This window comes from Astyanax mexicanus, chromosome 2 (assembly GCF_023375975.1).
Source record: "Astyanax mexicanus isolate ESR-SI-001 chromosome 2, AstMex3_surface, whole genome shotgun sequence".
NCBI lineage: Eukaryota > Metazoa > Chordata > Actinopteri > Characiformes > Acestrorhamphidae > Astyanax > Astyanax mexicanus.
Genome location: NC_064409.1, coordinates 76479028 through 76540571, shown reverse-complemented (window position 1 = coordinate 76540571; position 61544 = coordinate 76479028). Strand labels below are relative to the sequence as shown.

The window sequence follows — 61544 nt, the reverse complement described above, 5'->3', positions numbered from 1 at the left end:
AAATAATGATTTAATGTTGCTGCTACTTTCCTACTCTGCCTTATATTTTGTGTATTTATCTTTATATCTCTTTTATTTTATTTTGTTTTATTCCAATTTATTTTATCTTTTATTCATCTATTTTAACAATTGCTATTTTGGGTGTAACTGGACTGTCAATTACTACAATTGTGTTCCACCTCATGTACCACATGTGATGTGAATGACAATAAATTCTCATTGAATCCTTATAAATAAAACACCTATTGCATTTATATTATTATACACTTTATTCTTTCTAGCAATTTATTTGTGTATTATTTACATTTTTATTAATGGCTATGTTCTTTATTTTTTTGTTTGTGTATATTTTCAATGCATGTATATTTTTTATTTATTTATTCTTTTTGCATTCTTTTTTTGTATTATTTACTTTTAATTGATGCCTATATTCCTTTTTTTGTTTATATATTTTGAGTATACATTCGCTGCATATATATTTTAATGTATTTATTCTTTTTCATTAATTCATTTATTTCTGTATTATTTACTTTTTTATTAATGGCTATATTCTTTATTTTCACTGCATGTATATTTTTACTTTATTCGTTATTTTTCATTAATTAATCAATTACTATTATTATTATTATTATTATTATTTATTATTATTCATTTATGGATTCAACTCCCCAATCAAATCCAAAAAATTGTGTTATTTTTCTACTTTAAGCTACAATTTTCACGTTTTAATGAGAAATTATTGAGATAATTGTTTTATTATTTATTTCTTGTTTTTTTATTCATATTATCATTATTTATTGTGTTTTTAACAACGAAGCATGTCTTATGGTTAGTGTCTAATGCTTCTTAAGTTGTGAATTTCTGCAGTTCCTCCAGAGTGACCATGGGCCTGCTTGCTCGATTTGTCAGTTTGGGTGCATGGTTATGTTTTGGTAGGTTTGCAGTTACAATTTTCCATTTTTGGATGCTCAAAGCTTGGGATATGTTTTTATAACTTAACCCTGCTTTAAACATCTCCTCAACTTCATCTCTGACCTGTCTGGTGAGTTCCTTGGTCTTCATGAACCGCTAAGGCCTTCACAGAACAGGTGTTTGTATGTATGATGAGACCAAATTACACACAGCTGCACTCATTCTTATTTATTCAGTGACTTCTGAAGGCAGTTGATTGCACTGGATTTTATTTAGGGGGGTCAGAGTAAATGGGGCTGAATACTTTTGCACATCACACTTTTCAGATTTTTATTTTATAAAAAAAAATTAGTAACAATTTATCATTTTCATTTCACTTCACAATTATGTGCTACTTTGTGTTGGTTTATGACTTAAAATATCTATAAATTCAAAAGTTTGTGGTTGTAAAGTGACAAAATGTGAAAAGGTTCAAGGGGTATGAATACTTTTGCAAGCTGCTGTACGTTTATTAATCAAATCCCAGGGTTTGTCCGTATGTTAGAGCAGATAAATCAGCAAACTTTACAATCTCCAGACTCCAGAGCACATGTTTCAGCAGAGCAGGACGCTTAATAAATCACAGATGCTGAATGGCAGGTATCCATTTCCAAGCCCTGAGGTTTATTTTCCCATTAATGCTGTACGGTAATGCGTAATACGATACAGGTTGGTTATACTGGATCTGTATGGTAGTGGTTTTGCTGGATCTCCTATCTGGCATATTTTAAGAGGTTGGTTTCTCTGGTGCAAATCATATAAACAAGCATTTTTCCTCTCGGTTTGGTTTGTTTTCACACAGGCAAAAACCTAAACGCAACCCCAACACACCATGTGATCACAATGTCTCCACTGATTGGTCAGTGCTGTCTGTGATAAGAGAAAGAAAGTAAATACAGGAAGAGGATCCTATGTTCCAGACCAGCTCTTTTAGTTTTACAGTGTGAAGCTGCTTCAACATTGAATGCAGAAATGCTGCTGTGCTTTTAAACATAGTTTTAAATGGGAATTGTTCAAAAAATGGAGTTTCGTAGGTGTGAGTTCTACAACAAGTTACCATAAAGCAACAGCAGAGATGCTTCCGTGCTTTCAAACGTAGTTCAAATGTAGTTTTTAATGAGAATTGTTCAAAAAAGGGAGTTTTGTGGGTGTGAGTAGCAAGTTCTGCACTTATGGAATTCAGTTCTAAAACATGAAGCAACAGCAGAGATACATTACTTAAAGTTGCAGTCCGTAATGCTTAGTTTCTAAACTGAAAGCAGAAGCATTTTTGAGTAGAGAAGGGATAAAATATTGTGTTTAATGGCACCAGTGGGCTAGAACAACCATCCCTGCGAAGCCTAATATATTCATTAAGCCTCTAAAAGAGGATTCTTCTGCATGCTCAGTGCAATTACCCATTCTCACCAGAGAGAGCCCTAAATCCCAAAACGTACAGACCTCAGCCTTAATCAGTTAATACCCATGGTAATCATCTGGATAATAAATCAGGTTAAACTGCACCTGAACAGCCATTTACCTTAAACATGAGAAGTAAATTTTGTAGATGTTTGTTGCTCCAATGCTGCACATTTAACTCATGAAGGGCTTATTAATTAGCAGATTTGCTGGATTAGATGTGTTGAAAGCAGGGTAAAACACTAAAATGTGCATGCCAGGGGTTCCTCCAGGACCAGAAATGAGAACCACTAAAGTATTCCAATGGAGAATCGCACTGTGTTCAATACAGAGTAAGTTCTATAAAACTTACTAAAAAGTAATATCTGGGGCATATTTCAAGCTGTTCTGAAGTCCAATAAGCTTTGTTGGGCATCACTGTATGCCTGCTGGTCATCTCACTGGATAAATTCTAGGTTTAGATGAAGATATATGAAGAAAAAAGGAATTTGCCAAGTTTTTTTTAACAACTGCGCACCAACAAATTGTGTCATTTTCCTACTTTTAGCTACGAATTTCAAGTTTTAATAGGAAATTATTAAGAGTTTTTGAGTATACTTTATTTTTATTATTTAATTCTTTTTTTTATTTATATTATCATTATTTATTTTGTCTTTCACACAGAAACATGGTTTTTAGCTAGTGTCTAATGCTTCATTTCAAGAAATCACAAATAATGTGAAGAAAACATGAAAACAAAGGAAAAATGTCATATCTATGGCACATTTCAGGCTGCTCTGCAGTCCAATCAGCTTTGATTAGCATCACTGTATGACTGATGCCCATCTTAGTGGCTAAACTCCAGATTTAGATGAAGATATAGGAAGTAAAAAGCGAATTCACCCAGTTTCCAACAACTGGGCACCGACAAATTGTCAAAGTGTCATTTTCCTACTTTTAGCTACAATATATAAGTTTTAATAGGAAATTATCAAGATTTTTTGTTTTTTTATTTATTTTTTATTATATAATTCTTGTTTAATATTCTTAATAATCATTATTTATTGCATCTTTAACACAGAAGCATTGTTTTTGGCTAGTGTCTGATGCTTCTTTTTGCACTCCAGAGCCCTTTTAATACAACACAAGCCAATATGGAGAAGATTCTATTCAAGAAAACACAAATAATAGGAAGACAAATGTCATATCTAGGGCATATTTCAAGCTGTTCTGCGTGTTACTGGATAAATTCCAGATTTAAATGAAGGTATAAGAAGTAAAAAAGGAATTTGCCAAGTTTCCAACAACTGGGCACCAACAAATTGCCACTTTCCTACTTATAGCTACAATGTTCAAGTTTCAATGAGAAATGATCAATATTTTTCAGCTTTACTTTATTTTTTATTATTTAATTCTTGTTTTTTATACTTATTATTCATTATTTACTGTGTCTTTAACACAGAAGCATGGCTTTTGGCTAGTGTCTGATGCTTCTCTTCAAGAAAACAAAAATAATGTGAAGAAGACATGAAGAACTAAGGAAAAAGTCATATCTAGGGCTTATTCCAAGCTGTTCTGCATCTTACTGGATATATTCCAGATTTAGATGAAGATATATGTAAAGATATAAGTAAAAAGGGAACTGGGCACAGACACATTGTGTCCTTTTCCTACTTTAAGCTATAATTTTCATGTTTAAATGGGAAATTATCATTATTTTTTGGGTTTGCTTTATTTTTTTATTATTTCCTTCCCATTTTATAATGCTTATTATCATTATTTATCGTGTTTTTTAACAAAATAAAGGAGTTTCACTCCTGAGCTCTTATTATATATCACTCCAAAAGCCTCTAACACAGAGGATAATACAGGCTGGTGCTGGATGGACGCCGTTTCTTTTTATACTCCAGACCACTCTCCATGAGGTGGAGTGCTCCTGAAGGTCCTGGAGACGAGATGAAGCGATAAGGAGGCTCTCAGAGAGGTTTTACAGGTTCATTAAGCTCTGCAGATACGAGATCAGTCAGAGACGAGATCAGAGCAGCGCTACACAGCAGGCTGCAGTAAGTCCTGAAGGTCCTGCAGGGTGCTCTCCAGCGTGACGGCCAGCTTCTCGGCGTTGGTGTCCTCGCAGCAGTTGAAGGCCGTGACGGAGAAGTGGACGTGGTCCGGCTGAGGGTTGTAGCAAACCGCGTAGCCGTCCGGAACCAGGGGTCCGAAACACATCACGCTGTCCGTATTGGTGGGAACCTGTGGGGAAAGGTGGGTAAAAACAAGGGATGTTTTAGAAAAATACTATCCAAACCAATTTACTTGGAAATTACTTAAACAGAACCTGTCTGACAACATGAAGCAGATAAAAGATCTTTTAAAAAGCAGCACATTATTATTATAATTATACCCCCATCTGAAGAAACTCAACAACAGATGGAAAAAAAAAATAAAGTCATTGATCATCTATCAGTCTGGAAAAGGTTATAAAGTCTAAATTTCTAAAGCTTTGGGGCTCCAGAGAACCACAGTGATTCACTATTATTCACTAATGGAGAAAAAACATGGAACACTGGTGAACCTTCCCAGGAGTGACCGGCCGACCGAACAAAATTACTCCAAAAGGGCATGAAGAACTCATCCAGGAGATCCCAAAAGAACCCAGAACAACATTTAAAGAACTGCAGGATCTCACTCTCCTCAGTTAAGATCAGTGTTAATGATTCAATAATAAAAAAGAGACTGGGTGAAAATATCAGAGGAGTCTTCATGGGAGAATTCCAAGATAAAAAACACTGCTGACCAAAAAAAGAACAAAAAGAACACAAGCACCTGTCTCACATTTACCAACTAACATCTTAATGATCTCCAGAACTTTGGGTAAATATTCTTTACAGGACTGACGAGACAAAAGTGGAGCTTTTTGGAAGGTGTGTGTCCATCCGTTACATCTGGCGTAAAACTATAAAACACATAATATAAGAAAAAAGAACATCATAAAGAACGTAGTAAAACATGGTGGTGGTAGTGTGATGGTCAGTATGACAATAAAGCGAAACCAAAAGAAATCTGTAGAGGGCAAATCATTTTTTATGCCACTGTAGCTAAGTTAGCTAGCTTGCTAGTTCAGCTATCGTTACTGTGCAGCCGGAAAACAGCTTTAGGTCATGTAACGTATTTGAGTAGAGAATAAAAATGAACTTAAACCTGCCGTTTTCTATTTACTCTATGCCAGGTCTTTATACAGCATTGCTTTAAGCTGCCAGGGCTATGGAGTGTGGGTCTGCGATAAACAAAACTGTAATATGCAAATTAATCATTATTTTGTGATAAATTACATATCTGTGCCATTTTTAGCCAAATAATTCCAGTTGCTCTAAAATACTGTGCATCACTAGTAAAAACTAATAATTCTGGACTGATATACACGCTCATAAATAAAGGTGCTTCAAATGGTTTTTAGACTGATGCCACAGATTTGTTACATAAAGGATCATATCAGTTTGTGTGTGTGAAAAACCTTTTGTGTCTAACACATTTTTACCCCTCTAAAGGTTCTTCACATTTACACGTCTCTACACAGATGGATATAATAGGTTTAAGATATATGTTTATCAATTTTTATTATCTGAAAATGTACCAGAATCAAAATTATCACTGATATTGCACAAACATTAGAAAAAAGATTTGATAAATAAGTATTTATTAACACTGCTGTTTAATTTAAATGCAACAGTGTCCTCTGCTGGCCACTGGCTTCAGATTTCACTGTAAATTACGGCAGAATATGACAATATGACAGTATTCTAGTGTATTGTGATCAATTTGTTATTATTATACATGAGGGCTTAAAGAAAACGACCAACAGTACATTTAGTGCTGTTTATCACTTTAAAACATTTATTTATAATGTATAATTTGTGCTTTTTAAAAATCTGCAAATACTAATGCCAGAGACTGTAAAAAAAGATGGACGCCGCGTTGCCGTTTCCGTTCATTTAATAAAAATGAAGCCAAAATCTTCCTCCATGTTGGCGATCCTGAAACCTGAGTCTGCACAGTAGAGACCAGAGGAGGGAGAGAGACTGTGGAGACACAGCCTACTCATTTAAATAACCCCGCCCCTGAGGGCTGCCTCGAGGTCACAGGCTGCAGAGCGGAGCGGAGCTGACGGTCTGTTACTGGTCCCGCCCATAACCAGCCCTTTTACAATAACCACACCTTTTTTGAATAGAGCTGAATAACGTTTTTAAAAACGAATTCTGTGGGGATATAAAATTTACAATATAAGCAGAGGTTACACTAGCTGCTACATTTAAATAATGGAGGTAGAAATACAGTATATTGGAGAAAAAAAACGTGATTGACAGTTGTCTGTTTTGCCATTGAAACCTATGGTAATGGGTGGAGTTACACAGCTTTCTGAAACCGAACAGCAGGGGGCACCCGACCTGAGGTGGCTTCACTTTTGAGAGACGATGCTCTATCCAGCTATATACAGTCTATGACTAATGCTTTTTATACACATCAAACTATAATAATAATAGATATTGTGTGTAGTGAAAAGTTCTTAAAAAATTGTGCTACTAAATTTTTAGCATATCACCCAGCCATAAGTCTGCACTAACTGTATTTGATATATTTAATTTCTTCTCAACAAGATTTAACAAAAAAGTTTTTACTAGGGCGCCGAGTGGTCCAGCGGTCTAAGGCGCTGCCACTATGAGCAGGAGGTCGCAGGTTCGAACTCCCCGCTCATGCAGCTTTGCCATCAAGCTGCTGGCGTCAGAGGGAGCAAAATTGGCCCTGCTCCCTCCGGGTGGGTAGATGGCGCTCTCTCCCCACATCACTCCTAGGGTGATGTCTGCAGCACAGGGCGTCTGTGAGCTGATGTACCGGTGCCGAGCCGCTGTGATGCTACTCGGTAATGCTGCATCAGCAGCAGCTCGAAAAGAAGCGGTGGCTGACTTCACTTCACTTCATGTATCGGAGGAAGCATGTGTTAGTCTTCACCCTTCTGGTATGTTGGGGCATTACTAGTGATAGGGGGAGTCCTAATGAGTGGGTTGGGTAATTGGCCGTGTAAATTGGGGAGAAAATGGGAAAAAATTGAAATAAAATTATAAAAAAAAAAAAAAAAAAAGTTTTTACTTGTTTTTTTCTAAGAAAACTGTTCTATACCTTTTAAATTTACGGCACATTTTCTGTAACACCAAAACTCTACTGGAGCCCAAAGCTAAGTTCATTAAACTAGCTCTATTCAATGCTAGACCTCTAGTAAACATGGATGATTTTATTAATACTCACTCTCTTGATTTTATGTTTTTGAATGAAACCTGGTTAGATTGCTCTAATAGAATACATGTTCTTACTAAAGAAGCAGCTCCTGAAACAGTAAGTACCTGTCCTGTTCGGAGTTTCCAGTGCGTGGCCAGTCCATACGCCGTGTCCATGAACATCCTGGGAATGCTCAGTCCCTCCTCTATAGCCTGCAGCTTCAGGCCCAGCAGGTGGCGATCTATACCCTGCCCATGAAGAGCCTGCACAGAAACAGCATCCTGTGAGCAGTAATGAAGGACTGGAGCATGGGGTATTTAATTAGAATTCAGTTTGGTCCAGTTCGAGAAAATTTCATCAGGCTAAGGTCCGGACCGTCGCCAATGTTAACTTGTTGTGTTATAATTCAGTGTTTTATTCTGTTTACTGAAGAAGCCTATGTGAATCTGTATGTTAACTTTGTTTTAAATGCTATATAAAATGCTATATTTATTCTATTTGATTTTATTTATATTAGAATTAGGCCTGCCTGTCATGATAATAATTACATGAATGATAAATCATACAATATATGGAGAAATGTTTGCTGAACTTGGCCAAAATATCAGCTTAAAAAAAACCAGCAGCTTTATTTCATTTAACATTATTACTGTATCAGACTTTATTATGTTGTGAGTAAAACTGATGGGGGGAGTTGCCAATGCATTTTGTCCTGAGAGTTTTTTGTTCTGATCAGGTGGAGTAAAGTGGAATATTTTGCACTCTTGTCTCGGTTGTTTCTCTTTAATTCTTACAAGTAACACCGCTCGGTTACATTACTGTTAATATGTTTTATAAAGGTAGTATTTTAATTTCTTTTTCTGGAGCGCACTATCTGTATTAGCTTTTCTCGCTTTATTCTCAAACTTCTCACCGCCTGCTTCACCTGTGTGGCTCCATGCTCCTGCATCTGCACAGATCTGATTGGCTGAGGAGAGCGTTTGGTGATCTTACAGCACACGTGATTGGTCTGTAAGTTTACTGTGCTGTAAAGCACGTAAACCATAAAGACAATAAACGTTCCGCCGCTTTAAATGAACACGGTCAGAATTAAATCCTTCTCAGTAGTTTATCGGCTCCGCCTATTAGTGACCCCTGTACTAGAGGATGATCAACACTGTAAACTGCACAGCAACAGATTCAGATCTTCTGTCTCTGATTTTACTTCATCTACAAGGTGTTTCAGCTGTAGGTAGGAGTGTGTAATAGAGTGGAAACAAAACAGTGTTTAAAAACTCCTGACTGACTACAGGCTGTAATAAAATTGAATAATTTTATTGAATGTACTCAGTGGTATTTTTTGGGTCAGACACACTGATCTGTTACCTGATCTGTGAGCTGACTGTAAGCCTCCACAGCCTCTCGCAGCAGCTCAATCTTGGCCTCTCTCTGAAAAGGAGCACAGCAAATGTAAAATATATTTTAATATTCAGTTATATACCATTTCAACATTAATCTGTACTTTTCATTATTTAAAAATGTTTAAAGTACTTTGGTTTGTTTGACACTTTTAAGTTACTACATGATTCCTTATGTGTTCCTTCATAAAATAAAAAATAAATAAATAAATGAGAAGGGGTGTCTGTCCAGATACTTTTGGACATCTTGGATATTGGGTCAGTTTTCCAGACAGGGATAAAACCCTGTCTTAGAAAATACAGGTGATACAGGTGCATCTCAAAAAAATGAACACAGAATGATCTATTTTAAATGTTTATTTCTTTTATTGATGATGATTATGGCTTACAGCCAATGAAAACCCAAAAAGCAATTGGCAGTGACACTTTTGGCAGTGTGGGCAGTGCCCCAAGTCCTGCTGGAAAATGAAATCCAACACCAGCAAATGACATGTCTCTCCAACCATCACTGATTGGTGGAAACTTCACACTAGACCTCGAGCAGTTTGGACTGTGTGTCTCTCCACTCTTCCTCCAGACTCTGCTCCCTTGATTTACAAATGAAATGTAAAATGTACTGATGATCAGTGATGGTTTGGAGAGACATGCTGATCATCTGCTGGTGTTGATCCACTGTGTTTTATTATCAAGTCTAAAGTCAGTGCAGTTTTGTTTTCCCACAAAATCTTACAGCACTTCATGCTTCCCTCTGCTACTGACAACTTTTATAGAGATGCAGATTTCATTTTCCAGCAGGATTTGGCACACTGCCCACACTGCCAAAAGTACCAATTGGGCTTATATAATATTCTAATTTTCTGAGATGCACTAGTATTTTCATTAATAAGAAATCACCAATCAACATGCTTTGTAGTAGAAGAATAGGCTTAATCTGGGAATGTCTCGGAAATTGTCCCATAGTGCAAGTCTTAAATATTTGTAGTTCTCTTCTCACAATGTAAGACCCATGTGGTTGGTGTAACTACAGATGTAAAACAAGACATTTTCAGATCTTCTTAGACTCACAGAGACAGCGGGGTTGTCAAAGGCCTGAATAAAGCTCAGCATCTGATTGGTCGGTGAGCGGATGTAGTCGGTGCGTCCTCCCCGAAACATCCTGAGAGAGGCGATGTCGCACGCTGCACACACCTCACTGTGTTCTCTGACAACAACACACATCAAAAAACAATCATTAACACACACTCTACATTACACACTGTACACACACACACTATCTCTACACATAAGATTTTGAGTAATATCATGAATCCGGACCTGATGAGCACCAACAGCTCTTCTTCTGAGGTCCTTCAGAAAAAATCTTGTTTTACACTCACAGATATATTATATTGGATCATTTGAATAAATAAATCAATTTTTGTCTCATTTGTGCGATTTAGTTCTTCTTATCTACTTTTAGAACTTCTTAAAACTTACTGTTAGGAATCAAACAAAGTCTTAGGTCAAATTTATGCACAAAATGACTGGTTTCTTGTTGCAACCAAAATTGCACTGCCTCCCTGGTCCAATAGAGGGTGCAATACTTCCAACTTGACGTCACTTTGGTGAAAAACATTATTTTTAACAGTCAGGTATTAAGGAGCAGTAAAGCCACTCCACTGAAGTACAGAGTTATACAGGAGTTTCAGTTCAGTTCTCCAGCACTGAGACTGGAGCAGTATTAGCATTAGCCGCTAACCACGCTAAGCACTAGCTCTTTTACTGTTCAGAGGTGAGTATTATCGGCCTGCAGTCTGTTGCCAACACCAACTAGCACTGCTGGAGCAGAATTAGCATTAGCTGCTAACCGTGCTAAGCGCTAGCTCTTTCGCCAATCAGAGGTGAGTAGATTGGTTTGTAGTCTGTAATATTGCCCTGGCTTACTGAAACACTCAGGTTTCCTCAGTGTAGCTCTGTTGGACTAGCCTTAGTGGAAATCTGGAAATCTAAACCTACTGTTTTCTGGAGAGAAATCTGTGTAGATTTACATCCAGCAGTCGCTTGACTTTAAAATATATATTTTTTAAAGATTGACAGTTTTTGTTTACTTAGCTTAGCTTTACAGGTCTCATCACCCAGCGGTGGGACCCGCTGAATTAGAAGGAAAACATGGCAATACCCCTGTTCCTTACTAGTGTTGCTTAATGCGCCTTATAATCCAGTGTGCCTTCTGTATGAAAATAGATCAGAAAAAGACGTCTTATAATGCAGTGCGTCTAATAGCGTGAAAAATACAGCAAATATGGAATGTAAAACAATAATGAAGAGAAACAAAGTAAAAAAATAAATAAATAATTTTTATATAAATTAGATTTAGAATGTACAAGAACACAAGGCAAGTTCACATCTGTTCATGTGTGAATCTGCTAGTGATACGACTCTAAAGTTCATTAGAGGCTGTGACACGTTTACTCCTGGATGTAAAACTGCTACTATTAACTGAGGAAGGTGTAGTTAATGATGAGATTAGCTGGATCAGGTGAGTGTGAAGCTGGTGAAAAGCTATAAAGTACAGGGCAGTGTCAGGAACACTGGGAAACTAACTCTAGGCTGGTGTGTTCGGGTGTCAAGTCCTATTTAACTTCACTGACCGGTAGTAAGCCAGCTGGATGGCCATCTGGATGAAGGAGTTGGGGCTGAAGCTGAGCTTCTTGGGGAACTCTTTGCCAAAGCGCTGAAAGTTGAAGCAGGTGATGTCCAGGTCATTGATGAGGCTGAGGGCAGAACAGAATTTGATCAGTGGATTCATCTTCAGCTTAAAAAAAAGGGCAAAACAATATACACAATATTTCATGTAACTTGTAACTATGTAACTTAGGTGATCTCTACATCACTCTCCCACTTCAGATGCTTCTTCTGTATCTCTCAGCTTGTCCAGAAATGCATGTGTACAGCTGTAAACTCACTAAACTCACATGTCCAGATTCTGTTTGGCCATCTCTATGTCCCATTTAATCGCTGGGTCGATGTAGAAGTAGAGCTTCTTTGGCATCGGCAGAGGAACCAGAGGAGCTCTCACCGTATCAGGCTTTTTACTGAGGAGAGAGAGAGAGAGAGAGAGAGAGAGAGAGAGAGAGAGAGAGAGAGAGATAATGTAAGAGAGACACAAAGAGAATAAAACAGAGAGAGAACGAAAGTGGGAGAGCGAAAGCGTGCAAGAGAGAGAGAGAAAGAGAGGGAGAGAGAGAGACAGAGAGAGAAAAAGAGCTATAAAACACACCAAAACACCAGATTCTAATACAGAGATAATCATATAAATATTATATCTTAAAATAATCTACAGATATCCAAACATCAATAAATCAATTACAATGATAATTAATGTCTAATTAACCTTAGCGAATTGTTTATGTATGTATGAACAGTTTATGTATATGTTATAACTGATCAATTTTTGTTCCTTTTTTTTTCTCAATTAATCATTTAATTAATTAATAATGCTTTCGCAATACTGTAATTAACTATGGTCTTGCCAATAAAGCTTCCTTGAATTGAATTGAATTGAATTGAATTGAGCGAGAGACACAGAAAGAGACAGAGATGGAGGGACAGAGGGAGAGAGACAGAGAGAGTGCAAGACAAAAAATGAGAGAGCACACGCAAGAGCGAGAGAAAGTGAAAGAAAAAGGGAGAGAGAGGGAGACAGTGAGAGAGGGATAGAGAAAGAAAGGGAAAGAGAGAGAAAGAGAGAGAAAAAGGGGAGACAGTAAGAAGGATAGAGAAAGAAATGGCGAGAGAGAGAGAGAGAGAGAGAGAGAGAGAGAGAGAGAGAGAAAGAGAGAGAAAAAGGGGGAGACAGTGAGAGGGATAAGAAAGAGTGAGAGAGAAAGTGCAAAAGAGCAAGAAAAACAGAGAGAGAGAGAGAGAGAAACAGAGAGAGAGATCAGTCTTTACTCTAAGAAACGATGCTGAAACATACAGGCGTCTGTTTCGCAGACGGAGATTAAACCTAATCTTGGATTACAGAGTAAAGACTGAGAGTCAGAGAGGATTCACTCTCTAAACTCCAGGACCAAAATTAACCCCCATCACACCAGCCGAACACACAGAGCTGATAGTCCTGTTGGACATTGTCCACAGGACACTTTTTTTTGTAATTCAAGTTTTTCTTGAATTTTTAAGCAATATAAAATGATAAACACCAATTGAACACAAATTAAACATCATCTCTATAATGATCACACATCACATTTCAAAAATACATATCAACCAGGATAACAGATATAAAAAAATAAGAATAAAAAAGAAAGTGGACCACAAAATCCAAAAGCCATTAAGCTCCATCACCGCAGCTGCTCCAATCATCGTCTCTGCTCCCTGTCAGGTTGCCAAGTATTTTAATATTTCTAGTAATATACTCAGCCTTAGATGTGTGTGTGTGTGTGTGTGTGTGTGTGTGTGTGTAGGTGTGTGTATAGGTGTGCATGTAGGTGTGTGTGTGTACCAGAACTGCAGAATGTGGTCCAGCAGTGTGGCAATAGGAGGTCCTTCAGCCGTGGCCTGTTCATACAGGAGACCCCACGAACCGTCCTCACCCACCACAAACTACAGAGAGAGAGAGAGAGAGAGAGAGAGAAAGAAAAGAGAAAGAGAAAAGAGAGGAAAAAGAAAAAAAAAAAGAAAGAAAAAAAATTATAGAGAGAGATAGAAAGAAAGGGGAGAAAGAAAAAGAGAAGGGACACAAAGTAAAAGTAGGGGTGTTCATTATTTTGGGGCCATATCAATCACGAATGGTAATTTTGCGATAATGATATTCTTGGTGATATAACAAAAGCACACTGTTAAATAAACCTTACTACTTAAATGTTAAGAATATACTACTGCAGAACAATAAATTGTAAACTTTTATGTAGTACAAAAAAATTCAAACGTTCCTACATGCATACATGCTAACACAATAAAGCAAAAGAACCTACATATTTAGTGCATGCATATAAACTGCAAACTTAAACAATCACACAATAAATACCCTTACACAAATACACTGTTTTCAAGAGAGAATACTGCTATTATTACCATAAATAATTACCAAAATAATTACCATTACTTTTTCATGTCACAATATATTGTGTACAATACGATATGGCCCACCCCTACCAATCAATGTGCCTACCTGTAACGTTTTATCAAACCAGCGGTTCCCACTGTTGGAATAAGTTCCTCCTCCATGCAGAATCTGAGCAGCCATACGGCTTGCATACCTACCAATCATCCATAAACACACAATAATTCAATCAATCAATCAATAAAATATAACAATATACAGCTCTGGAATAAATGAAGGGCCCACTTCAGTTTCTGAATCAGTTTCTCTGATTTTGCTATTTATTGGTTTATGTTTGAGTAAAATGAACATTTTTGTTTTATTCTATAAACTACAGACAACATTTCTCCTAAATTCCAAATAAAAATATTGTCATTTAGAGCATTTATATACAGAAAATGAGAAATGGCTGAAATAACAAAAAAGACGCAGAGCTTTCAGACCTCAAATAATGCAAAAAAAAAACAAGTTCATATTCATAAAGTTTTAATAGTTCAGAAATCAATATTTGGTGCAATAACCCTGGTTTTTAATCACAGTTTTCATGCATCTTGGCATCATGTTCTCCTCCACCAGTCTTACACACTGCTTTTGGATAACTTTATGCTGCTTTACTCCTGGTCCAAAAATTCAAGCAGTTCAGTTTGGTTTGATGGTTTGTGATCATCCATCTTCCTCTTGATTATATTCCAGAATTTTTTTAATTTGGTAAAATCAAAGAAACTCATCATTTTTAAGTGCTCTCTTATTTTTTTCCAGAGCTGTATATTAATTTATAAAGTACTCAAAGTAATAATGAGCACGCTGTGATGGTCTAGTAGTTGCTCCTCATTAAAAGAACAGAAAACAAAGCAGTGTTCGTACTTTTCGTCCGAGATTCTCATAACTGGAGAGTCGAGGCACAGCGTGAAGAGGCCTTTCTCTATCAGCCTCACTGAGTCTTTATTAATCCTGTCTGTAGAGAGAAGAGGAGAAAAAGTCTAGCATCAGAGAGCCAGTATAGCACTGAACAGGAAGGAGTTTCCCTGCTATTAGCAAACTATTCTGAACTTGCTCTAATAAGATTAGATTCCCCACAGTATAAACCTTACCATTAACCCAGTGCTCATCCTTACCATGACTACAGTTCAACCCCACTCACAAGATAACACCTCACCAGTGATGTCAGTAGTAACATGTTACTCTAATCTGACCATTTTACTATAATCTAACACATTACTAATTACAATCCAGCTATCAAATTAAAGTTACTTATCTCCAAATATCTTTTTTTTATTTTTTATTATTTTCCTTAGTAAAAAATAAATAAATTGTAGTATCCGGCTGGAGGCGATGAAAGCCTCTCGGGCAGTGACTTCTGGCCTATGTGACACACATGCAACCCTGCGCAGCAAAACAAACTAGGCCTGTCACGATAACAACATTTTCAGGACAATATATTGTCCCAGAAATTATTGCGATAAACATTAATAATACTGTCATTTTAAAGCGGCACTATAGAAAATGATTTTTTCCTGCTTCTGGGCTTCCAAAAGGAGCTTTAAGACAATGTGCCACAGTAACAATATACCAGCATACTAGAACACTATTACACCTTTTTACAGTAAAACTAACTTTTTATTATTAAGAGCAGACATTGGGTTTCCAATATAAAAATATTTTAATATCCTAAATAATTAAAACAAATAAAGTACACCCACACTGGGACTCTGTAGGTTCTGAGAAAATGGCACTATATATTAAATAACATCTAGATTAAAGTAACATTTACATTAATTCACCTTTTTTTTAAATCTGGATAGAACACAAAGGCACTTGCAGATTCTTTTTTCTGATCATATATGTATAAAATATGTATAAAATACATGTTTATATGTGCTAAAAATCACAAATTAGCTCAAAAACAAGTGTCCATATGATCAAAGACACAAACGGCTCAGCAACCCATAGCTGCTGCTATAAATGTATTTTTTAATGTAATAATGTAATAACTGTAAGACAAATTCCGAGCAAGAAACCCCAACATGTTTACTGTGTGGGGCTTGAGGCAAGATCTCAGCTTTCGTTGTCACCGTTTTAAAACAAAGTAAACATACCGGCTCATTCGCGCTGATGGGTCTCCTTGCTCATTGGGCTTAAAGTCAAAATACTCCCACACCGCAGCCGTGGAACTTTAAAACAAAGTCCATTCAGACTGGACTACTCTAAACTTTCTAAACCTTCTCTAAAGCTGTTTAGGTTTGAGAAAGCCCTATTAGCCTCAAATACGTTTGCCAGCAAACACATCTCCACAGACACACTCTCCGCTGTGTGTGTGTAGAGGCACCGTCATTGGTGTATACTGCACTGATTTCCTAACCGATAGATGTCACTGTCTCACAGATTCGTCCTCGCCTCAGACAGAGAGCCGGCAAGAGAGCAGCACAGCGGGACTTACTGAAATCTAGCTGGGGTTCATTCTCACGTAAACAAACTCACGCAGAAACCCACTGGCTATTATCGACAACGGCCAAAATGATTGCGGTTAAAAAAAAAAGATTGTACAATAAGTCGATAACATAATTATTACAACAGGCCTAACACAAACACTGGAGGGAGAAGAGAGATGCACGTTTTCTAGCTGGAAATACAGATACTATTCTGAGTTTATATCAGTTAAAGATGATGCTTGCGACAAAGTGCGACCTAGCTTCAAATAAAACAATTACAAATCAAAAGAAAGGTTTGGATTCGCAGCAGCACACTTACAGACTAAGATAAAAGTGAAGGGGGGGGTGTTTTCAGCAGCTGCTGAATGTAAAAAATAAAGTAACTTGTAATCTAACTTAGTTACTTTTAAAATCGAGTATTCCATGAAGTAAATAAGTTGCCTTTTAAAGATGTAATTAGTAATCAGTAATCAGATTACTTTTTTAAGGTAACTAGACCATCACAGGAGCAGAGTTTACCTTGCAGCAGGCGGTTGTAGGCCTGGCCCCAGGTGTGGCGGTGTTCGCTGGTCAGGATCCCCATCGGCTCTTTATCAGTCTTCCAGGACTGAGAGCGAATACGACACAGCTGAGCGTGAATCTGACTCTGAGTCAGCGGAGTCCCGTCACTGTTATACACATCCAACTGAAAGAACTACACACACACACACACACACACAGTACAGCATAAGAGTGGATCCAACAGGGTCCAGCAGAAACAAAATAAAATAAAGCGTTTTCTTTATTTTCATGACTATTTACATTGTAGATTCTCACTGAAGCATCAAAACTATGAATGAATACATGTGGAGTTTTATGTACTTAACAAAAAAAGAGCTGAACCTCCACAGTCACCGGACCTGAACCCAATCCAGATGGTTTGGGGTGAGCTGGAGCACAGAGTGAAGAAGGCAAAGGGGCAACAAGTGCTAATAAACACCTCTGGGAACTCCTTCCTTCAAGACTGCTAGAAAACCATGTCAGGTGGCCACCTCTTGAAGCTCATTGAGAGAATGATGCCAAGAGTGTGCAAAGCAGTAATCAGAGCAAAGGGTGGCTGTTTTGAAGAAACTAGAATATAAATCATGTTTTTGTTTTTTTTTGTTAAGTGCATAAAACTCCACATGTATTCATTCATAGTATTGATGCTTCAGTGAGAATCTACAATGTAAATAGTCATGAAAATAAAGGAAACACATTGAAAGAGAGAAGGTGTGTCCAAAACTTTGGCCTGTACTGTATATCATCATTACATACATGCACACCTCATCTGACCAGGGCAGACACATTTATTGTAATGACGTTTGTATGAATAAGAGTGTGGGCAGACATTCCAGGGTGACTAAAACTGGCTTTGCACAAGAAAACCACAGGAATGCATTCACTTGCTGTGTCTTCAGGAGTCATAAATAGCTTTATTTTGGTTAGAGTTGTACTGTACCAGGACACAATGGCTCAAAACTGCCTATAAAACCATTCTACCAGCGTCATATATATAAAAAACTGTTCCATTCATCACCACCATTAAAAAATCTGACTCTTAACTTCTGCAGAAGAGCATTCTACACAAAACCTATCAACATACCAGTCATTTATATATGCAGAAACATAAAAATAAATAAATGTGGTGGATTTAACCATTAATAAGTTGTACCCACTGATCTCATACAAAGTAAAACTCTTTGGAGCATCTGCACGTAAACCTAATGATGCTACGTGCGGGTTAGAGGGGTATAATGGGCTTGTAGTGTGAGTTAGAGGGGTATAATGGGCTTGTAGTGCGGGTTAGAGGGGTATAATGTGCTTGTAGTGCGGGTTAGAGGGGTATAATGGGCTTGTAGTGCGGGTTAGAGGGGTATAATGGGCTTGTAGTGCGGGTTAGAGGGGTATAATGGGCTTGTAGTGCGGGTTAGAGGGGTATAATGGGCTTGTAGTGCGGGTTAGAGGGGTATAATGGGCTTGTAGTGCGGGTTAGAGGGGTATAATGGGCTTGTAGTGCGGGTTAGAGGGGTATAATGGGCTTGTAGGGTGGGTTAGAGGGGTATAATGTGCTTGTAGTGTGGGTTAGAGGGGTATAATGGGCTTGTAGTGTGGGTTAGAGGGGTATAATGGGCTTGTAGGGTGGGTTAGAGGGGTATAATGTGCTTGTAGGGTGGGTTAGAGGGGTATAATGTGCTTGTAGTGTGGGTTAGAGGGGTATAATGGGCTTGTAGTGTGAGTTAGAGGGGTATAATGGGCTTGTAGTGTGGGTTAGAGGGGTATAATGGGCTTGTAGTGTGGGTTAGAGGGGTATAATGGGCTTGTAGTGTGAGTTAGAGGGGTATAATGGGCTTGTAGTGCAGGTTATAGGGGTATATTGGGCTTGTAGTGTGGGTTAGAGGGGTATAATGGGCTTGTAGTGCAGGTTAGAGGGGTATATTGGGCTTGTAGTGTGGGTTAGAGGGCAGGTAAAGACACCAGTATTAGCCGGGTTTACCTGGTAGTTGCGGACGACGGTGATGTGGGTGGGGCCACGACGGGGCCGGCCATAATGGACCACATTATCATGTTTAGGTCCAGGAATCCGGCAGGAGGAGAAGAGCCGAGGATATAACTCCATACACAACGGCCTGCCTCTCATATACTCTACTGGCAGACCCCCACTGACAGAGAGACAGAGAGAGAGAGAGATAACAAGAGTGAGTGATATAGTTAATTTTTTTAGATGTTTGGATAGGTTGATAAACATCTAATCGCCTAAAAAGCAATCCAAAAAGTATCGAAAATAGACGTCACCATTTTTAACAAGAGTTTATTTAGCCTAAATGTTAGGCTTAGTTACAGGAACAATCAGTAATAAATAAAGCACACACAGGTTGCCAGATTGACACACAGTGGCCAGCGACGACGAGTCTTACTCTGTAGCTGACCGATGAATAAATGTTTTAATGTCCACAATGCCAGTCTCTTATATACTTGTGATCTGGTGGTGGTGGTAATAACCCAGCTATGGTTAGTGAACCTTACTGAGGCTCAGTGATCACCTGTTCAGCAGAAATGCAGCCAGCTCAACCATTTTCATGGCTGCTGTGCACTGTTTGCACATTGTTGTTCATACCTGGCAACCCTGAGTGTGGAAATGGGTCTAGGGGAATAAATAGCAGTGGGCAGATTGCGAGGCTAATTCTCACACAGGTTACTGTGTGAAGAAACTGCACAGTAAAAAAATAATTGATAATTAATCCTGATGATTTCACACAGAAAATATAATTCTTAATGGTCCATTAAGTCCTTAAAAATAACTTAATTTCCTTTTTTTATTTGTTAGTTATTCATCTACAGTATTCATGAATATCAACCACCATATATATATATATATATATATATATATATATATATATATATATATATATATATATATATATATATATATATATACACACAGACACCAATGTTTATACACAGACAATGATCAATATTTTCTAGCTTGAGAACTCTTGAAATATCAACTTTTGTTGATACTTTGGACTTACATTATGAAGTTTAAAACAGTGGGTAATCTGGGATGCCAACAAGACAGCTTGAAGCTTGACAGGCTTGGACAGTATTATCTATGATGCTATAATGTTATATAATGCTATGATGTTTTCCTGAGATGGATTTTTCACTGATAGTTGATGACAGGCTGATGCTACTGAACTGGATAGATAGAATAGTTGTGTATTTTATTGTGTTTTATGATATTTGTGTGTGATGTCTGTATATTATTTTGTTTCTTAGCAGGTTCTGAGTGACACTGAAATATAAAAAATGTGTTATCGTAATATATATTGATATCTAATTAATGTCCAGCCCTAAGCTGATCGTAGATGAGCTGAACTAAATGATTCTGTTATAATAAAGAGAATCAGGACAGACCTGTCCACTCTGGCCCTGAAGTCCAGCACTGCGGCGATCAGCTTCGCTGCAAACCTGGAGAAGATAAAACCACAATCCATTAAATCCATTAAAAATGCTCTACAATAAAAAAAAAATTATACTGAAATATTTTACTTACTACAGACAGTGGAACAAAACGAAGCTGACAGTGTGTGCTCAGGTAAGCAAGCGCCAAACAGATATTTAAACATCTATTTTATACTTAATAGTAGGTTTCGGTTGCTCAGTGTGTGTGTGTGTGTGTGTGTGTGTGTGTGCGTGTAGATTTACACATGGCTCAGACACTCAGACGTGATTATTAACATAGATTAGGTAATGATCTTTATAATGCCATAAATTTTACTCCATAAACAAAACTGTCCTCAGTGTGTGTCGCTGACCGTGCTGCTGACCTCACACTGACGCACAACGCCTGCTGAGAACCATATAGACTCTATCACTCAGACTGTCTGCTCTCCCAGTGACCGACAACCCTCCACCAGTTCATATTACCTCCATATAGACAGGAATGTGCAGCAACAGAGCTGTACGTGTGTGTACGTGTGTGTCTGTGTGTGTGAGTAATTGTGTGTGTGTGTGCATGTGTGTGTGTTTGTACAAGTGTGTGTGTGGGCTGAGGATGTGACTCACACTAGCTGCCCCCTCCAGTCGGTGAAGTCTCGGCGGGGCAGGGAGATCGCCGGGTTGGAGTGAACCGCTAACGGCTGACGACTCTCCAGATATGCCCACTGCACCCACCAGTCCGATATCTACAGAGAGTAGAAAATGAAAAGAAGAAAGAAAAATTAAATGAAAGACAGAAAACAGCATGAAAGGAAGAAAATGGGTAATAAAGAAGGCAATAAAATGAAAGAAACAACGAAAATGAAAAAAGGAACAAAGAAAATGAAAAAGAATTAAAAAAAGAAAATGAAAAAAGAACAAAAATGAAAAAGAACAAGAGAAACAAAAAAAAAAACGAAAAAAGAAACAAAGAAAATGAAAAAGAATGAAAGATAGAAAATAAAAAATAAAATGAAAAAAGAGCAAGAGAAACAAATACAATTAAAAAAGAAAGAAAAAGAAAATGAAAGAAAAAAAAGCATGAAAAGAAGAAAATGGAGAAAGAAAGAGAAATTAAATGAAAAAGAGAGAAAGAAAGAAGGCACAAAAATGAAAGAAAAAAGAAAATGAAAAGACAGAAATAAAATAAAAGAAAGAATAAAAAAGAAAAAAAAATAGAAGAAAGTAAAAGAAAAAGGAAAATAAAGATAATACAAAAAATAAAGCACATTGGAAAAAAGAAAAAGAAGAGAAAATGAATGTAGAGATAAGAACATAAAAGAACATTAATAAAAAAGAAAGAGGTAGAAAATGAAAAAAGATATATGAAATCAAACATGAAAACAAATATTATAAAAGTAAAAATAAATACATTTAGCGGAAAATTAATATATTTATTAACGTTATTGAACGTTTATGTCAGCAATAATGTTAGCAGTAGGTTACAGCAACTACAGAGACAGAGGCACGCACACACACGCACGTGCACACACGCGCGCTCACACACGCACGCACGCGCATACACGCACAGGCGCACGCACGCACACAGGCGCGCACATACACAGGCGCACGCACACACGCACGCACACATACGCACGCACGCGCATATACATGCACGCGCACACAGGTTTATTTGCAATCATCAGTGCAGGGTAGATAACAATAGATAACATTCATCTACTAAAATATCATCAGCAGCTGTGCTCAGTTTACAGAACACACACACTCAACTCGGAGAGGAACAACATATACACACACACACACACACACACACACACACACACACACACACACACACACACTTTGGACAATTTATCATTAACTCCTCTGCTGTAGCTCCTAGGCCCAGTCTGTGTTTGTCATCCACCCTATGAGATCACAGAGCTGCTCTCCTCTGTATATTATGGGATGTGGAACCCTCTCTCAACCCAGCAGCTGAGTGTAAAAACCCACCATCCCATAATACCTGCACAACAGCAGCACTGCTGTCACAAACTGACCCCTGATTAATGGAGCACAACGGGGCTCATAAACTATACAGCAACAGGCGGTCTAATATTATATTTATATTTTTTATGATTTATAGTGTAGGGGTTTCTAATATTATATTACGTTACATAACATTTGGCAGACACTTTTATCCAAAGCAACTTACAATAATAAAGTGTCCAGTGAGTGTTTAGAATGTAAAGTATTTACTAGTGCATTTAAAAAAAATAGAATATTTTTAAAAAGTTGCTTAATTTCAGTAATTCAGTAAAATGTGAAACTTATATATTATATAGACATATTACACACAGAGTGATCTATATTAGGAATTTAGTTATTTTATTGTTGATGATAATAGCTTACAGCTAATAAAAGCCCAAGAATAAGAACAACTGTTACTTTTGGCAGTGTGGGCAGTGTGCCAAGTCCTGCTGGAAAATGAAATCCGCATCTCTCTAAAAATTAGACAGAGTCATGTCATCTGCTGGTGTTGATCCACTGTGTTTTATTATCGAGTCTAAAGTCAGGGCAGTTTTGTTTTCCCACAAAATCTTACAGCATGCTTCCCTCTGCTACTGACTACTAACTTTTATGGAGATGCAGATTTCATTTTCCAGCAGGACTTTGGCACACTGCTCACACTGCTTCCAAAAGTACTAATTGGTCTTATTATATAATATTCTAATTTTCTGAGATATTGATTTTTGTTTTTTGGCCATAATCATCAACACTAAAATAAATAAACATTTAAAATATATGATATTCTATTTTTTTTACATGCACATGTATATGTATAGGATTTATAGTGTAGGTGTTTCCAATAAAGTGGCCAGTAGTTGTACAGAATGTAAAGTATGTATATGGTCAGCATGTATTTCTTAATAAAGTGGAAGTTAAGGTAATATAATTAGATTTATCGTGGACTGGGAAAATAAGCAGTGGTCCTGACTGAGCAGATGGTGTCCAATCAGCAGGATGAGAGATGTGTGAATGTACATACTGGGTCTGTGGAGTTTATATCCACTCAGCCAGTCTTTATAATAAACTGGGTGGTAAGTGTGTATAAATCAGCAGTGAATATCAGCACTGCTTTTACTGCACCAATAACCAAGAGCTTGCTTACTTTACACATACTATATCCAGACACTGCGTCTAAACACTGAAGAGCTTAATGTAACGGCTCAGATATAATCAAATACACTCAGAGTGGGTTTGGGGTAAAATGTACAGAGTTAGACTTGTTCATAATGCTATACTACATTACAGGAGAATATTACATTTAGCAGTGGGAGAAATTATGGATATAGCGATATATCATATCCTTTTCATTATTTTTTCATCATTTTACATAGGCGCTATAAAACTCTCACACACGCACGCACGCGCATACACGCACAGGCGCCATGGATTTCTTCCACATGCCTATCTGTGTCAAGACCTTGGTAGCAAAATACTTTAACAACCTGCAGATGTGCTTCTCCGCGCAAGACTTTACTACCGGGTGGCAACGGCTTGAAGTCGGAATTGCAATGGGATGTGCTATTTCTCCCATACTATTTGTAGCAGCATTTGAGATCATTCTCATTGGTGCAAGACAAATGGTAGGAGGGATCAAACTGCCAAACGGTCAGAGGCTTCCCCCACTAAGGAGCTACATGGATGATGTCACCACCCTCCTTCAGACAGCAGCATGTACATCAAGACTGCTGAAGAGGATGGACGAGCTGATGTCATGGGCAAGAATGAAGATCAAGCCCTCCAAGTCGCGCAGCCTGTCAATCAGGAGAGGAGTCAGGCATGACCACACCACCTTTGTTGTCGGAGGGGAGAAGATACCACTCCTTGCCGAGCAATCCATCAGAAGCCTGGGGAGGCAGTACTCAGCAGAGCTTTCTGACAGGCAGATGGGGAAAACCGTCATGAAACAGCTCTGTGACGGCCTGGCAAGGATCGACCAAAGCCAACTCCCTGGGAAGTATAAGGTTTGGTGCTACCAATTTACACTCTACCAGAGGGTAATGTGGCCCCTGAAAATGAGTGAGATCCCCTCATCAACCGTGAGTAAGATGGATGGGAAAGCCAACTCATTCATTCGAAAGTGGTTGGGGTTGCCACGATGTTTATCTGAAGTTGGCCTCTTTGGAAGAAACATGTTGCAACTACCTCTGAAGTCTCTACAGCTGGGCTACATGCAAGAGAAGGCCAGACTGGTCCTTGAGCTTGGGGAGTCCACAGATAGGTCAGTGAGGAATGCCAACATTAAGGTTCTGACTGGCCGCAAGTGGAATGCCCAGACCAAGGTTGACCAAGCTATCAGTCGCTTGCAACATCAGGAGATCGTGGGCAGAGTCCAGGTGGGAAGAGCAGGCCTGGGATGGGGAGATGCACCACGCTTCTGGTCCAAGGCCAACCGCAAGGAAAGGAAAGAGATGGTGGTGGCGGAGGTGACAAGGATGGAGGAAGACCGCTATAAGATAAAAGCTGTGTCACAGGGCCGACAAGGAAGCTGGACAACCTGGGAGGGAGTTACAAACAGGAACGTCAGTTGGTCAGATGTGTGGAAGATTCCACAGGCAAGACTCAGCTTCCTCATCCGCTCAACATATGACACACTTCCCTGCCCTCGGAACCTCCACCAGTGGTTCAGGAGTGAGGAATGTTGCACTCTCTGCAATGCTCCCAACGTAAGCCTCCAGCACATTTTGGCAGGCTGTAAGATCGCGCTTTCCCAGGGCCGCTATAGATGGCGCCATGACCAAGTCCTGAGGAAATTAGCCGAGGTGCTGGAGGAGTGCCGACAGGGAAGTAAAGCACCAGCTGCAGAGGACCTCACCACCTTTGTTGCGGAAGGAGGGGTCAGGAGAAGTATCAGGCCAAAAGAAACATCAAGGCTCTTCTGCCCCGACCAGGAGTGGAAAATGAGGGTTGACCTTGACAGGAAGCTTCAGTTCCCCACGGAGATCACCAACACATCTCTCCGGCCAGATATAGTTGCGTGGTCGACCAAGGCAAGAGCGACGATCTTCATCGAGCTCACAGTGCCCATGGAGGAGGGGATTGAGGCCGCCTTTGAACGCAAGAGGGCCAAGTACTCAGAGCTGGCTGCTGAGTGCCGGGAGGCCGGCTGGAAGACCACCATCTACCCTGTGGAGGTCGGGTGCCGAGGCTTCATGGGTTTGTCAACCACGCGCCTCCTAAGGGAGGTTGGGCTCACTGGAGGAAGGCTCAGGAAGGCAACAAAGGGCCTGGCAGAGGAGGCTGAAAAAGGGAGCTTTTGGCTCTGGCTCAGGAGGAAGGATAAGGCTTGGGGGAAGAACATCTAACCCCAGTCAACAGCCGCAGGGGAAGACACCTACCAGCTGCAGGGGGTGACAGGGAGACGTCCCTGTCACTGCTCCGCCACCAGGAGACGTATCAGAATTAAAGGAGCGAAACGTTGGTGAATGGTGGTTTCTGGCTGATGACCCTGCAGCTGACTCATGGGCACCGGAGGAGGTGCGACAGGCAGTAATGCCTAGCAGGCTTAACAGCTACCTGTATAATCCTCTAAGGCTCGCCTCTAAATTAGACACTAAACTAGTGTCTCCCATTCTTTTATATTTATACTCTTATTTTCTGTACTTGTCCTGATTTCATATGTCCTGCACACATGCAGTACTGACAATAAAACTACTTGACTTAATAAATTTACTTACTGATTCGTTACACCACATTGGAGTACTACAATCAAAATATAAACCTGCGATGAATATTGCAAAAAATACTGCAAAAAAACAAAATATTAGCCAGTGAAATTATGTAATATCAAGACAATAATTCTTTTTTTCTATTCTCTTATAATAATTTAACAATATAAAAAGTCTTACTAAGCATTGTGCAAGTACAAGATTATTTTGCGTATTTTAGGAATAATGCATTTTAGAAAATCTTAGTCAGTAATTTAAAATCACAATTTTAAGCAATTTAAGCTCAAAATAAGCACAAGATTCATCAGTAGCAATTCAGATTCTTGTGTCCAAATTTGTACCAGGGATTTGTACCTGATTTACATCTTCCTTCTTTGTTATTTATTTGAATTAATTTACATACATTTTCAAATATTTTGTGACATTTTTGCCAATGTATTTTTTGCAGTGTGATCCATCCATACCGAAAAATCAATAATTGCTGTTATTTGCTTATTTAGAAGTATGTCTACTAATCGTTGCAGCCCTATTCTAAATGACCAGTTATCCAACAAGGACCAGCTTATACCATCAGAAACCAGCTTAAAATGGATATTTCAGCAAAGCTGTACAGCATTGGTCTCAAACTCATTTTATCTGGGGACCACCGGAGGTAGCGGCTGGGTGAGGCTGGGCCGCATTAGGACAAGGACTCACTGAACATTTTCTTTAACGCATTTTGCCATGCCAGTGTTCTGTCGAGTTATGCTACCCATCCATACGTGCATCATAATGACACTACGCATGCGCTAACCTACATTAGTTTTATTATTTCTCCTGTGTTATATATATATATATATATATATATATATATATATATATTATATATATATATATATATATATATATATATTAATTCCTTTTTTCTAATATTTTTTGTGCATTTAACAACCTGTACTTACGGTCATTACACTACAATAATAATAAAAAACAAATACAAAAACAGATTCTAATGAACTCTTACTACCATAAATTTACCCTCATACAGTTATTTAGGCTATCCAAAAATAGTACATGAACTTATACTGGAAACATGCTCTAATGTTGTGCTTCTTTTGTATTTTCATCTTTAAATATACACAAAAAAAGTAGCACAATTTGACAGGGTAGCAAAACTCGACTGAACACCAGATCTCTCGGCTCGCCGTTTGGGTGTTACTGTGACGTTTTGAATCTAAATGAAGCAACAGATGTAGTTAATCATAAGTTTCAGATTTTTAATCAACCTCACTGTGATCTATAGTTCTATAAATCCATATTCCGCTGGTTTTAGCTTCTCCTCTGTGGTTAAGAGGCACCTGTTCTGTCTGTCTGTGTGTGTGTGTGTGTGTGTGAGGCTCATGTTTGTGTGTAAAGTGGCAGTCTGCTGTTCCCTGATTGGTTGGAGTGCTGAGCTTTTTTTGCTGGAGGGCGGGGCTGCGCTCAACGCAAGGCAACCCAGCATGCACCATGGCATGCAGTGTCTCTCTTCATTAAAATGAATAGGATGCGCTGTGCTGGTGCACTAACACTAAAATTTCTATTCAAATTTCATAGTGAGCAACAAAATATCGTCCTGCAGGCCGCAAATGGCCCGCCGGCCAAGAGTTTGAGACCCCTGCTGTACAGTAAATCCCAGAAGTGTAGATGCTGTTACTGCTGCAGTAAATGTGCCCTGATTTCAGTAAAAAGAGTAATTAAATCATGTACCCAGTTGTGGGAGTGTCTGGCTCTCCTCTCCAACCCCTGCTGCAGCTTTTCCCCCAGACCTCCAGGGCTGATGAAGCGCTGCACCATCTTGCGGGTATGTCTCAGCTCATCGGGTGGCAGGAGGGGCTCCAGGGCGTTCAGGTACTTCTGCAGGGTCTGGGCCAGGGGGGGAACCGGCTGAGGAGGCACAGAGGCGGTGGAGGAAGTAGAAGAGGAGAAAGAGGAGTGGGCCTGCCTCACCAACGCCTGAAAGAAGAACAAAACTTTATTTAGCTTTTATTCAGGGGATGCAGCACAATCACATCAGCACAGCCAGCCTTCTATAAATCTGGTGCCAATTAATAGCAATTTCATACAATTACATAATGAGCAAACACTACTGACAACTTTTATGGAGATGTGGATTTCATTTTCCAGCAGGACTTGGCACACTGCCCACACTGCCACAAGTACCAATTGGTCTTATATAATTATTCTAATTTTCTGAGACGCTGACTTTTGGGTTTTTATTGGCTGTAAGCCATAATTATTAACAATAAATAAAATCAAAATGCTTAAAATAATGGATTAATTTAATACATCTATAAAATATATGAGTTTCACATTTTGAACTGTATTTTATGTATCCAATCAGACTTACACCTCCTGTTTCACCCACTGATTCTAATTATATAGTCCAGTCCTAACAGTCTAAACGTAAATGTACAGTTGTCTGGTATAGACGTAGGGCACCATGCATATGAAAAAAAAAATCGTATTTTAGTATTTAGTATTTTAGTATATTAGTATTTAAGAAACAGCATTAAACGTATGGGTATTCATTTTGGATTTTTTTTGGTGCTTTATGTACTTTATGCATCCCATTACACTCATATGCTTTCTGTTTTACTAACAATAAATAACTAAAAACGTATATTACTTTTAAAGAAACAGCTTTAAAGCTCTGGAAATTCATTGTAGCTCATTTATTTGTGCTTTATGCATCCCAGACTCAAATGCCTCTTGTTTTACACACTGATTTCTCTTTTGAATTCCAGTCCTAACAGTCTAAATGTACAGTTGTCTGGTCCAGAAGCAAGGCATTATGTAAGTGAAAAGGCTGTGTGCTAACAATAAATAACTAAAGTCAGTATATTACTCTTTAGGAAACAGCTTTAAACTTTTGGCAACTCACTCTAACACATTTATTTGTGCTTCAGCTAAGTTTAAAACACTGGACACTCTGGACACTTTTATTCTGATATTCTAATATATTGTTTTAATCATGTCTTATTTAATTTTTTATTTTCATTTTAACTGTTATTATTTTACATATTTTACATTTTACAAATTATTTGATTACTCCTTGTATTTTCTCATTTGAATGACCGTTGTGTATGAAAGGTGCTATATAAATAAACTTGCCTTGCTTTGCTTTGATGCATCCCAGACTCAAAAGCCCCTTGTTTTACACACTAATTTCACTTTCTAAAGTTCAGTTTACAATAAATATACAGTTGTCTGGTCCAGAAGCAGTGAAATGTGAATTGTGCATGTGAAAAAGGCTGTGCACTAACAATAAATTACTAAAAACAGTATATTACTCTTTAGAAAACAGCTTTAAACTTATGGCAACTCACTCTGGCACATTACATTATACTTTATGCATTGCATCAGACTTAAAACACCACTTCTAAAGTCAGGTCTAAGAGTCTAAAAGTGGGTTTACAGCTGTCTGGTCCAGAAGTATGTAGTAGGGCAGCAGCTAAAGGTCAGCAGCAGGGCTGGATCAGCAGGCCAACTAACTCCAGGCTGTTTATACTGCCAAAATATACCGTACATATAAACACACTGCAAACCATGCAATGCATTGGTGCGTTATTAGCCTTAAACACAGTAACTGTTAAATGTTACTAAATATAACATTATTGCATGCTGTGCATGTGAAAAGAGTTTGCTACATAGTTGCGCACGTGCTACAAAAACAACTGTGTACACCCGAAGTGTCACGTGATTTTCTGCTTACCGTGGAGCGCAGGGCGAGGTGGGCTCGCGCCAGCTTGTCTAAAATCATGTCCCCGGGCTCAGGTGAGGGCTATCCGAGGTTCAGGTGGGCCAGCTGAGGGTCCCGTTCAGGCAGGGGTGCAGGAGGGGGGGAGTTGGGGGGGCAGGAGCGTCATGCAGTCCCGAGAATATCCCGCGCGGAACCAGCAGCCACGCGTTGCACCAGTTTACAGAAGTTTACAGCAGAAGTGAGCAGAGGCAGCGCGCGCTCCCCCGCGCGCTCCACAGCCGCTCCCTGCGCCGCGCACTCCCGGGTGGCGGGCTGACCGGATGCGCGAGACGGTCCTGTCTGGGTTCAGGACGGGGTTCGTGATCTCCAGCACGGCGGAGCCTGAGGAGGAGGAGGAGGAAGAGTGAGGGAGGGGGCGGGGCTTCTTCCACTGTCCGGGATCAGCACCAAAGACCAAGCCCTACCGTAATACACCGAGCAGAGGCGCACACAGATATAACTATATCTCAGGATAACGACTTAGTACCGCAAGATAATGACTTAATACAGCAAGATAATGACTTAATACAGCAAGATAATGACTTAATACAGCAAAATAACGACTTAGCACCGCAAGATAACGACTTAGTACCGCAAGATAAAGATTTAATTCAGCAAAATATCGACTTAGTACCGCAAGATAATGACTTAATACAGCAAAATATCGACTTAGTACCGCAGATAACGACTTAGTACCGCAAGATAAAGGCTTAATACAGCAAAATATCAATTTGTACCGCAAGATAACAACTTAGTGACGCAAGATAATGACTTATAGTGCTGCAAGATAATGACTTAGTAATTAAAAATAATGACATAGTACCGCAAGACAATGACTTAATACAGCAAAATATCGACTTAATACAGCAAAATAACGACTTAGTGACGCAAGATAATGACTTAATACAGCAAAATAACGACTTAGTACCGCAAGATAACGACTTAATACAGCAAAATAAGGACTTAGTTCCGCAAGATAACGATTTAGTGCCGCAAGATAATGACTTAATTCAGCAAAATAACGACTTAGTACCGCAATATAATGACTAAGTAATTAACAATAATGGCGTAGTACCGCAAGATGACTTATTACCTCAAGATAACAACTTAAAAATAAACTTAAAAATAATGACAGAACCGCAAAATAATGCCTTAGTACAGCAAGATAACAACTTAGTACTTAAAAATAATGAAATAGTACATAACTGCAAAATAAAAAACAAAAAAGTTAGATAATGATGTAGTACCTCAAAATAATGACTTAGTACCTCAAAATAATGACGTAGTACCTCAAGATAACAACTTAGTACTGCAAAATAATGGCTTAGTATCTCAAAATAGTGATAGTACCTCAAAATAACGAATAAGTACCTCAAGATAATGAATTAGTACCGCAAATTAATGACTGAGTACCACAAAATAATGACTTAGTACCAAATAATGGGTTAGTAACTCAAAATAACTACTTACTATCTTAAAATAATGACTTAGTACCACAAAAAATGACTTAGTACCTCAAAATAATGACTCAGTATCTCAAAAAGACTTCCCAGCTGGCACACAACCGACCTTTAATGTTGAAATAGTAATGTCTGTTGTTGTTTCAAAGTTGAAATAACGTTGATTCAACATTTAATGTTTAATGGTTGTGCTAACATTGAAATTTTAATGTTAAATTAACATAATGTCCTCAACCTTCTGCCTTTATAATCAGCATTTTACATTTCATCACCATATAATTTCTAAAAACGGTTGGATAGGGGACTGAAAATTAATTTAACCCTATGTTCATGTTCTAATAGTTTAAGGTTTTAGTGTTTATGAGATCAGATGTTCAGTAATCAGATTGGTAGTGGTGGGTAACTTTTGTCATACTCAGCTTTACTACAGTAATGTGAGTTTATTCTTAACACTATGTTAACCATAGGATTTTCTAATTTTAGTGAGCTATGGTTTATTAAAGGTTGAACATATGATGTTGAAACAACGTTGCTATTCACTTTTCAAAATCAACATTGATTCAACGTTAAAATGCCAGCTGGGTTAGCACCTAAAAATAATGACTTAATTACTACCGCAAGCTAATGACTTAGTACTTAAAAATAATGACTTAGTACAGCAAAAAAAAGAGGTTATTTTTGCAGTACATCCTTATTTTGAGACTCTAAATCATTATTTTCCAGTACTAAGTTGTTGTCTTGAGGTACTATTGCATTATCTTGCGATACTAAGTCGTTATCCTGCAGGCACCTAACAGTATTAGACATTATCCTGACATAAAATTCAACATTTAACTTAAAATGAACGTGTTGGTGGCCAGCTGGGTTAGTACCGCAAAATAACGATGTAGTATTTCAAGATAATGACTTAGAACCACAAGATAATGACTTTTTAAAAATAATGATGCAGTACTGCAAAATACCAATAAAGTACCACCAAATAGCGACTAAGTACCGCAAAGTAATGACTTAGTGCCGCAAAATAATGACTTAGTACAGCAAAATAACAACTTATTATATCAAAATAACGACTTGTCATCTCAAAATGATAACGCAGAACCTCAAGATAACAACTAATTACCTCAAGATAAAGACTTATTACCACAGGATAATGACTAAATACCTCAAGTTAATGACTTATTACCTCAAAATAACGACGTAGTACCTCAAGACAATGACCGAAAAGGCAACAGCTTAGTACTGCAAAATAAAAACACCTTAAGAAACTTAAGTACCTTGAGAAAACTACTAAACACTGTAGAATGACATAGTACCTCAAGATAACGACTTAGTATCTCAAGATAATGACTTAGTATCTCAAAAATAACAAACTCAAAATAGTGACTTAGTACCTCAAGAAAATGACTTAGTATCTTAATATAATGACTTAGTACCTCGAGATAACAACTTTATAACACAAGATAACTACTTTATTCCGCAAGATAATAACTTAGTACCTTAAAATAATGATGTAGTATCGCAAAATAATGACTTATTATCTTAAAATAATGACTTAGTACTGCAAAATAATGACTTAGTATCTCAAAATATCAATTTAATACCCGACAATAATGACTGGGCCCCCTGCAATTCCATTGTACTCCATTAGGGGGTGATGTGATTATAGTGTATAATAGGTTAAGTGGGAAATACACTATATTCTAAAATTTGGAGTATTAAAAAGAGTTTATGAGATTCTGTTTTTTTTTTGAGTACCTGTCTCCACTGTATCTTAATGATCACCACCGTGCCTCATAATCCCCAACTCCCACCTCATCCCACACAACAGTACTGGATGGAGCTCCATCATACCAGAGAACACGGTTCCACTGCTCCACAGCTCAGTACTGGGGGCTTTAGTACCTCTTTATATATCCCAGGCCTGGCTTTAAGACATGATGCCAGTAGCTGAAAGTATTTATTAGAAAGGAGGTCCACAAATGTAAAAATGTATATTAGCATTTTAGATTATGCTTATCGTGATCAATTAACCCTCCTGTTATGTTCAATTGTCAGGAATAGGAATGGTGTTCCCGGGTCAATTTTATCCGGTGCATGTTTAATTATCCCATTAATATCCACAATGATAACTATCCAAAATAATAATTATTCCAAAAAATGTATTACTCACTACATTGCTAATTATTCTGTTAATATTTAGCGCAGTAGTGTTGCTTAACTCTAACAGTTAATGGTTCAATCAGAATAATCACTTGTTTACAAAAAAATAATAATAATAAAAAGACATGTTCAAACCTTTTTTTTTTTCAATATTTGACTACTTTACCAACATATTAGACATAATAGATTTACATAACATCAAAACATAACATTGAATTTTGTTTTAGTTATTGTTTATTGCAGCGGGTATATGTTGATTACACCAACTAAGGCAAGCAGAAGAAGTTTTATACTTAAAAAAAACTATTTTAATAACTATTTTTCCTATATTTTTACATATAGGAGGGTTAAAGCATCTGATTATGCTTTGATCAGCCCTTAAAAATTTGGACACATCTTCTCATTTAATATTTCTCTTTTTTAATTGTTTTTCCTACATAGTAAAGTAATATTGAAGTCATCCAGACTATGGAGGAACACATAAGAAATCATTTAGTACCCTTGTAAAAAAAAAAACTAGACTTGCACAAGTCTACCACAAGTAGCACTGTACTTAAAGGAGAACTCTGGTGTAAAATAGACTTTGGGTGTAGTAAAACGTGATAAAGAGAATAGCCCTCCTCCATTCTCCCGCAGCTTTCCGAGATCCAGTAATTTTATTCTGTTTGTCCAAACATGCTTTAGAATGGATGATATGGGGCATATGTTGCCCCTGAAGATAAATCACTTTTTTACACTGTTATTCAGGCTCAGAGTTGTTTCACACCTCATTGGTAGAATCCGGAGAGCACTGAGTTTTAAAACAAGGCTTTGAGAACTTAAAAACTGCACAAGAAGTTTATTAAAAGCCTCATCATGTTTGCATCCCATTGAGTGGGTAAATCTCTGGGCACCCGGAGATGTAGATTATGCTATGGTTTGTAAACAGAGGTTTTTAATAAGCTTCTTGTGCAGTTTTAAAGTTATTAATGCCCCGTTTTAAAGTCAGGGCTCTCCGGATTCTACCAATAAAGTGTGGAGCTACATTAATCCTGAATAACAGTGAAAAAAGCAATTTATCTGCAGGGGCAAAATATACCCACATAACCCAGTTTAAAGCCTGTTTGGACAAACAGAATAAAACAAATTCTGGATCTCAGAAAGCAGCAGGAGATTGGAGCTAAGGTATTTAAAAAAGGTTAGTACTCTTTATTATGTTTTACTATAACCAAGTCAATTTCACACCAGAGTTCTCCTTTAAGTTAAGAATCATTCATTTGTATCTAATTACTACTTGTTTGTAATTAAATGATATAAATTTGTGAATAATTTATACTGAGTATACTTGTTATATGTTATTTTCGCCACTATTTAATACAATTTAAGTATATTTGTGTGAGCTGTCTGACTGAACATTAAAAACATATTAAAGGTGTGATTAAAATATATAGATTTAACATCACACTCATTTTGAGGAGTGTGTACAGAATAAACTGGTAAAAACCAAGGTTTATCCATTTCATTGCTGCAAGGTTCTGCTGTGAAAAGTTATTTTACCTACACTAAACTAAATAAAGTAAACTTTTATGTTATAAAAGTATAATTTTATGACATAAAATTCATCATCACAGTTTTAATTTGTCAATACAAATTAAAATGAATGTTTTGGAAGCAAATTTCACTAAAGTACAGTTTTATTGCAGAACTATATCATATATCATAAAAAGCACAATTTCATAAAATAATAATAAGCATATATTTTTTATTAAGTACTTCACCAGTACAAAATTAGCACAGCCAATATATATATATATATATATACAGTGTATATATATATATATATATATATATATATATATATATATATATATATATAGACAAACAACTTCACAACTTTTTTTTACAAACTTAACTTAACAGTCTTAAACAAACTAAAATACTCTGTGAAGAAGCGTTTAGGTGCTCTTATCTGGGGAGCTGTTAACTTGCAGTTTCTGAGGTTGGTAACTCTGGCTGGGGCGATCCTGATGAGTGCCAGTTTTATCATCATACCATTTCTGATGGTCTTTTTTGTGACTGTGCTTAAGGATACTTTCAGTTTTTGAAATTAACTTTTTGATTGACTCACCTTCATTTCTTATATTTTTTTCCTCATTTAGTTAAGTAGTTCTTGCTTCTCATAACCTGGATTAGAACATTACTCAAATATTCACTATTCACTGTATACCTGTAACTCTACCTCTTCACTACTTTACTTTAACTGATGCTCTCAAACACTTTATTAAGAGACAAGAAATTCAAGTAATTAACTCTTGATGAGTTCAGCACAGCTGTTAACTGAAAGAACTGAATTCCAGGCATCTAAATCTAGCCAAGATGTGCAAAACTGTTGTCTAATCAAGAGGTAGTACTTTAAAGAATGTAACGTATGAAACATAATGTTTTGTTAATAAATAATTCTGTATGTTTTTCTTCATAGTTTGGATGACTTTAATATTAATCTACAATACAGAACATTTAAAATATAGAAAAAAATAAAGACACTAAATTTGAGGCATGTCCAAACTTTGTACCATATATGTTGAAATTTGACTGCAAGTGACTTAATTTAGGTGATATAGTTAAACTAATATCATTAATTAAGCTTATTGAAGAAAAAAAATATGCATTTATGTTTTTATGCAAAAAAATAGTTAATACTTTCCTTATTTAGAACCAATGGTCACTTAAAACCTTTTTTCTCTTGTGTGGAGTGTTTAACAGTAAATCTTTATTTGTTTTATCAGCCCTGTTTAATCAGACAGCCACACAGGGGAGTTCTGTTCGCCTGGTCTGTGAAAATAAGGGTTCAGTGACCTGGGAAAAAGGCACTAGTAGAAGCAGAGTGGCGATCATCACAGCTGAAGATGGAGAAATCCCCGCGAAACACAGACCTGATCCAGAAAACAGATTCAGCGTATTATTAAGGGATTTATCGCTCATGATTAGGGACGTCTCTCTCTCAGACTCTGGGATTTACTTCTGTAACGGCGTTCCTGTAGCGGACCTCACCGTAGTGAGTTCTGCACCTCCAACAGGTGAGTAGTTACACCTTTCAGGTGAGGGTGGACGATATTGACTGTATTGCTGTGCGACTCTTATAGTGTTAAAATAGTAAATAAACCCCCTGATCTAGTTTTACCTTTTAGACTCCACCCTTAGCTCAAATTAAAAAAATGCTGGGTGATGTATGGGTTTAGGGGCAGGGCTGGAGGGGCAGCTGATTGGCTGAGCTCTGATAGTGGTGAGACGCAGATGATTGTATGTCAGCAGGGGGCGGTATTATTGATTGACTGATTTCCATATTGTGCACAGAAACATTATCCACACCTATAGCACAGTTGAACCTGAGAGGGCGCTGTAGAGGCGTAAATTACCACAATAAAACCATTTTTTAAAGGTTAGAAAATGTTTAGAAAAATTTTGAGCAGGACTACTTTAAAACAACAATTCAGCTATAAAATAATATATATATATATTGTCACGGGACTATTAAGGACTGGACCCAAGTGCAAAGAGGTAAGTAATATTTGTGTAAGGATTTAAGGATGTGAAGTGGTGTGAGAGGGACTGCTTTATGCTGGGCTCAAACTCCCAACCTTGACAGTGCTGGGCCAACACTCTACTCCTGCGCCACTGGCAAGGACAGGCAGCTGTTGGAATAACACCCTCTTAACCGAGGAGGGAAAAAGGCGGGAAAACTAAACAAAGGAGATGCCACATGGCATTGCTCAAACAAAGGAAAGGCAAACAAACTAAAAAGGAAACTTAGGACAGACTTGCTAAAAGAAGTCTATTTCTTTTGAGCTCTTTTCTTTCTTTCTTATTTCTTATTTCTTTATTTCTTTGTTTCTTTTGTAAGTTTTTGCTTTCTTTTCAGATCTCTTATTTTCCTCTCTTTTTTATGAGATCTTTTCTTTTCCTTTTATTTTCTTTTTATTTTCTTTTATTTTCTTCAGTACCCTATGTTACCGGTCACCCCTCTACAAAGGTGTGGCAAGAGTGTGCTGCTTTCCTTGGTCTTATATACCAGTGCCAGCAGGTGTGTCTCGTTTGCACTGATTACCTTCTGGCATTCTGGCGTTTTTGTGCTTGCCCCCTGCTGGCCGCTGGCAGCACTGGCCGACCCCTTACATATATATATATATATATATATATATATATATATATATATATATATATATATATATATATATGTTTAAGCCTTTTTTTTTAAATATAAGATTTTCTAATATAAGCGTCTTGTGGATCAAACTTGTGTCTGCAGAGGATGTTCTGATTAAGAGGACCAGAAAAACAGAGAATACTGAAGCAAGATCCACAACAGAAGTCACAACCAGCACAATGGCCAGACCCACGTCCAACCAAAAGTTCATTGAATCCACAAGAGCTACAGGTACAGTTTACAGTTTACACATTACAAATTTGGGCACCCCAACAGACAAATGACATCAATATTTAGGAGATCGTCTTTTTACAGAAATAACAGCCTCTAAACTCAACTTAAACAAGATTCCCAGTACCTGCACTGATCACACAGCCCCACAGCATGATGATAGAACTGCCACCAGATTTTACTGTGGGGAGCAGTAAAGTGTTTAAGTTGGAATGCTGTGTTCTTTTTCCTCCATTCATAAATAGCACCCCTCCAAATAACTCAATCCAAATAATTTTAGTTTCATCAGTCCACAGAACCTTATTCCAAAATGAAATGCTCTCTTCCCCAAATGTGCTTTAGCTTTAGCATACCTCAAGCGACTCTGTTTGTGGCGTGTGCTCAGAAAAGGCTTCTTCTGCATTCCTTACTCTCCCATACAGCCTCTCCTTGTGTAAAGTACACTGAATAGTGAATAGTGAACGATGCATAGTGACTCCATCTGCAACAGGATGATGATGTAGGTCTTTGGAACTCTGGAGGTCTGTAGGTTGACTATGACTGTTCTCTCCATCCTTCTCCTCTGATTATCTGAGATTTTTCTTGTTCTGTCGCTTCAGGTCTTCCTCTCTAAACCATGATGTTGAACAATCTTTATTTTCAGGTAATTTAAGAGTAGAGTTTTGTTTCGAGGCTCCCAATGTTGCCGCTCTTCAGAGAAGATGAGAAAAGAGGAGAAAAACTTGCAATTGGCTCCTTAACCCTTTCTCATAATTCGCAGGATTCACTTGTGTGAATGTAGGTCAAGGGTCAATGAGCTTAACAAACAGATTTTGTGTTCCAATAATTAGTGCTAAAAGTATTCAAATCAATAAAACACAGTGTTTAGCCTAATTTACTGTACCACTTTCAAATAAGACTACCTTTATAAAGGGGTTATAAATGGTTTACAATTAGTTTATTAATAGTTACTAATTAGGTTGTAAATGCCTTAAAATCATTAAGAATCAGTTATAACACATATGTAGAAAGGGCAACAATGATCTGTTGTTTCCCAAATAGTGAACCCACAGCCATCTATATTGTTGCCCTTTCTACGTATGCGTTATAACTGATTATTAATGATTTTTAATAACCATTAATAAACTAATTGTAAACCATTTATAAACCCTTTATAAAGGTAATCTTATTTTAAAGTGGTACCTAATTTAGTTTAACACATTATTGCACACTTTCTGTAAATCTTAAAAACTTAATTTCACTTCTCAAATATTACTGTGTTCGTCTGCTATATGATATATTTAACTGACATTTCTGATCCGAACAACCAATGATTTATAAAGGAAAATCATAAAAAAAAAATCAGGGGTGCCCAAACTTTTTTTTATACCACTGTATGTCCCTTAACTAAAAGCACTGATACCACTCCATTGGTGATTTTCCTCACATATTCCCTCTCTCTCTCTCTCTCTGTTTCTGTAGGTGGGGTGAGTGAGGTGGAGATAGGGCTGATGTTTGGTGGGGTTGGTCTGGCTGCTCTGGTCTTTCTCCTGGCTACAGTAGCTGCAGTGCGAGTGATGCTCCATCAGGCCTGGCTGGAGGGATGGACCGCCGGGAAAGGAGACGGTTAAAATCAGCTTCTTAGAAAAGATAAAAACTGTAGGACCACATGATTGGTACTATAAATCTTCAGTCTAAGTCACAGAATATAAAGTATGTGCTATATGACTGGTACAAAACAATCTTTATTCTAAGCCACAGTTTAAAAGTGCTGTAGGACTGGTACTATAATATATACTCAGGCTAACTCACAGGTCACCAGTTCTACAGGCCTGGGGAACTACAACTACTTTAGTCTTCAGACTAACTGATAAATTTATAAAAAAAAGTTTATATTATATATATATATATATTTTTTTTTTTCTAATTTCTTATCTAATATTTCAATCCCTTTTATACTGCAAATGCTCGGCTGCAATGTAAATAAGGGTCACCCTTAATGTACTCCCAAGTGAAAAAAATAAAAGTTGATTGATTGATTAAAATCAGTTGTGCTATAAAACTTGTACTAAAATGTTCCGTCTCACAGAACACCAGTGCTGTAGGATTGGTAATACAGTCTTCAGTATAACTGGTAAATTATGTTATAAAACTTGTACTATTGTCTTAAGTCTATCTTACAGGTCATGAGTGCTACAGGACTGGTAGTATAATATTCACTATGATAATAAAAACAAAAACAATAATAATAATACTAATAGTACTAATACTACTACTACTACTACTACTAATACTAATAATAATAATAATAATAATTATTATTATTATTAGTATAATTAGTATTATTCTTATTGTTATGAGCTGGTTTGCTGCCTCAGGGCCTTTTCCCCCTGCAATGTGAATGTTAACATGTTGTGTTCAATAAAACCATGCAAACATATAATTTTTAGTGTGGTATTAGTTTAAACAGACTGTGTTTGTCTATTTTTGTGACTCAGAACACATTTAATGACCATTTTTTGCAGAAAACCAAGTAATCCCAAAGGGTTCACATACTTTTTCTTGCATCTGTATATTATTTAGTTTAACTCACAGATATGTAGGTTAGGTTAGGTTAGGTTAGTCGAATTTAACGCCACATCAGCTTCGTCAGCTATTTCGTGGCAGGATAGGTAACGTTTATACACAAGGTTCTATGATCTTGTCCTCAGAAGAGGACTCGTAGGTCGGTAACAGTACAGACACATTCACTCACACACTCACACCTAAGGGGCAATTTCAACCAAGTTCCAATTAGCCTGAACGCGCCGTCTTTGGACTGTGGGGGGAAACCAGAGAACCCGGAGGAAACCCACGCAGACACGGGGAGAACGCGCAAACTCCGCACAGAAAGACCCGGGTCGCCCCAGCCGGGAATCGAACCCAGGCCGTCTTGCTGTGAGGCGGCACAGATATGTATGAATTGCTATATGAGAACTACTGTGAATATGAATAGATAGATAGATAGATAGATAGATAGATAGATAGATAGATAGATAGATAGATAGATAGATAGATACTTTATTTATCCCGAAGGAAATTTAGGCATCCAGCAGCAACAACACAATACAATAAGAAACAGATTCAAACATAAATTAAAACAGAAGAATAGAGAAAAAGAAGAAGAAAAGAGAAAAAAAAAATATATATATATATATATATATATATATATATATATAAGGCTATACAAAAACGTACTATACAAGGTAAGATACATATCTGTAAACAGAGCAGTGCAGTTGTTGCTGATGTTCATTAAATAATTAACAGAGCAAAGTGCAGTGTGCAATGACATTGATTATGAAAGTGACTGATGTGACATAGAAATATAATATAAATATGCATCTGTAACAAATATAGTTCTAAAAGGAGATTGTGAATATGTGAATACCCAATCATGAGTAAAGTGTACTTGAACGTAAGTGAGGTTGGGGAAGTGTTAATGTAAATAATTAAGTGGTGGAGTAATAATGTCCATGTGGTGTGACTGAGTTAAACTCAGTCAGTAGCAGCATCCCGTCCCCGATGGGAGGAGTTAAAGAGTCTGATGGCTCTTGGGATGAAGGATTTTCTGAGTCTGTCTGTTGTGCAGCTCTGTGACAGCAGTCTGCCACTGAACACACTCCTCTGCTTCATGATGGTGGTGTGAAGTGGGTGACTATCATTGTTCATGATAGAAAGCAGTTTATCCAAAGTCCTTCTCTCAGTTATTGTAACCAGAGAGTCCAGCTCCACTCCAGCCACTGCCCCGGCCCTCCTGACCAGCTTGTCCAGCCGTGATGCATCTCTCCTCTTCATGTTGCCTCCCCAGCACACCACAGCGTAGAAGAGAATGCTGGCCACGATTGATTGGTAGAACATCTGCAGAAGCTTCTTACAGATGTTAGTACTGTGGTCAGCTTGTGTTACAGGTATGGGATGCGTTCAGGAGCATCATGGCTCCCATCAAAACTTGTTTTACTTCTGAGTACTCTAAAATATATCCATGTCTGGTAAAAGAAAAAAAAAAAAAAATATATATATGTATTCATTTTTGCAAATTTGAATGTCTGCACAAAATTTATTGGATATTTTAAACTTTTTTTTTAGAAATAAAAAACTGAAAAGTGGAGCGTGCAATATTATTCAACCTCTTTATTTCAGTGCAGCAGCAAACTCACTCCAGAAGTTGTGAGGATCTCTGAATGATCCAATGTTGATCTAAATGACTGATGATGATGATAAATAGAATCCACCTGTGTGTGGTCAAGTCTCTGTATAAATGCACCTGCTCTGTGATCAGTCTCAGAGTTCTGTTTAAAGCTATGCAGAGAGCATCATGAAGACCAGGGAACACACCAGGCAGGTCCGAGATACTGTTGTGGAGAAGTTTGAAGCCGGATTTGGATGTTTAAAGATTTCCCAAGCTTTAAACATCTAAAGAAGCCTGAAATGTGGCAAAAGTTTGAAAAGTTCAAGGGGGCAACTATAACTTTAATTATCTTAAAATCACAAAATAAAAGAATAAAAAAAAACATTAAATGAGAAGGGTGCCCAAACATTTGACTAATATTGTTAATTGGTAGATTTCCCAGCTATGAGGTCTAAAAATGGTATGGGTTGGATTTTTATAGTATATGTTTAGATTTTAAAGGAAATGGAGAAATAAAATGGTTCCTCTTTAGATCAAAACATTTCTTTTTTTATTTTTAGTGCTCTCACAGAATAACGAAAACACATTTTCAACACATTCATCCCCAGTTACATACAGTACAGGCCAAAAGTTTGCACACACCTTCTCTTTTTCAATGTGTTTTCTTTATTTTCGTGACTATTTACATTGTAGATTCTCACTGAAGCATCAAAACTATGAATGAACACATGTGGAGTTTTATGTACTTAACAAAAAAAGAGCTGAACCTCCACAGTCACCGGACCTGAACCCAATCCAGATGGTTTGGGGTGAGCTGGAGCACAGAGTGAAGAAGGCAAAGGAGCAACAAGTGCTAATAAACACCTCTGGGAACTCCTTCCTTCAAGACTGTTGGAAAACTTTTCTTCATTTCAGGTGGCCACCTCTTGAAGCTCATTGAGAGAATGATGCCAAGAGTGTGCAAACCAGCAGTAATCAGAGCAAAGAGTGGATCTTTTGAAGAAACTAGAATATCACCTTTTTTGTGTTCATTCATAGTTTTGATGCTTCAGTGAGAATCTACAATGTAAATAGTCATGAAAATAAAGAAAACGCATTGAAAAAGAGAAGGTGTGTCCAAACTTTTGGCCTGTACTGCCCTTACAGAGGATCCGACGTGAACATCGGGCCCTGCAGGACTGAAGGATGTTTACAGAGGCGACTCTCATGATCTGCTACGAGGAGGTGTAGAATACGTGTGAACATGGGAGTATGCTGATGATGAGAAACTGCAGAGATGAGGTAGTTCCTGTTTTCTGATCTAATGAACAGCGCTTAAAACAGCAGTGTGTCATTATTTCATATCCTGCCGTGGAGAATGGAGCTAAAGCCTCTGTTTATCCTGCTGATCTGTGGAAATCTATACTTCACATTCTGTGGTGAGTAGACTTTTAATACATAAGTCAATGGGAGAAAGTTGGGCCTTCAGTTGCTTAGAAGTTACCTTCAGTTTCATTGGGGTCCTCTAAGATCTCACAGACTATTACACACCTTTTGCTCTTGGTGGACACTCTGGGTGTGGACTGGTGGTTCAAACGTTGACTCCAAACCCTTGAGAGATGGATTCATTACCTAATTTAGCCTGAAAAGCAAAAAACAAGCACTTTTTGAGCTCTTTAGCAATTTCATTTGTTCGTGGCATCTTTATATCTGTTATGAAGACCAGACTTATTAGATCCTTATTTTTTTATATATCTATTGATTTTTTTAAAACGCTGCCTCTACTTTCACCTTCTGCTTCACCAAATTATCTGGTTTAAATCCTTTTTTAAATATCTAAATACTGATTTTAGTGCTGTTAATATGGTAAGGATTCCTGGAAGGATCCTCCATTGAGAGAGTCACAGAATATACAGTAAATTCCTTGAAATATGGCTATATGATAAAATTTGTTTTAAACTCTCTACAGGAAATTCTTAAACTCACTGGTGTCACTCAGTCTTTTTTAACTTTTAACATCATTTTTAACTTATGTTTCATATTTTATATCTTGTCTTAGTTCTTATTTCCTTTTTATTCTTTCCTTAATTTATTTTTTATTTATTTTTTTAAATAATTTGGTACTATTGCTTTTTATCTTATTTTGATTTAGATTTTATTATTATTACTTTTATTATTTGTGTTATTTTAATATTTTCAATTCATTTACTTATTTGGATTTTTTTGTATTATGTAAAAGTTAGTTTTAGCTTAATTTTAAAAAAAAGTTGTTTTATTTTTGTTTCCTTTTGATCTTTATTTCTCATCAAATAAACCAAATTTTATTCTTATTATTTCTTTTTATTCTAATTCTATTTTTATTTTTAATCTATTTTTATCTTTTATTTACTGTAATTTTTAAAATGATTAAATTCATTTATTATTTTATTTGTCATGTAAATCCCTGTTTTTGTAAATGCTTGGCTACATTGAAAATGAGGATTGCACTCAATTAACTTCGGAGTCAAGCTAAAGGTTGATTGATTGATTTTCCACTCACAGATTTGTAATATTTTTCTCTCATTTGATTGATTTGGTTCTTTTAAGATTTGCATGAAATTCTGATTTAGTTTTAGGTCAGATATACGCAGTCTGGAGGCTTTACAAACCTTTATAAGACCTGTGTAGATCTAAACAGAAACGCTGGGTGGAGTTTCTGTACCTTCTGTGCGGCTGTGTGGGTTTCCTCTGATATAATTAACATTTCTATTTTAACCTCAGGTTAGCTAATGCTCTGCCACAGACACCCATTAATGCATCATCTCAAACTTACAACGTTTAATTTGCTTTAATTGCACTGTTGTTGTTTCTATTAACAGTTTTATTATGTTTATTGTATGAAGTCTATTGATCTCTCATTTTTTACTTATATACTTAATAATCAGCCAACTATAGAAGACGGCCTCTCACTTAAGATGGCCCACCTATCACTAGGGGGTGGTTCACAGCCCACCACTTACGAAACCATGTTCTAAATTGGCCTGGCGGTTGTTTGAGTATGTGTGAATGTGAGTGTGTATGCCTAGTTATGGGCTGCCACTCTGGTTTGGTTCAGTGTGGTTGTTTCCGGTTAAGAGTATGCTGTGCATGAATGGCTGCTGCTTCAGAAAGGTGCAATATGAGTATAATTACGTAATAATAATAATAACAACGATAATAATAATACTAACAGTCCTCCACTATGTCTATGTCTACCTTTCTTCCTGATAGAAGTTCTTCATGTGTGCCAGACAGAGCAAAACAGGGCCACCCTGAGATGTGGAAAACTATCTACAGGTAAAGTCACATGGAGCCGAGACATCGATGGAAAGAACGAGAGCATCCTCACCACTCATAATGGAGAAATAACCAGACACATGTCTGACCCGGACAGGCGTTACAGATCAGGAGCAGATATAGTGCTGATTATCCTCAGAGTCTCACAATCAGACGCTGGTAGATACTACTGTAATGGAACTACAGTGAAGCTCAAAGTCTTACCAACTATTCGTAAGTATGGAAACTTCATTAAATTTAATTTAACAATCATGTCAGAAGCTTGTATGGACAAACTAAGATTTAATATTAATAATATACATATAATTGATCTTTTTTACATTCTAAATAGGTCCTAACCCTCCAAAAGCAATGAACTCAGGTAAGAATGAAGTATATGTTGAGTTGAGTTAAATATACTCTATTGTGTTAAACACTCACATGGCAAAAGTCATGGATCATCAGTATGGAAATTGATCATGAATTGTTACCTTAGGGGATGGTTTTTGAACACTCAACACTGTATAAAATATAAGGGGTTATCTTCTGAGTGAAGCTGAGCACTGTCCATTGTGCTTATCTGGATTTACAGTGTGTTAACCCATTAAGAATTATTGGTAAAATGTAAAATAATGAATAATTATACTTTATTTTGTAGTAGATTCTCAAAGTAAATCTACCCAAAGTTCATCCACATCCAGAACAACGGAAAGCTCTAAATGTAAAGACAAATATAACACTAACTCAAAAATGATCTGCATATGTGTGAACTAAATGCAAAATTAAGCTATGATATTTTTTGTTAAACTAAAAATATATAAGCATTAATTTTGACAACACCCGGTTGCTGAGTATAATATGGGACCTGTTTCGAGCTGCAGCTCCGGTTGTTAAGTATAAAATGAGAACTGCATGTGCCAACATCTTGGTTGCTGAGTACAATATTTCAGCTGTTTTCTGATAAATGCGACGTAATCACGCTTCTTTCCCCTCTCTCTCTCTACATGCAGGTGGTGAGACTGGGGTGGAGACAGGGCTGATGTTTGGTGGGGTTGGTCTGGCTGCTCTGGTGTTTCTCCTGGCTACAGTAGCTGCTGGCAGTGTGGTTCTCCTTCGAGTCTGGCAGGCAGGCTGAGCAGCAGGGAGACATAAAGTCCAGCTCAGTCCTTCAGAGTAGATACAGACTGTTAAAACCCAGAGACTCGTTTATTGTAGGAGAGAAATGGTAAAACACGTACTGGCTGTTTAAAATGCTACAAGCATCAGACTGAACAAATATGTAAGCTTAAAAATTCTATTTTAATTGCTGGAATTAATTTATTAAGTATTTTGTTGTTTGATGTATGAAATAGGATTTTGGTTAGCTGAATAATTGGGTTGTCACATCCTTGCCATGTTTCCCTGTCATTTACCTCCTTGGCTCGTGTTCCCAGTGTTCTGGCTTTTGGTTTGTAGTTTGTTTGTTCATTTATTGTTAAAGAAATGTACTTGCATTTGCATCCGCCCTGACATGGGTATTTGTTTTCAGTTTTAGTATACCGCATAAAATGGGAATGTATTGAGTGTTAATTAATTGTCAGTGATTGATATATTATTATATACATTTGCCTTCAATTGAGGATATGGAGGTCAGGAGGAAAGATGAGCTTTGATGAGCTTTTTATTGGCTGGTTAATACCACCACAATGTGTCAGAGCAGACAAGTAGCCTAGCCAAACCCAACCTAGAACAACCAACCCTAGCAAAACCAAGTCTGGCACTGTAACAAGAACAAATATTTTTTTTGTATTTATTTTACCTAAATCTTATCGGATTAAGATTTGTTCCTTTTGGTTCTAAACAAATGAAATGAAGTATTCTTTGGAAGTACCTGCTGTGCTTTTTTTTAATTCTGCAGCCTTCCCTGCGATTAATTAAAATATTCTTTTCACATAAATAAATGAAAATGTGGTGAATCTTTACATTTTTTTTATATTGCACTTTCAAATTTTTCGTATGGAAGTCAATTCCTGACATCTAAAAAAAAAAACGTACATATTTTGCGATACTATGTCATTATTTTCAGATACTAAATCCTTATTTTGAGATGTTATCTAACTATTTTAAGATTTAAAGTCATTATTTTTTAATAAGCCTTGCTTAATTAGTATGTAAAAATAACGACAGAGTATGTTAAAATAATGAGACACCAATTTACTTAATAATGCAACAGGCCACCCAACTCTTGGTACAAGCAGATATCCAATAGGAATTCTAAGGACAACCAAGTTATTCACATCCTTTGTTTTAATTTCTTTGTATTTTTTCTTACCTATAAAACTGTAAGTCCAAATAAAATACAAATGTATTTTTTTATCATAAGTTCAAAAGAGAAATACACATAAAAAGATCATTATCTCTATTATGTAGTATGAACTGATTTAAACCATGTAAATGTGTAAAGATACAAATGAACCTTTAAGTAATTAATTTGAAGCTAACATAGGACTGTAGTGCAGTAAGTTGCCTGTATGTTATATAATGTTCTTATATTAAAATTTACCTGAGCTTCAGTGCGGCTCATCTATTAAACTTTAAAAAAATCTAATTGTTAAGGGGCGCAGACTGAAACTCAATTATTGTTTTTTCTTACATTTTTTTCATGTACTTTAAAGTAAATATAATTATCAGTCAAGTCACAATATAATTATCAGTCAAGTCACACCAATACACTTCCATTGTTTCTCCAATTTAAGACCGTACCATTTACGATTCACATTGTCAATGAAAAACAGTTATCTCCATTTTTGTGGATTTTTAGATTACTATATAATTTCAACAAACCCACTGTCCTTTATACTGTGTTAAACTTTATTGATAAATAGACCAATAGAATCCCTCTACAATTACCTGAAATAAAAGAAATGTTTACATTGACTTCCATTAAAAGTGAAGAAGGTTTTTTCTCTCTCCTGTAAAGTTGGTGTTTTGGAGATACATGTTTCTCTTTGGACAGAAAGGTTATTCACTCAATAGATTACCATAATCACCATGACATCACATGTGTACCAGGAATCCATCATAGAGGGAACTATCACCAACAGAGACCCCACCCATACAGTACCAGTCAAAAGTTTGGACACACCTTCTTGTTTGTATATTAATATTAAAGACATGAAAACAATTAAGGGACACGGAATATGGAATTTCGTAGTAAACAGTAACATCCCAAACAGTTAATTGGGATGAGCTGGAGCTTCACAGCGTGAAAGAAAAGCAGCACCTATTGTTCAGCACCTCCAGGAACTCCTTCCTTCAAGACGCTGAGAAAACTATTCCAGGTGACTCTCCTTCATGAAGACAGTGAGCAGATCTGTCCTCAAAGATAAATGTGATACTTAGAAGAATCTAAAGTAGAAAACATAATCTGGTTTGTTTAACACTTTTTAATGTTTACCAAATAATTCAGCATGTGTTCCTGTATAGCTTTAATATAGTCTTCAATATTAAATTTACAATGTAAAAAAAAAAGAAAACACAATGAATAAGAAAAAGAGGTGTGCCCAAACTTTTGAATGGTACTGCATATCCCATAGGAAATGGCAAAAGTCATGGGACACACTGACATTTGGTGTGTCAAAGGATTAAGGTATTAGTTTGAGTTGTGTGGTTAAACTGGAGTGTGTCGCCATCCTGTGGCTGCAGCTAGAATTTCTCATGCAGGATTTGAACTAAAACTAGGGGTAAACTGATGTGGGAATTCTGGGCCAATATCTGATATTACACATGTATGCATCTGCTGATGCCAGGGCCGATATACACAGTTATAATTTACAGAGACACCCTGGTATAACAATATAACCACTATAACTTTAAAATTAATAAAAAGAAATTTCAAAATCAATTAATTTTAAAGAATGTGGCCACTTGTATTAATGTGGGAAGCGTTTCTTGGTCCTTTTTTCCAGGATACAATAAATAAATCAGCAAGTATCGAAATAAAAATACTGGCCATATACAAAATTACTAGTGCATTTAAAAAAAAATAGAACATCATTGAGAAGTAGAAGTTTTTATTTTAGTAATTCAGTTGAAAATGTGAAATATAATATACAGATGTATTACACACAGAGTGATCTATTTCTTTTATTGTTGATGATTAAGGCTTATAGCCAATGAAAATCCAAAAATCAGTGTCTCAGAAAATTAGAATATTATATAAGACCAATTGATACTTTTGGAAGTGGCCAGTGTGCCAAGTCCTGCTGGAAAATGAAATCCTCATCTCCATAAAAGTTGTCAGTGGCAGAGGGAAGCATGAAGTGCTGTAAGATTTTGTGGGAAAACAAAACTGCACTGACTTTAGACTTGATAATAAAACACAGTGGATCAACACCAGCAGATGATCAGCATGTCTCTCCAAACCATCACTGATCATCAGTACATTTTACATTTCATTTGTAAATCAAGGGAGCAGAGTCTGGAGGAAGAGTGGAGAGACACACAGTACAAACTGCTCGAGGTCTAGTGTGAAGTTTCCACCAATCAGTGATGGTTTGGAGAGACATGTCATCTGCTGGTGTTGATCCACTGTGTTTTATTATCAAGTATAAAGTCAGTGTAGTGTTTTCCCAGGACTTGGCACACTGCCCACACTGCCAAAAGTATCAAGTGGTCTTATTATATTGTTATAATTTTTTTTGAGATACTGATTTTTGGGTTTTTATTGGCTGTAAGTCATAATCCTCCACTATAAAATTGTAAATACTTTAAATAGATCACTCTGTGTTAAATACATCTATATAATGAGTTTCACATTTTGAAAATAATTACTGAAATAAAGTACCTTTTCAATGATATTCTAATTGAAGATGCATTGTATGCAAAGAATTCTCAATAAAGTATTAATAATTCACTTTTAATTTATGGTCAAATTGATTTGTCCAATTACTTTTGAGCTGCTGAAAAAAGGAGTCTTTGGAGAAAAATGGCTGCAATTTCTAAACGCTATACAGGATTTTTTTCTTCAAACTCTTGAATTGAACCTAAACGTCTGCACTTTAACTGCATCTGATTCATTTTAAATCCAGTGTAGTGGCATGCAGAGCCCGAAACACTAAGACATGAAGATAAAAGTACATTTTTAATAAGTGTGACTAGAGTAAACATCATAATTAGAGACTTCATCTGTGTAATGTCTGAAAATTCTTTATTTATAGACATCACTCAGTATTATACAAATTCTGAACATTTAGCACTAAAGCTTTGCCAGCGTTCCCCCTAAAGGGGGAGAAATGAGAACTGCATATGAAGCTACACAAGCGAAGCCTGTTCCGAGGTCCAGGCGATACATGTACATTATGACATGCGGCACAACAGAAGGATACTGACTTCTCCACATGGATGATTTACGCTTACAGACATCTTTAAAAGTGAGTCTTTTAAAAGTTGCCAGTGCTTAACGGAATACCCGAAGCTACCCGAAAAACAAAAAACAAAAAAAAAAACAAAGCATGTTGGGAACATTAACACTTGAAGGAACTGTCCGTACACAAATGTCCCAGGTACACTGTGATCAACTCTTCTTCTTTCAGATTCTTGTGGTAATCCATTAAGGCCAGTGGCGACAGCAACATCAATCAACGGTTTTAACAGCAGTTAAAATTGGCAAACAGTCGTTCATCAATAGGTTCACATGTAGGTCAAGTATCGGAGTAAAAATACTGACGTAAAACTGGCTCCTACCCTTTGGGTGGTTAGTTGTACTAACTAGCCTTGCAGTGAGACAACGTAGACCTTGCATTTTTTACCGTCAGTCCAGCAGCTGGGAAACTTCACCTGCGTTTTATATAAAACATACAGTAGATTCACATGGCTTTTATTCAAGCGTTCCCCCTTATTCATGCAGTGTTAAACAAACTTTGCTGAATTATATTAAATCTAAATTTTTAATAAGCTTAACCGTAAACGTCTCGCTTAAATAAAAAATAAAATAAAATAAAAAGATTGGATCAGATGTGCTACTCGCAGCCTAAAATGACCAGAGGTGCTACTTGCAGGCTTTGTTCCTGCAGGTCAAGCATTAATTATGTATCTCTTTGTTTTAAGCAGATAATGAGACTACTAAGAACTAAGAACTACTGATGAGGCTTCTTAGTTAATTGAACGGGTATCGTCAGCCCAGACATAAGCACCCACGTTAAAAAGAGGCGGCATTATTTGACGGAGAGATTTAAAAGCATTTAAAATCATATGACTTATTTTTTATTCAAACTTACCCAGCTGGATTGTCAATTCTGGATTGAACAGTGTTCTAAAATGTGGTTATCACTGACTCTTGTATTGGTTGAACCACTCTATGAGTAGGAGGACAACTGGACAATTTTGTAAAACTGAAAATAAATGAAAAAACTAAAAAAGAAGCTGACCTCCGATCAGCTTCTAGACGGAGAGGTTTCATACAGCAGCAGGTTGTTTTTCCCCTTCCCTCATGAGTACCTGCCTCTATCTTCCTCCTTCAGGACCTGCTCCATCAGAGCTCTGTGCTGCCCTGAAACTCTCCCCACCAAACCCTCCATGCAGTCTTCGTCTTCCCGTCCCTCCCCCTGCTCCATCTTTACCTGGCCCGGCCCCTCGCACAAGTAATCTCCATACTCAAACCCCGCCTCATCCTGCTCCGGCTCTGCCTCGTTGCCGTCGGCAATCGCTTCGACGTCATCGTGGTGTTGCCCGGCCATGGCTGCTTTGGCGGCGAGGCGCTGGCACCGCGCCTGGTGCTTGAGGTAGCTGTCCCTCCAGACAATCTTCTTGCCGCAGATCACGCACTCGTATGGACGCAGGCCGCCGTGGGTCTTCACGTGCTTGGTCAGGTGGTGCTTCATCTTAAAGCTCTTGGCGCATACGGGGCAGGCGAAAGGTCGCAGGTTCAGGTGCTGCATTTTCACGTGGCGGTCTCGCATGCTCTTCAGGGTGAAGGCCTTGCCGCAGTGGCAGAAGTGCACTTTGCCCATGTAGGGCGCCCCGGCCAGAGACGGGGGAGAGGAGGAGGAGGGGATGGGAGAGGAGGAAGGAGGGAGGGAGGAAGAGTGCGTCGGGGAGGAAAGCGCTCCGGAGGTCCAGCCCAACTCTGAAGGCCCCAACACGAACTCGCCTCCGCCACCGCCGCCGCCAGGAGACACCGGTAGCAAAGGCCTTTGAGATACTTGTCCGGTGCCCTCCTCGATCTCGTCGTACGTCTCTCCCTCGAAGCCTGCCTCCGCAAAACGACCAAAGTCCATCTCCTCTTCCACATCGTCCTCGTCGCCGTCCTTTGCTCTGGAGTGATCCTCCAGCAACCTGCCGCCTCCAGGCTGAGTGTACGGACCTGCCGACCACTCGGACGCAGGCTGCCACTGTGGGCGCGAGGAGGGCCCCGGAAGAGACGGAGGGGCGCTTTCCGACGCGGCGAGCTCTCCCTGCGGGTCGCTGGCGTGAGCCTGAGCTGACAGAAACCCTTCCTCTTGCTCTCTGTCTCTCTCTGCATTTTCTCTCCCTCCCTCTCTCTCTCCCTCCTCTTTGAGAGTTGTCCCTGAGCCACAGCCTCCTGAGTGAGAGAGAAGAGCAGAGAAGAGACGGTCAAACACAAAAAACAAGACACACAGACATACGGTGCAGAACATTGTCAGAGAATGTGGGATGCTCCCTCTTAAAGATCAGGGGGCAGCTTTTGCTTGCTGCTGCTGCTGCTTTTGCGAGAGCGAGAGAGCAGCTAAACAGCAGTGATGCAGACGCTCCACTCACCAGCGCCACGCTCCTCCAACTCCACCTTCACTCTCTCCTCCTCCAACTCCTCCCCCACACCTTCATCCGCCTCCATCCACCTCTCCCCACGTCTTCTTTCTTCCTCCTCCTCCTCCCTCATCCCTCGCTCCCTGCTGTCCTGCACCCCTCGGAGGCGGGCGCGGACTCTGTGCCTGTCGCTTGCAGCGATGCTGCCGCTGGTCATCCAGAGGCTCTCAGGGCTGCAAGGCTGTTGTCCTTCACCAGTAGGGCTGCAGTTGGATGGAGGAGTTTCTGGTCTGTTTTGGGAGGGGAGAGAGAGCCTGGATCTGACCCATCTGCCCTGTTGGTGCTGCTGGAGCTGCTGTGGCCTCCTCCAGGTGGCCAGCGGTGGCAGCGTGCCGTGGTCCCCCGTCAGGTGTTTCCTTTCCATGCCAGGGCCATGGTCCCCCTGATTCCGCTCACGCTCCTCCGGGTCCGTCAGGCAACAGTCCGAGCTGCTGGGAGACTGGTGCCTGGAGGAGCTGGCCTCCCCCGGGCTGACCTGCGTCAGAGGTCGTGACCTCTTTAGGATGTCCGTGCACTTATCCACGATGTGCCACATCTGCAGGAAGCTGGCCACCGTGACGTAGTTGACGATGTCGTCGCGCACGATGCTCAGCTGACCAGTGTAGGCAGAGTTTAGGACACTTTCAAAGGCTAGGGGGTCCATGACCGACGGCAGAGACACTGTGGTGACGTTCTTTAGCAGCACCTGAAGAAAGTACAAATGAATACAAAAGTACTATTTTATGCATTGCAAAAGATTAAAATCACTTCAGCTTACTCAATTCAGTGGATCTAGAAATTCAAACCATTTCAAGATGTTTCAAGAAGTACCTGGTCATGGAAATAAGGAGAGGAAGCAGCCAACACACAGCGATGCGCCCTAAACACCTGGCCCTGGACCTGGATGGACAAATCGCACAGCCGGCCCTCCTCTCGCTGCCGGTTCAGGTTGTCCAGCACCGATGCTCGCACGTTGGGAAAACACACCTGGACCACTGAGCCGGTGGGAGTCCCACCACCACTCAACACCTTATCCATCGCACCTGGAAGGAAAATGGAACAGGTGCAGCTGCAAACATTAAATATAAGCCATTAACCAAAAAAGAAGTCATCAAATTATGTTTTTAGAAATAGCTCTTACTGTGGAACCCGTGACCACCTCACACTCCCAAAAATTGGTGTTTTAATACTGCTGATTGTGTTGCTTATAGCATCACCAGAACATCCTCAGTGCTTAAAACCTCCATCACTTGTTGTTGGCAGATCATGAAGGGCCTGATGTCTTCAAATACATCTAAAACATCAGCTAAACATCTCTGTATTATACCTTGCTGCCCTTCTGTAGAGTAATTACCGATAGATAGATAGATAGATAGATAGATAGATAGATAGATAGATAGATAGATACTGTATCTCCATTTCTTATTTAAAAAACATTAATGATGATTAAATTCCATATTTATTACACAAATACATAAATATAATACATTTGTTGGACATGTTCTATTAATATTAAGTGTACAATATGTATACAAATGTATACAAATCATTCTGGAGATTTTCTATCAGTCCAATTAGGATGAATAGATCAAAACCCTTATAAACCAAAGCTGGACCCCTAAAGACCAAAGATGAGAGCTCCAGAACCAATCTGGGCCCCTATAGACCAAAGATGTGCCCTTCAAAACTGATTTGGACCCCTATAAACCAATGCTGGACCCCTATAGACCAAAACTGAGCCTTCCATAACTGACTTGGAACCCTATACACCAAAATGGAACCCTTATACACCAAAGCTGAGCCCTCCAGAACCAATTTGGACCCCTATAGACCAAAGCTTAGCCATCCAGAACCTATTTGGACCCATCTAAACCAAGGCTGGTCCCCTATAGACCAAAGCTGAACCCCTATAAACCAAAGCTGAGCCCACCAGACCCCTGACCCCTATAGACCAATTATGAACCTTTTCAGACCAATGACGGACCCACCAGGACCAGACCTGAACCCCTATAGACCAAAGCTGAGCCCTCCAGAACCGATTTAAACCCATATAAATCAAATCTCTACCCTTATAGACCAAAGCTGAGCCCTCCAGAACCGATTTAAACCCATATAAATCAAAGCTGGACCCATATACACCCATAATTAGACCCTTATAGACCAAAACTGAGCCCTCCAGGACCAAATATGGATCCCTATAGAACACAGCTGAACCTCTATAAACCAAAGGTAGCTAGTTAACGTGCTAACCAAACTAGCTAGCTAGCTAACCAGCTAACTAACGTTAGCATACAGTGTTGACAGCTGTCAGCGAAGCTCCCAGGAACTAAAAGAGGGATTCTTTAACCAGAGCAGGTAACTATGAATCTAAGTAAACATTAGAGGTCATACTATAATACAATACATCAGATTAAAACACGATTTAATGCGATTTTATTTCGCTAAACAGTTAGCTTAGCAAGTTAGCTAGCATGATTAGCTGACACGACCCTTCAGCCCACCATATTTTGTTTATACGGCATCTTTACCATCTAAATAATCTATAATAATCACAAGAAACGACCTCTAAAGTATACACTGACTCGGATTAAACAGATATGCTCTTTTGGCCTGGCTTCCCAAACGAATTATCCGTTCCACCTTAAATAGTGCAGCAATCACAGTCTGGCGCCTGAGCTGCCAGACTGTGATTGCTGCACTATTTAAGGTGGAACGGATAATTCCAAACACAACCTCTAAAGAAAGGGGAAAAACAAGACTTACCCCACAGAAAACACAGGGAATGGTTTACCAGCAGCAGTTAGAGCTTCTAAACTATCGTTTTAATCCGTGTTAAAGCCGTTTTTTCATTAAAACCAGACCATAAACCTGTTCCATCTGTGTCCAACCTGACCTGCGAAGATCTCTTCTTCTCCTCGGTGTCAGTATGGTGATTCACACCTAGTGTTTAGTGTAAAACACCGCCCTCTATCTGTACAACCAGCCTGCTTCCACAAAACAATATAATAATAATATTTCAAATTTTAAACAGAATGATTATTTTTTAAATTATAATTTAAAATAACATGGTGTCTTTGAATTATGTTGTAAAATAAATATTACATTTCTATTGAACATCAGATAAAAAATAAAAAATACAATTAATACAAAATATGTTTTTTTTTTTATTGCAGATCTAAATTGTCAGGCTCAACATTTCAATCTCATTGCATAAAACGATTTAGAAATAAAAAAAAATAACAATAATACTGCATAATCTTAAAATAGTATAATGTGACAAATACCATAATGAATTATGGCTACTGTTAGCTAATTTTTAACACCGCTACACTCCACTCTGTGACACTCCACCCCGTCACACTCAGCTCTGTCACACTCCACCCTGTCATACTTCACCCTGTCACACTCAGCCCTGCCACACTCCACCCAGTCACACTTTACCCCGTCACACTCCACCCTGTCACACTCAGCCCCGCCACACTCCTCCCTGTCACACTCAGTCCCGTCACACTCAGCTCTGTCACACTCAATTCTGTAACACTCCACTCCGTCACACTTAACCCTGTCACACGCCACCCCGTCACACTCAACCCTATCACAAACCACCCTGTCGCACTCAACCCTGTCACACTCAGCCCTGTCACACTCCAACCTGTCATACTCAGCCCTGTCTTCATGAGGGAGAGTCACCTGGAATAGTTTTCTCAGCATCTTGAAGGAATGAGTTTCTGGAGGTGGTTTCAGATCAGGGGATTGGATTAGGTGGAGGAGAAACACTGTTTTACGGTTTACTACAGAATTCCATATGTAAACCTTAATCGTTTTCATGTCTTTAATATTAATCTACAATGTAGAAAACTAAGTAAATAATAAAATAAAGAAAAACATTGAAGGAGAAGGTGTGTTTAAACTTTGAACTAGTACTGTATGATGTATATTGGCAAGAGTAAACTCTGACATAATTTGCAGATGGAGAATTTATGTATTTCATTAACAATTAAAAAATGCTAACATCTCATCTCTCCAGCAGATGGCCATATAGGGTTATTTTAAACACAGAAAATCCAGCTCTAAGACTGAATAATCAGCTTTTTAACCACTTTAACCATTAAAAACACCTTAGAGTCTGATTATTATATTGCAGTACATTTAGTCCAGTGAGTTTTGGTTTTACACTAAGTGACTTTTAGTGAACTAAAAAACTTTATTACATTCTATCATCTTCTCCTACAAGGCCTCTGGTCCAAAGGTCATGACTAGGCCTATCACGATAAGAATTTGTATTACTATACGATGTTGTTTTTATTTTAAGACCAGTAAATGCCACTGACAATTATATTGATACAGTTTTTGGTGCATTGGTCATGTCTTTATGACCGGCCAAAATAATACCCATTGTAATAAATTTAGCCAAACATCACCATTATCAAATATTATTAAATGAATCCTAAGAAATCCTCAGGAATTTTATCTTAAAATACTAACAGTCAGGTGCTTTTTATCACAATAAGAAAAAAAGCAGCTCAATTTCTAATTAATTTTAGAATTTGGTATTAATCTTCAGAACTTGAAAAGTGTTATATAAAATACTGCCACATAATAAAATCCTTTACATGTTTCTAAAAGTAGCAAATGTCTGTCTACTCTGGCAGCTTCTATATGTAAAGATATACAATCTCTATTAATCAATTTTGCAAATAACATTAAAACAGTAATTTGAATAACTTTCCACCCCTAGGTCCCTAACTTTAATTAGCTGAATGCACTATTCAGTAAAAGGTTTTCCACAAACATTTGGACATACAGTACCAGTCAAAAGTTTGGACACACCTCTTCTCATTCAATGTGTTTTCATTCTTTTTATGAATTTTCTGATCTGATCTGATTCTGAGAATAGGTTTCATACTTTAGATTATTCTAAGTATCACATTTCTCTTTGAGGACAGATCTGCACACTCTTGGTATTTTAATCTCAGTGTCTTCATGAGGGAGAGTCACTTGGAATAGTTTTCTCAGCGTCTTGAAGGAAGGAGTTTCTGGAGAACAATAGTTTCTGCTTTTCCTTCACGCTGTGAAGCTCCAGCTCAATTAAATCCCAATTAAATCACCTCAAATCACCATCTCAGTTCATCAGGTTTAGATCAGGGGATTGGGTCAGTGGAGGATAAACATTTTTTTTATTATTTACTACAGAATGCCATATGTGAACCTTAATTGTTTCCATGTCTTTAATATTAATATACAATGCAGAAAACGAAAAAAACTAATGAAATAAAGAAAAACATTGAGTGAGAAGGTGTGTTTAAACTTTTAACTAGTACTGTATGATGTATATTGGTAAGAGTGAACTCTGACATAATTTGCAGATGGAGAATTTATGTATTTCATTAACAATTAAAAATTGCTAATATCTCATCTCTCCAGCAGATGGCCATGTAGGGTTATTTTAAACACTGCAAATCCAGCTCTAAGTTTTGACTGTGATGTATGGATCATTTTGGTCTTTCACAGTATAAAAGGGAAACTGAATAATCAGCTTTTTAACTACTTTGACCATTAAACACAGTTTAGGGTCTGATTATTATATTGCAGTACATTTAGTCCAGTTAATTTTGGTTTTACACTACGATTAAGTGACTTAGTGAACTAGATAACTTGCTACTACTTCATCCTGTCCTCATCTCCTAATATTATGAGATAAAAGCTGTAATATTATGAGGATAAAAAAATAATATTACGAGAATAACATTGTAATATTACGAGATTAAAGTTGTAATATTACAAAACAAATGTTGTAATATTCTGAAATTAAAGTTGTAATATTACAAGATTAATGTAATAACATTACAAGATTAAAGTTGTAATATTACAAGACTAAAGTTGTAATATTACGAGATTAAAGTTGTAATATTACAAGATTAATGTCGTTATATCACGAGATTAAAGTTGTAATATTACAAGATTAATGTAGTAACATTACAAGATTAAGTTGTAATATTACAAGATTAATTTCATAATATTATGAGAAAGTCCTAATGTTGAGGTCAATTACTATAATTTTTTTATGCAGTTGTACTGCTAAGCTAACAATACATTTAAAATATTAAACACAAGATTTTAAAGATTTAAAGATTGGAGGTGGTGAAATGAACTTCCACTGGGTGTCAGAATAGCAGGTTGAAACTCTGACTGAAGACTAATAATTACTTAATAATAATAATTAATAATAACTAATACTTTTCTCCTAGGTGTTTTAAACATTAGCTCTGGATATTTTTGAAGTACATCACTGAAGATTTTTCCAGGTTCACACCACAAGGTTTATCTCAGTACTAGTGTTAATTGCATTGAATGTGTTTAATTGCGGTTGTAAGGCTTTAGTACTTCTGAATGAGTTTGCTAGCTTTAGGGCAGTTGTGGCTCAGGGTTTAGAGGTTAGAACACTGTGTAAACAGTGAGAATGTTGTGGGTCTGATACCATTGTCAGTAGATCTAACCAGATCTCATATGCATCGAAAATCACATAGCTATTCTCCTAAGCAGCCTTAGAAAAAACATCTGTGACAGTGTTGATCTCTAAATTAATTCTGAGTGAGGATCACAAATCAGTCTCCTGAAACATGCTGGAGCCGAAACAGAGACCGCTGGGATTGCTGACATCAGAGCAGCAGTGGTTGGTACCACAAGATTAGCAGACTCCACTGGCACTAGCCTGGAAGCTGGTACAGGTGCTAGGTAGGGTTCATCACATTCGAGGGGTGCATGCAACAGGTACCTTATGAGATCCCAGAGCCTTGCCTGCCTACCAAACCTATTAGCCTCCCCTTTCTTGTTCTGAAGAGTGAGGCTACTAGCACCAACCCTGACTTTCCCTCAAAATCCTTCTCACTTCTGAAGAGGAGATCCTCCTGTGGAGGGGGAGACCTAGCACACTGTCCCCTACGACCACTCTTGCTTCAGGTAGTGGAGGTCTCCTCCAAAACATACCCCACAGCAGTGCCATTTGGAAGAGGAGTCCGACCAATTACACACCAGGCCCAGGGATTATCTGCTACTTCTCTATTTAGACCTGGCCTCAGGTCACACTCTTGTTGAGGGATGAGAGGTTGGAAGGAAATGCAAAAATATTTGTTTAAACAAAACAAGAGTACACAAGAAAATGAAACAGAAAGTAAACACGGGTAGAAATAACTCAAAACAAGAATAAATAAAAACCAAGAAAACATCACTACACTACAAACACAGATTAAGGTGTAACAATATTAAAGATCAACATTTGAGCAATTATTTTAATCTGGGTCTACATATTTATTTGAGGACTGTAACAGAGATTAGGTGTGTTAATTAAGTTTAATTTTACTAATCAAGCATATTGAATGCATTCTTCATTCCAACACCACAATTAAGTCTACTATGATAACCTTGCAGTCCATGAGGTTTCCCCTCAGGGTGACTTTCTCTTGGGACATTTAGTAGTTAAACTATTTCCAGATGCTTACCAGATTAATTATACAAGAGAACAATTTTAAATTCTGAAGAGACACATCTGTTCTCACCCAGTGAACGGCTGGTGATACTAGATACTTTAGATACTTTATTTCTAGATTTGCCTCATTTGGTTATAAACATACAATATTAATTAGACACAAAAGTTAATAATATTTTAAACGTGCATTTTGAACAGTTAAAAATGACTAATGTTTAGTGATATAACCCAAAAGAGCTCATGCTGCACTATGTCACAGACCTTTTAAAAGAAGTATAACCTTCCTTACAGAACTCTGTCCTTTACATTAACTAGTGAAGTTCCTAAGTAACACATACTGTACATCTGGAGCATCACTACAGGACAGTGTTTGACTCTGTGTTCATTCATCTATCCTTATTTACCTCTTATACATAGTCTAACTCTTCTTCTTAGGTTAGAACATTGTGTAATCAGTGAGAAGGTTGTGGGTTTTGTACCAGGGTTTGTCGGGCTGCCAGTAGATCTCACCAGATCTTATATATGCACACATAGCTATTCTACTAAGCGGTCTTAGAAAAAACATCTGTGACAGTGTTGATCTGTAGATGAATCCTAAGTGAGGATCACAAATCAGTCTCCTGCAACATCTGTTACATGTGTTGAAGGACGGGAGGGTAGACGTAAATGAAGGGGAATAAGATATTTATTTAAACAAAACAAGAGTAGATAAGAAATCAAAAGAAAAAGCAAACAGGTAGGAATAACTTAAATGAAGAATAAATAAAAATAATAAAAATCACACAAGGAAAATGAAACTAAAAAAGTACACTAAAAATTAGTGGTGTCCATCATTTAAAAATGTAATCAGATTAATCACAACAATGTTCTATAATTA

The 61544-nt window shown here is 37.8% G+C and overlaps 2 protein-coding genes across 3 annotated transcripts; both read right to left on the bottom strand.

The window, feature by feature from the left end:
- Nucleotides 1–1554: 1554 nt before the first annotated feature.
- cratb (carnitine O-acetyltransferase b) lies at nt 1555–30298 on the bottom strand. Its single transcript, XM_049475266.1, has 15 exons — nt 29913–30298; nt 27908–28153; nt 21093–21211; nt 20442–20495; nt 19021–19186; nt 17025–17199; nt 14941–15031; nt 14146–14233; nt 13477–13577; nt 11948–12067; nt 11624–11746; nt 10059–10194; nt 8962–9024; nt 7722–7859; nt 1555–4578 (listed from the first exon to the last, which is right to left on the bottom strand). The coding sequence occupies exons 1-15, from the start codon at nt 29958–29960 to the stop codon at nt 4375–4377; spliced, it is 1872 nt and encodes a 623-aa protein (XP_049331223.1). The 5' UTR covers nt 29961–30298; the 3' UTR covers nt 1555–4374.
- Nucleotides 30299–50567: 20269 nt separating this feature from the next.
- zbtb22a (zinc finger and BTB domain containing 22a) lies at nt 50568–56115 on the bottom strand. 2 transcript variants are annotated; one of them, XM_049475260.1, is made up of 5 exons: nt 55945–56115; nt 54323–54414; nt 54013–54224; nt 53155–53887; nt 50568–52957 (listed from the first exon to the last, which is right to left on the bottom strand). In XM_049475260.1, exons 3-5 carry the CDS (start codon nt 54217–54219, stop codon nt 51864–51866), a joined length of 2034 nt encoding a protein of 677 aa, XP_049331217.1. In that variant the 5' UTR covers nt 54220–54224; nt 54323–54414; nt 55945–56115; the 3' UTR covers nt 50568–51863. The 2 variants fall into 2 exon arrangements, with proteins under 2 accessions (XP_049331217.1, XP_022541268.2); XM_022685547.2 differs by lacking the exon at nt 54323–54414.
- Nucleotides 56116–61544: the final 5429 nt, after the last annotated feature.

What these genes read in the sequence shown, in the direction of transcription:
- zbtb22a (XM_049475260.1), bottom strand. Translation starts at nt 54,219, where the DNA reads ATGGATAAGGTGTTGAGTGGTGGTGGGACTCCCACCGGCTCAGTGGTC. An exon ending in CTCCTTATTTCCATGACCAG is followed by an intron (nt 53,888 to 54,012) that starts GTACTTCTTGAA and finishes TACTTTCTTCAG; the next exon opens with GTGCTGCTAAAGAACGTCAC. An exon ending in GTTGGAGGAGCGTGGCGCTG is followed by an intron (nt 52,958 to 53,154) that starts GTGAGTGGAGCG and finishes TCTCTCACTCAG; the next exon opens with GAGGCTGTGGCTCAGGGACA.
- cratb (XM_049475266.1), bottom strand. Translation starts at nt 29,960, where the DNA reads ATGATTTTAGACAAGCTGGCGCGAGCCCACCTCGCCCTGCGCTCCACG. An exon ending in GGTTTGATAAAACGTTACAG is followed by an intron (nt 13,578 to 14,145) that starts GTAGGCACATTG and finishes CTCTCTCTGTAG; the next exon opens with TTTGTGGTGGGTGAGGACGG. An exon ending in ACAGTCAGCTCACAGATCAG is followed by an intron (nt 7,860 to 8,961) that starts GTAACAGATCAG and finishes GTTTCTGTGCAG; the next exon opens with GCTCTTCATGGGCAGGGTAT.